The sequence below is a fragment of the Momordica charantia genome (genome assembly GCF_013281855.1).
Source record: "Momordica charantia cultivar OHB3-1 chromosome 8 unlocalized genomic scaffold, Mcharantia_2.0 BLBB01000008.1, whole genome shotgun sequence".
NCBI lineage: Eukaryota > Viridiplantae > Streptophyta > Magnoliopsida > Cucurbitales > Cucurbitaceae > Momordica > Momordica charantia.
In genome coordinates, this window is record NW_028275166.1 from 23,242,301 (window position 1) to 23,303,248 (window position 60,948).

Below are 60,948 nucleotides of genomic sequence, written 5' to 3' on the forward strand. Positions count from 1 at the left end.
TTTCTTCAAAGTCCTACGAAAGAAAGGGCCGTTTGAATAGACAGCGGAGTGCGAACAAGCATTTCAGCAATTGAAGAGCTACCTCTGTTCGGCACCTTTGCTCGCCAAGCCCATGCCGGGGGACAAGCTCCAATTGTACTTAGCAGTGTCTGACAGTGCCGTCAGCTCGGCCCTAATCAGGCAAGAGGAAGCGCAGCAAAACCCGGTCTACTACACAAGCAAGGCTATGACAGAAGCCGAGACTAGATACCCTCAGATGGAGAAGTTGGCTCTCGCTTTAGTCACCTCGGCTCGACGGCTTAGACCATACTTCCAAGCCCATACTGTGGTGGTGCTCTCTAACTTGCCCCTAAAAAACATCTTCCATAAGCCAGAAGCTTCTGGACGCCTGATGAAGTGGGCAATGAAGCTAAGTGAGTACGACATCCAGTTCGAACCCAGAACTGCGTTGAAAGGACAAGCGGCGGCAGATTTCATAGCCGAGCTCACACCACCTTCCGAGCTGAGCGAGTCCGACCTACCGTGGACAATCTATGTCGACGGATCCTCCAATGAGAAAGGGTGCGGGGCCGGGGTCCTCTTGCTCGGACCAGGAGGCGAGCGATTTGAGTATGCCCTACGGTTCGGTTTCCGGACTTCTAACAACGAGGCTAAGTATGAAGCATTTATTGCCGGCCTGCAAATCGCTAGAGCATTGGGGGCCTCTTGTGTTAAGGTCTTCAGTGACTCCCAGCTGGTTGTAAGCCAGATCAAGGAAGAGTACCAAGCCGAAGACTCCCGAATGGAGAAGTATTTGGGCAAGGTCAGATCGCACCTCGCCCAGTTTCGAACTTACGAAGTAAGCCGGGTTCCCCGAGCAGAAAATTCTAATGCTGACGCCTTGGCCAAGTTAGCGTCGGCGTACGAGACCGACCTGGCCAGGTCGGTCCCCGTCGAGATCTTAGATAATCCCTCGATCTCAGAGCCAGATCTGATGGAGATCGGCGCTCCAGAGTCCTCATGGATGGACCCGATTGCGGACTTCATTAGGAGCAACTCACCACAAGACCCCAAGGAGCGCAGAAAGTTGGCAAGGCAGCAGCTTGGTTCGTGGTCCGAGGTGGAGCATTGTACCGACGCGGCTTTTCCCTGCCTCTATTGAGATGCCTAACCCTGAAGAGGGCCTGTACGTCCTCAGAGAAATCCACGAAGGGGTGTGCGGCAATCACTCAGGCGCCCGGTCGCTGTCAGCCAAAGTGATCCGACAAGGATACTATTGGCCGACCCTCAGCCAGGACGCCAAGAAGTTCGTTAAAACTTGCGACAATTGCCAATGCTACGGAACCATAATCCACCAACCTCCCGAGCTGCTCACCCCCATCTCGGCCCCGTGGCCATTCGCGTAGTGGGGGGTAGATATCATTGGTCCTTTCCCTTTGGGCAGGGGCCAGACCAAGTTCGCTGTGGTTGCTGTGGATTACTTCACAAAGTGGGCCGAGGCCGAGGCGCTCTCCCACATAACGGAATCCAGAGTCACGTCCTTCGTATGGACAAATATCATATGTCGCTTTGGTATACTGCAGGCCATTGTGACAGACAACGGGAAGCAGTTTGACAACGCCAAGTTCAAAGACTTTTGCAGCAAGCTTGGCATAAGTCACCTCAGCTCGTCCCCCGCACATCCGCAAGCAAATGGGCAGGTGGAGGCAGTGAACAAGATCATCAAGCGAGGCATCAAACTTAGACTGGACTCCAAGAATGGCAAGTGGGCCGAGGAGCTACCAGAGGTTCTATGGTCGTATCGGACCACCCAAAGAGAATCGACGGGTGAGACCCCGTTCTCTCTAGCCTTCAGCTCCGAAACTGTAGTCCCGGTTGAGATCGGCATGCCATCTGACAGAGTAGAGCATTACGAGCCTACGGCAAATGAGGAAGAGCTGCTCCTCAACCTCGACTTGTTGGAAGAAAAAAAGAGCAATGGCCCAGCTACGCCTGGCGGAATATCAGGGTAGAATGGCCAGACATTACAACGCCCGCGTTCGACCTCGGACCTTTCAGATCGAACATCTGGTCTTGAGGAGGGTCCAAACCCATGTGGGTGCCCTTGATCCGACCTGGGAGGGCCCGTTTGAGGTCAAGGGCATAGTCCGACCTGGGACGTACATATTGGCCGATCTGAAAGGAGACGTCCTCACGCACCCGTGGAACGCGGAGCACCTGAAGCGTTATTATCCTTGAAATGCCAAAAGGATTTTCAATGGATCTGTAAAGACTGTTTCAAAAGAATTATGATCGGAATAAATGTGATGATTTAATTTCATGCTTCCAAGTTCGACCAGAAATTAAATGGGGGCCACGGACTCCCACGCGATCACATTCCAGCAGTCGGTTAAAATCCAATCCTCCAAAACCTAAGGGTACGAGGTGCGATGCCAAAACCACTGACGAACTTAAAATTCAAACCTTCAAGGTAAATGGGCGATGTGAAAAGTTCAAAATGATCAAGCCTCCGAACTTGAGGGTACGATGTGCGATATGAAGAATAGCTACGGACTTAGGATTTTAGCCTTTTAACATTTTTAAGTTAAGGGTGCGATGTTAAAAAATCCAGAGTTGGTGCAATGCATTGAACACTAAGAGATTCAAACTCAAACTTGCAATTATTTTAATTGAAGGCGCGACCTCAAAGGTAAGAGGTGCGAGGTGACATTGGCTGCAGTTCAAGGAAAAAGCAAAGAAAGGAAAGATGTTGCCAACACCAAAGTAAAAACGAACAAAGCTTCTTCATTAATGGAGAGCAGAGCCAAGGCTTATAGACCTTGCAGCTCTGCCCTGACACTTACAAACAAAGAAGAAGAGAAGAAAGACAGAGAAAGGCCTCATGAAGGATGATCGCCTAAGAGCCTGCCTAAGGAGCGCCCTCCTGAGTGGTGCCGACCTGGTCCTCTTCGAGATCGGAGCAGTCAGAGTCCAGATCTCTGACATACTTGTCCACCAACGCTTGGGGGCCAGGGGTGCCGCCAGGCCCAGACGCCCACTACTCGGCATACCTCTTTTTCAGACCACTGAGATCGATCTGAAGGTCAGGCATGTCGGAAGCAATGCCCTTCATGAGGAACTTGAAGCCCGCGTCAGAGAAGTCTTTGGCAAATCCATCGAAGTCAGGATGTTGCCTAAACGATTCCTCCAATAGGACTCCATTGCTGAGACGCTCCTTTGCCGTCTCCAGCTCGGCAGTCGCATGCTTCAGCTCCTTATCCTTCGCTTCAAGTGCCTGGAGCATGTCGTCCTTCTCCTTCAGGAGTTGGAACTTCTCCTTCTCCAAGCCCCTGGTGATAGCATGGGCAGCTCGGAGCTGGGCCTTGCGTCTGTCTTCTTCCTTCTTCAGCAGCTCGGCCTTGGTCTCCACCTCGGCCTTCAAAATTTCCACCTCAGAGTGAGCCTTCAGCAGCTCATCCTTCATGGTGGAGGAAGCAGCCTCCAAGGCAGCAGAGAACTCCTCTTTCTCCCTCGCTGCCAGAACTTCCCTCCCATCCAGCTCGGCCTTCACAGCCAGAGCCGATTGAATGGAAGCAACGAACGCTTGAGGAAAGGTACAAAAAAGAAGTTAGACCGAGCTACCTGTTAGGTAAATCGAGCAAAAACACCAATCTTACCTCAGCGGCGTAGTCGATGGTCCTCTGCAGAACGGACCCTGGGTCGCTCACAAATTTGGACGCCTTCCTTAAGTAGCGGTCCAAACTTGCGGCCGAGATGCGGGACACCTGGTCCCTCACCCCAGAACTTGACGGCTCAACTCTGAACCGTGTCGTCACATCGGACGTCCCGCCCATCTTGGCCTCAGGATCGTCCACCCGATCTGCGAAGCTCGCAGGCAAGACCCCACGAGCTCCGACCTCCAACGGGGAGGTCGTCTTCCTTCGCTTCAGAGGGACTTCCTCCTTCACCTCCTCGCCCAAGGGCAAGGCGTCCACCGCCTCGGTCTGATCCCTGGGGCGCTTCTCCCTCGAAGGACCCCTAGAAGACTCCAGCTCGATCACTAGGGCTGGATCTTCCGAGGCTGGCCCTACCACAGTAGGAGTGGCAGGTTTCGAACTCTGGGCGGCCTCAAGAGCATGGGCTCGACCCTTGGACTTGCGCTTCACGTTGACACAAACCAGGAACAAAGCCAAGAAGTGGGCACAAACCAAGAAGTGGGCACAAACCAGGAAAGGGGGCCGGGACCTGGCGACCCGAGCTTGCCCCTGGTCGACTAGGCCTCGGCGCCGAGTAGTTCTCGGCCCCCAGCCGAGAACCCTAACGGTTCATCCCGAACTATCCCGCCTAGACTCTCGATTCGACCCTAAGCTCACAATGAAACTAATGGACCCGAAGCAAGCATGAGGCCCACTCCATCTAGATCTCCTGAGTGCTTAGGATTCAACTTATGTAAATCCTAAAAGGAATATGATTCAACTGATGTAAATCTTGAAGGGATTAGGATTCGACCTCTATATAAAGGAGAGTAAGCTAAACCCTAAAGATATGCTCCCAACACCCTACAGTTTATACTCAATCACTCTGATTCTAACTTAAGCATAGGAGCCCCATTGACTAGTGCCACACCGGTCTTAGTGCTATTCTGTTTTGCAGGTCTCATCGATCCCTTTTATCATAGAAGATTGGTGCAAGTTTGGTGAGGCCAAATTTCTGCATCAATAATTGGTGCTATCTGTAGGGACGATTAAGATCTAAAAGTCAACATTATCAAGCAAAGAGTTGACCAATAACTACTCGGATCCGAGGAGGTCTAGGGTGAAACGAATCAACAGAATCCAGGACAGATCCAGAGAGAAACAAGTCGCCATGAATTCGGGAGAAATACCACAACATTCCGACGGCAGACGTCATACGACTTGGGGGCTGCCTTATTCACTTATTTATGATTAATTGAATTCAAGTATCTATGATCTAATTAATTCCTTATTACTTGAAAATTTATCTTTTATTCTAAATGAAAACTCCTCAACTGGGTGCATGGGTAAGTTGATCAATAGCTGGTCAAGGAACTCGAACAAATCTAGAAGCAGGTCGATAAACTAGAAGCCAGTCAGTGAAACCAGGGAAGAGAATCCTAAAGGTGCTGAAAAGGCATGCGTACTGGCCCAACAAGGTTGAAATAGAAAGCAGGCAAGCCAAACCAATCAAGGAAACTCATGGTATAAAAGCCAAAATAGGTTAGAAACTCAAAGCTGTTGGGTAAAAAATTGGTAGAAGCCAAATAGGTTAGAAATCCAAGGGTTCCGACTAAACTCAAGGTATAAAACCATTAGCGAAAGCCAAATAGGTTAGAAACCCAAAAGTAAACCCTTAGATATAAAACCATGGACAAAAGCAAAACAAGTTAGAAACCCAAGGGTGGTACCGCTGGCCCAGCTAAAAGCTAGATCCCAAGGCTAAAATCTAACGGTTAAAACTAACCGTATAGCAGAGTCCAAGATACTTGATTGCAGCCAACTATGTCAAAATAGTATGGAGATAGGAAGACCAGCCCATGAAATGACAACCAACAAACAACAAGAGAATAAGGGGACTATTCCACAAAACAACCATTCATGGAATGGCCAATCGACAAAGTACTCTCAATATAGAAGACCTAACATTTTGGCTTCTATGTTGATAGTAGGGGCTACTGTTATAGGGAAATAAGCGAGATCTAGCTAGGCCACAGGAGACCGGAAGAAAGCCAAGAAGTGGGCACAAACCAGGAAAGGGGGTCGGCACCTGGCGACCCGAGCCTGCCCCCGATCGAGAACCCTAACGGTTCATCCCGAACCATCCTGCCTCTACTCTCGATTCAACCTTAAGCCTACAATGAAACTAACGGACCCGAAGCAAGCATGAGACCCACTCTGTCTAGATCTCCTGAGTGCATTAGGATTCAACTTATGTAATCCTAAAGGGAATGTGATTCAATTAATGTAAATCATGAAGGAATTATGATTTGACCTCTATAAATAGGAGAGTAAGCTAAACCCTAAAGGTATACTCACGACACCCTACACTTTATACTCAACTACTCTGATTCTAACTTAAGCATCAGAGCTCGTGTGGCTAGAGCCACACCAGTTTTAGTGCTATTCTGTTTTGCATGTCTCATCGATCCCTTTTATCGTACAAGATTGGTGCGAGTTTGGGGAGACCAAATTTCTGCAAAAACACCTTAACATATACCCAACATAAACTCCATAAGATACAAAAAATTGATTTAATTAAGAAAAAAAAATTATTTTCTCTTCTTCTTCCTTAGCCATTCCTTAGCCACCCCTCTCTCAGCGTCTTCTTCAACTAACATTTCCTCTACGTACGGCAGCACACAACCAAACCCATGAACCTGACAGTGACATTCTCTCCGCAACAACCTAGATTTGCAGCATGTTCACCAGTAATGGTGTGGCTCAACTTTGAGTGACGACGACCTAGATCTAGAACATGTTCGCCTGTGACGATGCAGCTTCGACAACTCCAAGCAACCACGACCCACATTCGCAACACCTTCACCATTGACGGTGCAGCTTTGATGATGACCTAGATCTTCAACACTTTCACCCTAGTGATGGCGCGACTTTGACATCCATCGAAAAACCCGAGCAACAGTCCCTTATAGTTGATCGAAATAGGAAACCTAGTGAGAGATAAAGAGAGAGAGGTACGATGGAGGGAGAGAGAGAAAGGAAGAGAGGGTATGTAGGTTTTCGCTGGGGATAGAGATAGAGATTAGGGTTTCTTGAATTTGTGGTAAAAATTTGAATTTGGGGTTACCTAAAATTTGATTTTTTTCCGTTCTTTGTAAATTGTTAATTTATTTATTAAAAGTATGTGAATATGGGTAGATTGATAATTTTCACATGGGTCCTATTATAATCGAGGCTGAATTTTTTTGACAAAAATTTGTAAATATTAGAATTTTTAGACATTTATGTAATTAGCTGCCTAAAAATACGCTACCATTTCAAAAAGCAACTATTGTACTCAAGTTTTGAGATTATTATAATCAAACTTTTGCTATTAAAGTCTAACGACAACCGTAACTAACATGACGAAAAAGGAAAAGCTTCTGACGTAGTGAAGTAAATGTTTCCAAACATTGCTTATTTATTTTTCTTTTTCAAAGAGGCACTCCGACGTCACTTTATAATCAGAGAGACAGAATCTAGCAAAAGATATAACGAATAATATAACTTAATGATCCACGACAATAATATTATATTTTATATTTTGTCGTTTTGAAAAAAGCATTACAAACATTATTATTATTATTATTCAAAAATTTTCAATCATGTGACAATTGCCATTAATTTCCTTCCAATTTGATCACAAGGACATGATATCCTATGTTTTAATAAGTCATTTATCAAACTAATTAATAAGTCATTTATATGGATTCTTTTTTAGTAGAAAGTCATTCTAGGGATTAAAGCTTCCATTTCTTTTTCTTTTTTGAAAGGATGGTTTAAAGTTAAAAGGCGCGATTAAGACATGAACTTCTCCAGAGTCGATAGCTCAAATATCATTCTTATATTTATCATGTTATATTATTAAAAAAAAATTATAATTTCAAAATAACAATTAAGTTAGTTACATCAAAATCATATTAACGAAATTTAATTTGAGCATGAATTTGTTAAGACACATATATAATTGACCAAAAAGTCTGAGGTTATTTTTTTAAAAAAAAAGGTCTAGGTTCGAATCTATACTCACGTGTTATTTAACTAAAAATGCTATAATATATGTTATAATTCTGTTGGAGTGTTTCAACTTAGTTATATTGTTTAAAAAATTTCAATTTAGTCTTTTATATTATAATATTTTTCAAGTTAGTCTTTCACTATCGATAAAGGTTAAATTGATTAATTATAAACTTACATGACACAATACATAATGAATTGACAGAAATTTAGAGGATAAAGTATTATAATACTTAGTGAGTTGAAAGAAAAGTGTATAAGAAAAAATATTATAAGAAAAATTGAAATGTCTGCTAATTTCTTAAAATTTTGGAGTAGAAATTAGAGACTTTCCCTTCTAAAATTATTTTTTCCTCTAAATTTTCACCAATTTCATGTAAATTTATCATTAGTCAAATTTAACTTGCAAGAGACTAAATTAAAAAATGAAAAACTTATGAGAGTAAATTGAAACTTTTTTAATAAACAAAAGACTAAATTAAAAAAACACACAAATCACTAAAACATATACTTAGTGATAAAATATTCAACCAACTAAATAAAATTTTACTATCTTTTGTTTTTTGAAAAATAAAATTACATTATAAGAATATATAAAACTAATCCTACTTAATTTTAAAAAATAATTAAGTTGAATAATATTTTCCCTAATTTATTCAACATTGTAAACATTTTAAATATTAAAAAAAAAAACAAACGCGTGCATGGCACGTAGTAAAATACTCGTTGAAGTAAATGTTTGCAAAAATTTCTTATTTATTTTTCTTTTTGAGACACTCAACGTCACTCTATAATCAAAGAGACACAATCTAGCAAAAGATACAGTGAATAATACAACTTAATGATTCACAACAATAATATTATATTTTGTCCCTTGCAAGAAAAATTATATTGTGTCGTTTTGATGCAAAGCATTACGAATATTATTATTATTATTATTTAAAAATTTCAATCACGTGACAGTTGCTATTTATTTCCTCCAAATTTGATCATAAAGGACATGATATCCTATTTTTATTAAGGAAACATGTATTTATCTATGCTAGTCAAATATTATGAAATTATAAGTTTAAACTGAGATTAACTCTAGGAGAGGCAAAGCTAAAAGCTAGCATAGCTCAGCGGTAATTGACATATAACTCCAACCAAAGAAGTTGTGAGTTTGAATCCTTTTTTTATTAATTATTTAAAAGCGATTATTAATAATTTCAGGTTAAGGTATCTCTATCTTTCTTAAACGGTTATAAGTTTAAATCTCCACTTCTATTTTTTTATTAGATAATATTTTAAAAGGAAAATGTATTAAGCCTCGTCTAATTTTTCCAAAATAAAAATTTGAAAACAGTTTCCTGAATAATGAAACTAACAAATGGAATGGCTGTTTCAATTTTGAAGATGTTTTTTTCTTTGGAAAAGGTGAGCCACTTACAAAAATCATGAAGGAGAATTGGAGAAATCAATGCAATCTACCAAAGGGAAAGGGATTGAGGTTGGAAATTTGTTAAAATACTGAAGGGAAAAAAATGAAAATAATAATCTGTTAAGAGCAATTTGACCTAGTGGACATTGGATGGTATATATATATTTTAATTTAATAATATGCAGGTGGAATAGTGGAATTTCAATCTCTACATTTTTGTTGATAATACATGTTCCTTAATAAGATTGAAGATATAAGTCTTAACCAATCGAGCTATGTTGATAATATTTTAATATATTAGGTTTTCCTTTGGTTTATTCCTGCAAAATCCCGGAGTGCTTTCTTATTTTTAGACCTCATTGTTTACTAAATTCTAAAAAATATACTTTTATCACAAGCTACCTTATTTTTCAACGTTTCCTATAATATTTTAAATTTTTTAATTTTATCTTTTATATTTTAGTTTATTAGGAAAGAAAACTTTGTATTGACAAAATGTTATTATAATTAAAAATTTTAAAATATAGTAGACAAAAATTGAAACCAAATACATCTACGAATGATTATAAAAAATTAAGATAGTTGGTTTAGTTATATCCCTACGTTTTGGAACTTTCAAAACCTTAGATCTTTTATTTTAGAATAGAAATTTTAATGATAATTGCTACCACATTTTTTTTAATAAAATTGAAACCAATTATATGAGTAAAAGACAACTTAAATATAGTTGAATAGATTAACTATGATAAAAAAAAATTATGAGTTCAAATAAATACGCTGCCATGCTATACTTAAAAAAATATATATATCTAGCTAGTCTCTATTTTTTTTTTCCAGTAAACAATAAATGTTTTTAAAATTTTATTTCGTGCCCATAAAGGGAAAAAAAACAATTATTGCATTTATGCCTCTTTTTCAGTGAAAAGGAGGTAACAGAAAAGACTATTAAAAAAAGAAACCCATCCTCTTATTTACAAACATAAAAATAAAAAAACGGTAATGATTTCAGTGCACCCTAAGGATTCTCCTTCTTTAAAGCTCTTTTTAAGGGATTATAGTGTATGTCTTTTGTATTGTGTTTTTTTTTTTAATGTTATTTTTATAGAGAAAAAAAGAAAAAAGAAACAAAAGCAAGTATGGATGGATTTTAATGTTTTTAATGTTTTTTTTTTTAATGTTTTTACCATTTGAGAATCAATCAATGTGTTAACCGCTTTCATCAATATGGATGGATTTTTTCATCTCTTCTTTATCTAGCTATCTTTTCCCTCATGATAGCTACTACAACTCACTTAATTCTAGCATTTTATTCTAATATTTCGTTCATCTTTTTCTTAAAATGTTTACACACATATAAGAATTATTTATTAATAATTTTAAGAATTATTTATTAACGATTTTCAAATAGAAATCATAAGGGTGGATTCCCCGAACTTTAGAATATTACATAACGTACATTATGCAATTTAGTGCACATAAAACTTAATCTTTAGTCCATTGACTTTTACGCACATTTTCCTTGTATATATGGAGAGAGAGAGATTTCCTATGTATGAGGCGGACACGGGGGAGCAGTATCCCGTGCTTCCAGGGTCGTGGGGAACCAATGACATACTCTTTTTCCCTTCGTGCCACGATGAGAGGGCATGACGGCATCCTGGTCCCTTGAGGCATATTGCACACGGTGTTAGTACCCTACTTGTTGCTTGTCCTTTGTACGAGATGTTCAAGTGGGCTCGACCCTGTTGTCGGTACGCTTGGGAGTTGGCCCGGTGTGCTCATTCATTTGCGACTCTTTTCTTGACCCGCTACACATGTGATTGGAGCTGGAGGAGCCTTCAACACGTGACCCTTGATTTTACCTGATAAGATACATAAATTTAAATTTCAGAACCACAGGTATATGTTAGTCCTAGAAAAATACTACATTTACAATAATTTTTTTGAATGCTTCGTTTACTTTTAAAAAATATAAATTTACAAAAATTTACGGATCGAACTTTGTACGGTAGGGAAGGTAATTGGTAATTGATGTCTTATCCACTCATTAATTGGTGTCTTATCCACTCATTCATGTTTGAATTGACTTAATTTATTATATATATAATTTAGTTAAACATTTTAGACCCTGTTTAATAACATTTAAATTCTATTATGCTTGTTTTCCCAGCTTTCTTTTTGGCATGTTTTTTTGCCTTTTTTAAATATACATTTGACTTCTAGCTTAATTTAATAAAAAAAATTTAAAAACTACTTTTAGTCTTCAAAACTTGAATAAAATTTTTTAGATATTTGTAAAAAGAAGATAAGAAACTAAAGAAAACACATAGTAGAAGTAAGGGGCAACGAAAGGAATGACATAAAAAATAATGTGTTTTGAAAAAATGGTCAAAAGTATCTAATATTGTGATAACGGCTAACTATCAATTATGATTTAATTTTCAATTTTATTTAGGATAAATATGCCCCTGAAATCAAATGGATAATAATTTTAGGAAATCAACGATGTATACATAATCAATATTTAAAAAAGTAACTTAGGAGATCATTTTGATTTTATTCTTTAAAATCCTAAATTTATATAAAAGAAAATACCAAACCTAAAAGACGAACCATAAATTTAAAGAAGATTTAATTCAAACGAAGTTGGAGAGTTTTTGAAATATAGAGGGAGTAAGTATATTCAGAGACTAAATAATCATATCATGTATTCTGTCGTGCATCTAGCATGGGTATATGCTCCGCCCATTATAGAGTTTTTGTCAGTCGTGCGTCTGCATACCTTAAGTGACAGTCACACTTCCTCTGTATGTAGAACTATTTATGGGATCTGTATCCACAATTATATAGTTCTAGGGCATATATAACATATGTCATTCGGGTTTTGTATATGGAACTATCCCCACAAATCTTCTCTTTCCTCTATTCTCTAGATAACGCGTCTAGAATAAGTATATGCTCACCATTCTAGAGTCTCTATCGAGTTTGTAATTTTTCGTCTGCATAACTCTAGAATGACATAATTTAATATACAAAATTTAAGCAAAAGAAACCCCATCTTTATTTTTGAAATTTGACTAAAACAAAAAATATACATACCAAAGAAATTCCGATGAACCATGATAAATTTCTAAAAATTAAAAATTAAAACGAAGTAGTTATCCTAATTTAATATTTACCCCTCATTTCAGCTGGAAGTCGCATCATCAAACACGTGTAGTGAAATATAATTAAAGAATAAGCTCCATCGTTATGAATGCAGCTTGATTTCTGAATATACAATAAAACAGAAATAAATTTATATAATTGCGGAAAAAAAGGAGATAAGTTCAAACTCACAACAATATATATGGAATTTGCATGATGATCCAAAATCACTAACTTTGCATTTAATACCTAACTTCTTATGGTCAACAAAACACATGCAAAAAAGTCCAAAAACATTCAAGGATAAATAAATAAAATTTCTAAATTTATATTAATTTAATAATTCTACATAAGATAAATAGTTTGTTTCACTTCTTTTCGTTACAGACTTAAATGTTGATAGGAATGGAAATATTTAAAAAAAAACAAAAAAAGTTTTAGAAAATCAAATTTGATTTGAGTGCGATAACAAATAGATAGAAGAGTTAGAGAGAGAGAGGAAGGAAACACCAGCAGTTAGTCTAAATTTCTAAATTGATCTTTTGAAACTCAATTAGGACATAATCACCATATTTGTTTACAGAATATACTGTACAAACGATGACGCGAAGAGAGGAACTTACAAGACAAAGGATGAGCACTCCGAAACTAATTAAGTTACTATAGGTCGGATTAAGTATATAATTTTTGTCAGGATTCACTTACCCTTGAATGAGTTTTACCCGTCTAATTTATAAGTGGTGACAGCTTTGAGAAGTCATTCCCACTGACGATTTCTCCTTCAGTTTACAGAATCTCTCGAAATCGCACTTGCGGTTAACGACATTGAATATTATTCCTCCCCAAATTATGTGTCCCTAGGATCATAGAGTGAAGACATTAGCCCGAACTCTCTTCAACCTCTCATGGAGTCTTCAGACGTCAGTTCGGAAGTCTTCCAGCTCCTTGTTCTACCAGTGGGACACATGTGTTGGGTTTGAGTTTGTAAGTGAAATACTAACAAAGTCTCACATTGACTAGAGAAATGAGTGATCATGGGTATATAAGATAGTACAATTATCTCCATTGGTTTGAGACCCTTTAGGTGAAACCAAAAGCAAAGCTGTAAAGGTTATACCCAAAGCGGACAATATCTTACCATTATGGAGATTCTCGGGTACTAGGAGTACCGTTATCCTATAATACAACATCTAGTTGGATTTTGCCTTCACTCGCGTGTTTCTTACAAAACTTTCTTTAGAAGGTTATTAATCTAAAATTGTTTGGAGCTAGGCACAATTAGCTATAGAATTCCAATGCACCCTCTTGTTTGTAAAAAAGATAGTACCTAGCTATCAATAATTTAGGATTTTGTTTCAAGACCTTGAAGAATCTTATGCTTGCAATCTCAAAATTTCTAAAAATGAAGTTAGTTTCCTTTATGTGCTATTTTATGCGTGGAAGGTTGGGTAGAACTAGAAGCCGTTTCATATTTATGCTTCCTCTTTTGCTCCGCTGATTCCTCTCTTTATAATTTTCATTCGTTTCAGGCATCACACAGGCATTAATTTCCCCTCATCATAAAGCAAACCTTATCATTTATACAAATATTACTACAAATATTGATATGTTAATTACAAAGAAATTTTGCTCCAATATAAAAAGTACCTTATTCAATTCAACATGGCAATATGAGTTTGTATTTCAAATCACAAAAGTATATAATTTATAGGCCATCAGTTTTATAAAAAGTTGAGTTATAGGTTTCCTGGTGGAATAATATTTCAGGCTTGTATCTAATGTATAGGTCTTTGGTCCGCCTGATCGTGAGTAAGAACCTTCCATTCCTATGATGTACTAAAAAATATATATATATTTTGAACTTTTATTGAATGTCCTGTCTAATTAATTTTTTACTTTTAATTTTGTATATGATAGTTAAGACCTCAAACTTACAATTTTGTGTATGACATATCACCGACTTATTAAACATTTTTCAAAATTTTTAGAGAACTACTAGATCTAAAACTGAAATTTTAAAGACTTGTTTGATAACCGTTTTATTTATAATTTTCTATTGTTGAAAATTACAGTTGTTTAGACGGAATTTATTTAGTATGTTTTCATATTTCTTTTAAATTCTTAACCAAACTTCAATAATAAAAACAAATTTCCGAAAAGCAACTTCTATAGTTTTAAAAAAATATTTGAGAGAGCCATAGATGATATAAAACAAAGAAATAAATAGATGAAAGTAGTATTTGTAAGCTTAAGTTTCAAAAATAGAAAATAAAAAATAAAATAATTATAAAAAAATTCTTTAGAATATTTATTAGAAATTTTTAAAATTTACAAATCTAACGCAGAATTCATAGTTTAGGGATATATGAAACAATTCTTAAAGAAGCATAGACTTATTAAATACACTTAAAAGAAAACTTATAATTAAAGCTTATAATAATAAGAATAATAATAATTACGTTAAGTTGGGAGTATATTATCTCCAGAACTTTGTTAAAGTCCTTTTTGTGCTGTACCAAAGTAAGGGAATTTAGATTTGTTAAAAGGCGTTACTCTTAAACCATTCTCTCTCGCCGTTGGAATATTATCTCTCTTCTCCCTCTGACTCTTGATTTCTTGGCTCTATAAATACCACTTCAGCCACCCATAAGTTTCACTGAATTGCAGCCCGAAAAAGAAGCAGAGAAAAATGGTGAGTTTCTTTCCTTTCTCTTCTCTTTGCCTCTGTCGGTTGTCTTAATGGATGAGTTAGAGTAAATTTAATGAATTACAGAAGGCGGCGGAGGAGAGCGGGAGGAGATGGGAGGGGTACGTGGACTGGCGGAAGAGGGTGGCGGTGAGGGGGCGGCACGGGGGGATGGCGGCGGCGGGGTTCGTGCTGGGGGTGGAGATACTGGAGAACTTGGCGTTTCTGGCAAATGCAAGCAACTTGGTGATGTACTTGAGGAAGTACATGGGGTTTTCGCCGGAGAAATCGGCAAACCATGTCACGACTTTCATGGCCACAGCCTTCCTTCTCGCCCTTCTTGGTGGCTTCTTATCGGATGCCTTTTTCACCACTTATCACGTCTTCCTTTTCTCCTCCCTCATTGAGTTTCTGGTACTTTTCTATCCCTTTCTCTCTCTCTCAACCAAAGTACATGCATAGAGAACTTAAAGAGTTTTCAACTTTTCTCTCTTTTAATCTTTTCCATTTTGAAAACAAATTATACATGTTTGTGTGTATGATTTTGCTTTACGATGGGTCATGAGATTTGTGGCAACAATTTGAGTTTCTTCTCAGTTTTCTCAAAATTGGGTCATCGTGGGTTTAGAAATACGACACTGAAATTTAGTACAGAGACTAATTGTCTCCTTATTTCTCTCTTAATTGTCAAACATTTATTAATGATAATGACAAAATTAAAGAAATCGGGTACTTTCATTTAATATTAGTCTTTCTTCTACTTTTAAGATACTAGTCTTTCTTCTACTTTTAAGTAGGTCAACACTCATTTTTTATCGACCGCCGTTCAATTTTTGATAGATGGGAGAGTGGAATGAGGAAAAAAAGATATTTTTTATTATTTAAGAAAAATAAATATTTCTCAAATTTTTAGTGGCAATCTTTGAAGATTGCTTTATCGATCAGCACCCATGTAATTGGTGTTAGCTACTTAAAAAAATTTCACAGATTTTTTATTTTTTGAAAAATACAAAAAAATTATATCTGTTTACCTATGTCGAAAATTTAGTAGTGGTCAATACAAGATAAGTGTTGAGCGAGAAATACAAGTTTTTCATTTAAAGTGGTCGAGTGAGAGCAGAGAGGATAAAGAAAGATTGATTTTTTTTTTAATTATTATTATTATTATTTTTGACAAAGGATTTTTTTATTATTATTTTATATTTTGGGGGGTTGAACAATGAAATGAATTGAATTAAATTCAAAGGGGAGATGTCCCACACTCAAAAGAACGTAGGCATCCATCCGTTTCTTTTTCAAGATAATGACACAGATCCCAACAACGAAACTTGTAATTTATAACAAAGAAAAAAAAAGTTAAGTTATCATTTTCATTTTTTAATTTATATGATCTGTGTCTATTTTCAATTTTATTTTAGTAGTTTTAAATTTTCTAACTTCATTCTTTCGTAGCCCTCGGGTTAGTCTTTAAAAATGTTTGTGTTATTACTGATGTTAGGATACAATAGAGAGAGCCTAATGACTTAAAAAAATGTCATTTCAAATTTTTTTTAATATTGATTTAGTAATAAGATTGTTGCTTTAGATATTTAATCAATGTATATGAATTAAATTAAATTAAAATATTAATTATAAAGGCTAAAATGATTAATTGATCTAGAAAAAAGAAAAAACCAGCTAAGAAAATTTTGAATATAATAAAAAGGAGGGTGCATGTATACAGCAATATGGAATTAAAAGACTAATTATTCTTAAGGATAGCTAATTTTTGTTGGATAAGAATACTAGTAAAATCTTTATTTAATATAACAAAAAACTATAGAAATAACCCACAATAAGAAAATATTACATGGAATTCCATTTTTAAAAAATAGAAATTCACCATAAAAGGAAACTAATTAAGTTGGAATAATGACCATAATAGGAATCCAAGTTGGGGACAAAACGAGCCTTTATGAGCCTACACATTGGGAGAAAATTAAAAAAATTAATGTTCGTCAAATTTTGTGGTCAAATGATATATTTATTGTGTTTTTTAGGTGTTAATTTTTAGTTAAATATAAATCAAAATATTTGATAAATAATCACTTTCATAATTAGTTTTATGATCTTAAAACTTCTTTCTTAGTTAAATATTTAAATAAAAGTACTTTATAAATATTTTAAGTTTATGTTATTTTCAAGTATCATATTTTTTAAAGAAGAAGATTTTTGGGCATGAAAATAGTATTTTCGACCTTATCCTTAGATATTCTATTAGAAGTTTCAGTTTCATTTCTAATGCCATGAAGATTTTTAATCAAATTTTTACTCAACAATATCATTAAAATTGAATAATGAATTAGAGAGAATATTTGAAATATGACACGATGAGATGATAAGAAAATATTTCAAATTTAAAAAAGATCCACTCTTATAAAGTAAAATTTTTACATATCATGTATCAACATTCCATATTTAACTTAAGTGACATTATGAGGTAGTTATAATTATTTTTTTTATCTTTTTTAATTATAAGAGACCGTTAATTATTTTAAAAGAAAATGTATGGCGTTGGCGTGTTATTTTAGAAGGAGAAAAATGATAAATAATTAGGTAGGAAAGAAAAAACAAAAAGAAAAAAAAAACAAAAAAAACTTTCCTCTTGGTTTCTTTTTGTTAAAGTGTGGGCCCCACATTGGCGTGAATGCAATGTCATCCACGAGTGTGTGCGTTACGACATTGGAACTCGTCCCTTTGCGTCAAACCAAATAAAGTTTTTTTCTTGTCTTTTTCTTCTTTCTTTTCTTTTCTTTTCTTTTTTTTTTCCCTCAACTTCATATCTTCACTTTTACATTTTTCACTTCTACTGAAAAAATAAAAAACAATATCATTATATGGATGCTGATCGATATCTTTTCACTGATCATCACTATACTTTTTTTTTCCGATTACAAGAAAGGACATGCAAGCAAAGAATAGAGGAGATAGATAGTTTTTTTTTGGAAGACCAAATCTTGTCTTCACTGTCTTGGAAAAATTGACAATTGGTTAATTATTTTAGAAAATCTATGTTTCTTCATTTCTCGCTCTTAATTATCAAACTTTTAATTGTGGTGAGGAAAATGTTACTCCGAGTATTTTCATTTTTTTTTATGCTGATTATTGGAGTTGGAAAAAAAGGGGTTGGTGATCTTGACAGTACAAGCGAAGGTCCCATCTCTAAAACCGGTGCCGTGCAAGGCGACGAATGGGAGCTCATGTAGGGAGGTGGGTGGGGGAGAGGCAGCGATGCTGTTCGTGGGGCTATACCTGGTGGCATTGGGGGTGGGCGGGATAAAGGGATCATTGCCGGCGCACGGGGCGGAGCAGTTCGACGAAGGCACGCCTCAAGGGCGTAGGAGGAGATCCACTTTCTTCAACTACTTCGTCTTCTGTCTCTCTTGTGGGGCTCTTGTGGCCGTCACTCTTGTGGTTTGGATCGAAGACAACTTGGGATGGGAGTGGGGCTTTGGAATCTCAACCATCACCATATTTCTCTCTATTCCTTTATTCCTTTCTGGATCCACCTTCTACCGAAACAAGATACCAACTGGAAGCCCCCTTACTACAATTCTAAAGGTAAATTAGAGTTTAAGAGATACATTTTTCTAGCTGACTGATACTAAAAATTTAATAGTTGTCAGTAACAGATGAATTCTGACTAAATTATACTGTTTGAGTTTGTAGCTATAATATATGTTTGTGTGTGACCAGGTTTTGGTGGCTGCAACTTTGAACCGTTGCTGCAGCAACAAATCATCGACCAACGCAGTGGCGAGCATGAGCACAAGCCCTTCCGTAACAACAACCCTCGAGTTGGAGGAAGGCCAATCCAATAATAATAACCCTGCCGAAACAATGAGTACAGCTCTAACTCCAACAAAAAGCCTAAAATTTCTCAACACAGCAGTAGAAAAACAGCCATTCCACCCATCCCTAAACTGCACAAACCAACAACTAGAAGAAGTGAAAACGGTTCTCAAAGTGCTCCCAATCTTTGCTTGCACCGTCATGCTCAACTGCTGCCTCGCCCAACTCTCGACCTTCTCCGTCCAACAAGCCTCCACAATGGACACCCGAATCGGCTCCCTCAAGCTCCCCCCAGCCTCACTCCCCGTCTTTCCCGTCCTCTTCATCATTGTCCTCGTCCCACTCTACGACCATGTCCTCGCCCCCTTCGCCCGCAACCTCACCAACTCTGAGTCTGGTATCTCCCACCTCCAACGCATAGGTGTTGGCCTCCTCCTCTCCGTCCTCGCCATGGCCGTTGCAGCCCTTGTCGAGACCAAGCGTAAGGACCTCGCTCAAAACAGCACCGCTGAACCACTCCCCCTCACCTTCCTCTGGCTTGCATTCCAGTACCTTTTTCTGGGGTCGGCGGATTTGTTCACCTTGGCTGGCTTGTTGGAGTTTTTCTTCACGGAGGCGCCTACTGGGATGAGATCCTTGGCCACGTCACTATCTTGGGCTTCTTTGGCCGTCGGGTATTACCTGAGTTCGGTTATTGTGACGGTGGTGAACGGTGTGACCGCTAGATCCGGCCACACCCCATGGCTCTCCGGTGACAATATTAATCACTACCATCTTGACAGATTCTACTGGCTCATGTGCACGCTCACTGGATTGAACTTTTTGCACTACCTTTTCTGGGCTGTCAAGTACAAATATCGATCCCCCGCTGGAAACAAGTAATGCAAATTTTAATGCCTACAACATAGTTATATCATATATACTTTAACTTCAATGTAGTTTTAGCTTTTCAACTTATTTCTCATCCATGTAAGTTGGCCTTGTGCTAACATAAGAATCCACGAAAGAGAAAAATTAGTATATTTTAAAATGATTAAATCAGTCCAAGTGTCGATTTAACATAATATATTGTATAGATTTTTGTAGAAGTAATGAAAATTTTGGATAGTGATCAAAGAGACTAAGAAAATGGTGCGGTGTAGTAGAAATTGCTCACCGCAAGTATACGGGTCAAGCTCTAATAAAAATCGAGTGGATTTGATTTCTAGTCCACTCAAGTACCACCAATACTAATGGCTAATTTTATTTAAAGAAACAACAATGACTTTTAAAATCAGTTAAGAAAAATAGTACAAGTAATAAAATCAAGGCAAAATTCTATGATAGGAAGGAGTCCTAGGAAATTGGCTTAACCAACTGAATTTACAAGAAAACTAATTAAACAGGCCAAGATTAAACAAGCAATTAATCAATAAATCATAAATCATAATTGTCTATCTCTATCTAATTTCGTTAACAAATCAAATATCCCTATCTAATTTCGTTAACAAGTAAAGGCCTAAAGTCTTTTTCTATTAACAACTTCTAAAGCAGTTCTTAAACTTCCCAATTTTAGAACTACTCCAATCATGCATTAAAGTTACAATCTAGATCACCTCTACGGAGCATAAAGTTTAAATTTAAAAACAATTAATCTGTGATGAAGAGATTAAAGACATTAAGCAAATAAATATACAAGTAGATTAAGAACAAATCAATCATGGCAAACTAATTAATCATTCTTGGCTACATCAATCTCTAAGACAACTTGTTTAGCTACTCATGTTCGTAAGAATACAACAAAATCTCAATAAAAATCCCATAACAAAACTAGAACAGTTAAGGGAAATGTGAGAAACTAAATCTGTCGTGTGATTGATCGTTCCCGAGTCAATCTCTCATGATCACACGCCTTTGAAAACAATCTCATTGCCTTCAAAATTATGTTATGCTATTTTACTCTTGAACCTGTAATCCAACTCCAATTCTCCAAAAAAAAAAAACCCCTTTTGGAAACAGCCATGCATACTCTATATTTATAACAGTCGCGGGATCGTTGATATGTTCGGGATAGTATCTCAATGCTGAACCTTAGATAGGTGAAGAATCTAAGTCGAAGTGTTGAGACGCTATGACGATTTCTGCACGCTGAACCTCCATGTTTGTAGCCGTGAAACACTATATAGGGTAGTGTTGAGACATTGCTCCCTCAGATGTGATGGATGGATTGCATGCTAATGGGGTTGAAACACTATTGCAGCATCTCAACACTGTCCTCTCGAGATTTAGGTTCTAATTTCCCCTCCTTCAACTTCTTTATGGTATGATGGCTCCATTTTTATAAACATATAATAATTATGTGGGTAAGACTAATTCGAATTTTGCTAAATTTTGTAAAAATAAGTATCCTTAATGAAATTTAACAAGTATGCACAATATGGAAACTTTTTGAATAATTAGATCACAAATTAACATGAATTACCTTTTACACTTGAGATAAAGGGTTCTTACATCGCCAAACATAACTTTTTGCTTGTCTTCAAGGAAACACAGTTTATTTTATATCCAATAATTAATCACATGCATAATAAAGAAAAGTTAAATATATGTGTAAATATCATCTTATCAAATTCTCCCATACCTAAATCATGTTCATCCTCGAGTATATCTTAACTCAACATAACGACTCTTCCTTCTACTGAGTAATGTAGTTACGACCAAATAACTAAATCCCCAAATAATTCCATGATAAATTTTTTTATACATAATGTATTTAGGATGGACCAACCCCTAATTAGGGCCCCAAATAACACCTACCATCTAACATAAGGAGGTGATAAGTGACCTATGATATTGAGACCACCGACAGTGGCGTATCGATTTCTTTTTGAGGTGATAGCATACATGAGAATTACCCTTTCATTCATGACATCACTCATATGTGTCACAGGTAACAAATTAGCATAAATAAACTGTGTCATACCCTGTTGGACATATTAAGATCATAAGTATTCCCCTAATCCCATGACATCACTCATATGTGTTACAGGTAGCAAATTAGCATAAATAAACTGTGTCATACCCTGTTGGACATATTAAGATCATAAGTATTCCCCTAATCCCCTACGACCTGGTTGTGCCACTGTCTTTATCTGAGCTACTTAGAAGAGGAAACCATCCCTACATACCAACATGAGTCCTTTCAACATGCTTTGTCCTTACTCACATGCTTCCAAAGAAAATCTCTTCGGATGTCACACAACACAAGATTGCTCCAAGTGAAGCACGCTTAACTTTAGAGTTATTATGATTGAGCCATCAAAAAGGAAGGTTCACCTTGTTGGTATAGATAATGACTATCAATTCTTTTAAACCTTTCTTAATCATGCTTCCATGATCTCAAGATTCTTCTTATTCAAGCGTGGCACCGGTTCATCCATGTATTCCTCCTCTTTACTCAGACGTCACAATAAGTCTTGAATTTAATAGCCTCATTTCGCCTTTGGTCCACTCAACCCTAGGTTGAAATAGCTTGTGAATAATCTCCGCGGACATTAAGCTGCTCATTGGCATAAATGTTGTACTCATCTAGCTCTAACCCACAAAACTGATAATGTCCATTAATGGTGGCAAGGTCAAAAGCGACTCGATGGCTGAGAACATATGAATGTCTGTCTCCCTCTATGATGTTAGCATAAAATTCACATACAAGAGGAACCACGATCATTTCAAATTTAATGAATTCAACCCATTCACGCTGCATAATATTTTGGAAATACGAGGTTGATAAATTGTGCATGATGCCAAACCTCGTTCCTGTACTACTGTTATCTCGACAAAATCTATGATATAAATCTGCAGCTTGTGTCGTAATAAAATGATGCGGATCAAAGATCCCCTCCGATGAATAAGCATGCCAAGCACGCTTAGGACTCATGGTGATAGATATTATTCAATAAAAACAGAACAAATACTACGAGAATTACAATTGCTTCACAAATTAATCCAATCTTAGTTAACGATAAATCTATCCAAAGATATAGCAAAATGGGCAACACAAAAATGGGATCAAATCAGCAAGAAGTTACTCATAAGGTGAAGAACACAAATACCCATGGAAGTAGTCTCAAGAACCCTCGAACAGTAGGTTTCCTGATGACGGGACTAAATATTTCCTTATAATCAATCTCTTCTTCTTGGTGATATCCCTTTGCGACAAGCCTTGCCTTATATCGAGCCACACTTCCATCAGTATTCCTTTTAATATGATAGACCCATTTAGCCTATCACATTCTTACATGGAGGTAGGGGGTCAAACACCATGTATTTTGGTTAACTAGGCATTATATTCCTCATCCATAGTGTTACAATTATATATAAATTTCAAAATCAATTTTCTTTTTAATGAGTTCTTTATAGCCTAAAAGAGTATTTACAGAGCTAACTAAGAGGCGAATAATCACAGAAACGTTTCAATTATTTTTTAGATAATTTCCAGCAACTAATAGTAATGTAAAAGAGAATTGACACAAGATTTATAGTCGTTCAGTCCTAAAATAGGACCTACATCCACTTTGCAAAGATAATATCCCTGTAAGTCTTTATTATTCACTACAAAGATTGAAATACAAATACACAATAAGCATATACACCAAAACATAATTGAAAAACATAAAACAGAGAGTCAAGATCTACAATTCAAGAAAGCTTCTACTCAAAATCTTGAAGAGATTTGAGGAGCAATCTCAAATACATGTAAATCTCTTCAAGAATAGTTAAGAACCAACAAAGAAAGAAAGATACAACCTCAACGCTTAGATCTACGCTGAATCCAAGCTCGGATTTGAACAAAATCGCCAAAGAACCTTACGGTTGCACGACCACTCTGGCGGCGGCATCGTTTTCTATTCAATCGGGCGGCGGCGTCGATTTATACCCAATCCCGACGGCACGGTGAGCGGCGAAGGTGATGGAATCGAAGGTGGTTGGAGGTGGTGGCTTAAACTCTCTCTCTCAAGGTGGTGACTCTCCTCTATCTCTATTTTTCTCCTCTCTTAGGATTTTCAACAAAGAGGGATAATGATGCGTATATAAGCCTCCCAAGACCTAGTACTTAGATGGGTTGGGTTAACTTAAAAAAGAATGGGCCATAAAAATATAACAAGTAAAAGAGGACCAAAAAAGGATAAATGACAGCAGTAAAAAAAACACATTATTAAATCAACATTAACAATCTCCACCTTGATTTCATAATTTCATGAAACGAAGAGGGAGCCCGCTGCCATAAACAACAAAAATCTTCACCCTGTATCAAGCTGCAACATTTTCACACATAGGTTAAATTTATCACAAGGCAATGCCTTAGTAAACGTGCATATCAATTGCATTTAAATAAGTTGATATCTTTTTAACAGAAACTAAATCATCATTGATAATTTCTCTAATAAAGTGGTATCTAACATCAATATTTTAGTTCTTTCATGGTGAGAATGATTTTTAGACAAGTGAATGCCACTTTGACTATCACAGAATACGGTAACATTAACAATGCAGTCATACAATTCAGAGACAAACACAACTTATTATTCACACGATCTCTAGTTATATCCATCCCTAAAATTCTTTTTGTTTGTCCTAAATCTTTCATTTCAAACTCTCTACTTAAAAGATCCTTCAACTTTTTAATCTAATGCACAGACTTACAAGAAATCAACATATCATCAACATATAGAAGTAAATAAACAAAATCAGATTTAGAAACTTATTTAAAATAAACACAACTATCATATTTACTTCTATTAAAGTTGATTTAAATCATATAAGTGTCAAAACGTTTATACTATTGACGATGAGATTGCTTTAAACCATATAACGATCTTTTAAGGAGGCAAACCTTCTTTTCTTGGTTGTTCCATGTAAATGGTCTCCTCAAGATCACCATGCAAGAAAGCAGTTTTAACATCCATTTGTTCTAATTCAAGATTATAATGGGCAACAAAAGCAAGTAAGATGCGAATAGAGGTATATCTAACGACTGGAGAAAAAACATCATCATAGTCTATGCCATCTTCTTTGTGTGAACCCCTTAGCAACTAACCTAGCCTTAAACCTAGGGTTATTTTCATCTTCAAGGTTCTCTTTAATTTTATAAAGTCACTTACAACCCATTGTTTTAGCTTCTAATGGTTTGTTAACAAGTTCCCATGTTTTATTCTTCTTTAAAGAATCAAACTCCTCTTTCATTGTAGCCCATTTCTCACTATTCTTCTCATTAATGGCCTCATTGAAAATTTGTGGTTCTTGATTAACAAACTCATTAGCTACAACTAGGGCATAGGATATCAAGTTTGCATACCCATATCTATTGGGTGGTTTAATAGGGCCTACGTTTTTTATCCTTAGCTAGTTAATAATCAGTTAAGTTTTCATCATCTACCTCCTCATCTTGCGTTACTTCTTGTGTATGTATATGTTCTATAGTAGTAGTATCATGTTCTATAGGTGTTTGAACTACTTGATTATTTTGGGAAGTAGAGCTAGAAGGGGCTAAAACCGTTTCTATGGCTGTAGGGTCACTAGGGCCACTATCGATTTTGTTCTCCACATACCCCATTTGATTTGCATCAAATATCACATCTCTACTCATTATGATTTTAGGGTTATCAACATCTAGACTCCACAGTTTATATCCCTTCACTCCCTCAGGATATCCTAAGAAAACTCATTTCTTAGCCTTAGGTTCTAGCTTTCCCTCATTTGCATGAGCATAAGCTAAACACCCAAAGACTTTCATGCGTGTGAAATCAGGGGGACTACCTTACCAAAGTTCTTGAGGTGTTTTAAGTCCTATGATAGTGGCGGGGCTCTTATTAACTATGTAGCATGCTGTCACGACAGCTTCATCCCAAAACTCTTGGGAAGCTGTGCATTGGACAACATGCACCTCACTTTTTCCATTAGAGTCCGGTTCATTCTCTCAGCTACCCCATTTTTGTGGGGGAGTTCCTACAACTGTCAAGTGCCTAACTATGCCCTCAGACTTACAGTAACTATTAAACTCATGATTACAAAACTCTAGGCCATTGTCAGTTCTAAGCTTCTTAACTTTTAGGCTAGTTTGATTTTCTATAAGATTTACCCACTCAACAAATTTATTAAAAGTGTCAGATTTATTTTTCAAAATATAAACCCACACTTTCCTAGTGCAATCATCAATTATGGATAAAAATACTTAACCCCACCATTAGTAGCTACACTAGATGGCCTCCATAAGTCGGCATGGACATACTCTAACTTTCTTTTTGTTACATGTATACCCTTCCCAAACTTGACTCTTTTGGACTTACCATATATGCAATGCTCACAAATGTCTAAGTCTATATTTTTATTAATAGGGAGAAGGTTTTGTTTAGCTAACTCGCTTAACCCTTGTTCACTCATGTGACCTAGACGCTTATGTTAAAGAGTAATTTGAGAACTATCACATTCTTTAACTAAGGCACTTGACCCCATAAAAACCAAACCATCTAAGGAATATAAAGTTTCTCTAAGGTGCCTCCTCATCACTACCATAATCCCCTTCATGACTTAACTATACCACTCTCAAATTTTATGGTATATCCTAGTTTATCAATCATACTAGTTGAAATTAGATTCCTCTTAACCTCAGGAACATACCTAACACCGGTTAAAAGTCTAATTTTCCCGTCATGAAGTTTAAGCCTAATTGTGTCTTGACCTTCTACATTACAAAATTGGCGATTTTCTAGCATAACTTTACCCCTCGTACCAGTTTGAAAGTTTTCTAACCAATCCCTATTTAGTGTTATATGGAAAGAACAACCTGAGTCTAGGATCCATGTTTCATCCTCACTAGGCTCACTCACCATAAGGACGTGGTCATAATCCTCATACTCCTTACCGAGGTTGACCCCTCCCCCCCCCCCCCCCCCATTCTTCCTAAGGTTGGGACAAAATCTCCTAATATGACCTTCTTTATTATAATTATAACACCTCCTATGACTAGGCCCCCTAGATTTTGATTTGTTTCTACATCTTCCCCTATTATGAGATTTTGTATTATTCGATCTCTCACTAGCAAACAAAGACTCGCTATTATTCTTTTTACTATCCTTCAATTCTAACTCTTTCATTTTAATGGCATTAATCACAATAGCAGACATCAGATCATCTCTACCACACTTCATTGCATACTTAACATCATTATAACTATCAGACAAAGAATTAACTAAAATAATTGCATGATTTTCATCAGAAAATGTTTCACCAATATTCTCCATTTCAGATACTATTTTATTACATTCATCTAGGTTATCTTTCATGCTTTAATTAGTTTCCGTTTTAAAACTAAAGAACATAGATTTTATATATATTTTATTTGAAATAGATGCTACTTGAAATGTAGTTTCTAACCTTTTCCAAAGCTTACTTGTAGTGTCTTCACTACGCATTTGGCATATGACACTGTCTGCCAAGTGGAGGATGATCAAGCTATTCGCTACCCTATCATTTTCTTTAAGATCATCTTCGTCCTCACTGACAGTTGCTGGAATTTTCTCAGGATCCATTAGCAAGTAGTCAACTTTCTGTTGCCTTAACACGACCATCATTTTGATTTTCCAGAGACCAAAGTCTCATTTACCATCAAAGCGCTCCACCTCGAACTTAGTACTCATCCTACACAAAAATAAGAATGGACAGTACCTTGGAAGAATATTCTAATAATTTTCAGAATATTAACAAGAATTTACAGAATATTAATAATGCTGTAATATTCAAAATAGTGTACTTTTTAGGCAATAAAGAATGCAGATTACATAATAAAGAGAATATTAAGCTCCGATGCCAATTATTACAATTATATATAAATTCCAAAATCAATTTTGTTCTTTAGAGTTCTTTATAGCCTAAAAGAGTATTTACAAAGCTAACTAAGAAGCGAATAATAAAAGAAACGATTCAATTATTCTTTAGATAATTTCCAGCAACTAACAGTAATGTAAAATAGAGAATTGACACAAGATTTATAGTGATTCAGTCCTAAAATAGGACATACATCCACTTTGCAAAGATAATATCCCTGCGAGTCTTTATTATTAACTACAAAGATCGAAATACAAATACATAATAGACATATACACCAAAATAGAATCGAAAAACCTAAAACAGAGAGTCAAGATCTACGATTCAAGAAAACTTCTACTCGAAATCTTGAAGAGATTTGAGGAGCAATCTCAAACACATGTAAATCTCTTCAAGAATAGTTAAGAACCAACAAAGATAGAAAGATACAACCTCAACGCTTAGATCTACGCCGAATCCAAACCCGTATTTGAACAAAATCGCCAAAGAACCTTACAGCTGCATGACCACTCCGTCGGCGGAGTCATTTTTCGTTCAATTGGGCAGCAGCGTTGATTTCTACCCAATCCCAACGGCACGGTGAGCGGCGAAGGCAATGGAATCGAAGGTGGTTGGAGGTGGTGGCTTGAACTCTCTCTCTCTCAAGGTGGTGTCTCTCCTCTATCTCTATTCTTCTCCTCTCTTAGGGTTTTCAACAAAGAGGGATAAAGATGCTTATATAAGCCTCCCAAAACAAGATCAAGTACTTAGATGGATTGGGTTAACTTAAAGAAGAATGAGTCATAAAAATATAACAAGTAAAAGAGACCCAAAAAAGGATAAATGGCAACAGTAAAAAAACACATTATTAAATCAATATTAACACATAGCCTAATGTCAAATAGAGAGCTTAGAGGCTTTAGAAAAGGATGAGGGCTCAAATGGATCATTAGAGTGACTAGAAACAGTTGTTAAATACAACTTCTTTTTTGAAATGTCTAACTTGTCTCTAGTTTGCATCAGATGAACATTGGTGTGAGGAATAGAGCTACAAGCATCAGAAATAGAGGCATGAGAGCCAACGTCAGTTTTTGGGGCAATAGCAGGTATATTTGTGGAATCAGTAGGTAACATACCAGTAAAGAAATCGTCATTAGACTATCAAACAGTCAATAATGCATCAGGAGTATAAGTGTGTGAAGTAGCATAATCACTACCACTTGACAAATCAAGTTGTGGTAGTGTGGTAGAAGGTAAAAGAAGAGAAAGAGAAGGTAAGAAAGGAGGAAGACATAGATGAAGATTAGGAGGTAGTGGAGATAGTCTTAGCAAAAGGGAAGAAAATTTCATAAAAATGATGTAACAACCCGGATTTTCTAAAACGGTCATTCTGACAAAATGCGGTAACGTAACTTTCAAGAAACCTTAAGAACTAAAATTATTCAGCGGAAGCAATTCCTTTACAGAATTTTTCTAAACTAACTTAACTAAATAGGAGGATGACTTTCAAACTCATGCCAATATGCTAAACTTCACCTTCTACCAGAACGATCATTCAATCCTTCATCTGAAAAATATTTAGGAAAACAAAGATGAGTACAAAAATACTCAATAAGCAATTTCCATATCGAATTTCAAAATTCATTTTTCTTTCAAAACATTCGTAAAAAAAAATACGAATAGATCAAAACTTTTAAAGTCCTTTAAAATATTTAATACAATTTTCAAAACTTTCAAAACAAACTAAATTTTCAGAAACAAAGTCTTCAAATAAGGTAAAATTTTCAGTCAATCAAAACAAACTTTCATTCATTCAAAACAAACTTTCATTCATTCAAAACAAACTTTCATTTGATCAAACTCAAAATCCTTCAAAACAAACTTTCTTCCAATCAAAACCTTCAAAATTCCTTCTAAAACATTTGGTACAACTTTCAAACTTTCGAATAACTAAATCATTCAAACATTCAAAACAATCTTACATTCATTCATACTTTCAAAATCAGAGTGGAATGTTGCATTATTTGGGTAGCTTACAGAACATATGTGGTTACCCGTCGGTAACACCAAATCAATCAGAAGCTTCTATCAGAGTTTTCGAATTAATATCGACCATAACAGAGTTGTCGAAATAATATCGACCAGAATAGAGTTACTTAAGTGTGAGGCCATGTGAGTGAATAACACACACATGAATCTTCATTCCCAAGGAATGCCAAACCACAAAAGTGCCTTCCCACAAATAAGCCAGAACAGAAATCCATCAATTCCAAATTAGGCTACTACCCCAAATAAGCAAAACGTTCCTCAAAACAAAATCATGGCATATCCGGATAGCCCTATGAAATCATTCAAAATATCTTTCAAATAAAATGCAAAACAAATACTTACTTTCAATATTAAATTAATTGAAAACATTGAAATAATTTAAAACAAACTTTATCAATCCTCCAGAACATGATTTCAAATATTTCACAAATAAACAAAATATCAATTTCAAACCTTTAAATACATTTAAACAAAACTTTATCAAATCATTTAAGAATACTTCAAATACTTTGCAAATAAACATAATTTCAATTGCCAAATTAGTTTTCAAATCTATAATAAAACTTCAATTTCATATGCAAGATATCATTTTCAAATCTTCCTATCAAATCCAAAATACATTTTAGTTTTTGAAATACGACAAATCACTTACAACACTTTTCGAAGGGATATGGTAAATTACTTACAATACTTTGTCGAAGGGATATGACAAATTACTTACAATACTTTTCGAAGGGATATGGTAAATTACTTACAATACTTTTCGAAAGATACGGTAAGTCACTTACAATACTTTTTCGAAGGGATATGACAAATTACTTACAATACTTTTCCAAAAGATATGGAAAATTACTTACAACACTTTTCGAATGGATATGACAAATTACTTACCTCTCTCAGAAATCCTACGAATCTAATTTACTTCTTCTTTGGTAGTTGTCAACTTAGAGGCCTAGAAACAACCAATATCCAAAATCAATTCTTAAATCCTATCCAAGGATTTAAAATTCAACCAATTACTAACCCAAATCTTATCTACCCAATTTTCCCATTCAAAACACTTTTTTATGCAAAATAATTAGGAAGGTATGGATTTGGGGCTACAAAACCAGATCTGAAAACTAGGTTAAAAAGCCTCTAAATTCAACAATAATAAATTTTAAAATTAGAAGAATCGATATAAATCAATACGAACAAAATTTACAAAAAGTTTCTCAATAAAACCAGCTTAAAAACCTTCTAAACAATTGAAAATTTGGGGATTTTAAATCTGAAAAATTTTCTGTTTTATAAAATAAAACTTCCAAGAATTTTCCATAAAACTATTAACAATTTATTTATTTTTATAGAAAAATCAGATCTGAAAACTTTATAGAAAACCTTTAAAATTTGGTAAAAAACATATATTTTTCCATGTAAAAATCATAACAACAGACTATAATTTATAGGATACAAATAGGTAAACTTTTTATGCAAAAAAAATCTCAAAATAACTCAAAACAGTTTCATAAATAAAAAGATTCAAATCAAAAATTCTGGAAAATTTTTAGAATAAAAAGTTCTTAAAATCTTTTATTCTAAAAAAACAAAGACCTCAAAAGTTTTTCCAATAAACTGAATTAAAGAACTACAAATCAAGAAAAATAAAACTAAAACAATGAGAAGAAAATCTTACCGATCTTTGAGAGAAAATACCAAACTCTTCTTCTTTTCTTTTCTTTTTTCTCTTTGAGAGAAAACTAGGTCTAACAGTTTAAGAAAATAAAACCTAGGGTTTAAGGGTTTTATAACAAATCCTAATCAATCCTTATTTAAAAAGGATAATAAAAAGATAAAGATTTAATAAAACTCTTTCTTTTTATTTTTTTTTTCAAATTCTAAGAACAAATTATCTTTCAAAAATAATTTCTAAACCAAAAAGGTTTATCTTTGAGAAAATAAAAGAAAACAACTAAAAAATAATAATAATTTAAATATATATATTTATATTTTTTTTCGGTTGTTACAAATGACATGTCTAGAAGGGTCCAAGGAAAGAAAATTCCACACATTTGATGGAAAATGTGTGACTGAAGAAGGGTCCAAGGGTGTGGTTTATGAATTCCCCCCACCATCAATTTGTAGGATTTTGATTTTTGAGCTAAGAAGATTTAAAAGTAGAGCATACATTAGATTTCAAGGATAATGGATAAAGCCATGTATACTTAGAATAGTCATCAATAAAAGAGACATAGTAGTTGAATTCATTGATTGAAATTTCAGAGGTAGGACCCCATAAATCAGCATGAATAAGCTCCAAAAGAAAGGAAGAAACAGTGGATGATGCATAAAATGGCAAAACGATGCATTTTTTCATAGATGCAATGTGTACAAACACAACTAGTGGGTTTACAAGTAGGTAAATTCAGAGAACGAAGTATAGAATTATGAATTGAATTATTTAGATATCCTAACCAGTTGTGCCAAGTGACAGGGTATCTTTGATCCAACATGAGCGATGTTAGAGACTAGTATTGAGAAAGACACAACAAGGGCAACATAAGGAATAAGATATAAACCATTGATACTAAGGTCGTGGAATAGAATCGTGCCCAAACATTTGTCTTGAAGAAAGAATTGATTAGAATCGAAAAACAATGAAACAATTGTTGTCTACACAAAGTTTATAAATATAGAGCATATTTGAAGAGATTGATGGAACATGAAATATATTATTGAGATTGAGAGAAGAGTAAGAGGTATTTAGAACACCACAACCTTTGTGAGTAATTGGTATAGATTGACCATTGCCTACACCGACCTAATCATCACCTGAATAATCAGAAATAGAGGCAACCTGATTGAGATTTGTAGTCACATGGGCATTACATTTGAAGTTAGTGAGCCACAGAGAGTTATTTGTGGCAAGAGTATAATAGTTGTGATTGGCAACCATGGCTGTAAGTTGCACTGGAGGATAGAGTCTCTAAAAGCTGTAGTTCATCCAGTTGAAACGTTCTAGAGCACTATGTCCGGTTTTGAAGCAAATATGGCAAACAATGCAAGAGGAAGTACTATCTGAAGGAGCTTTACCAATTGATGCACCCAGAGGTAGAAGTCCTCGACCGTGACTCATATTACCAATCGTTTAAGAGTGTTTATACCAACAACTGAGTGAAGTATGACCTGGTTAAGGTCGGTCAGTGGGAAAGCTAATTCACCTCGACAGGGAATGATCTGCATAAGAGGACAAACTCTTCGATGCTCAAGTCAGTAAGTAGCTTGGAGTTACAACTGTTAGAGCAAGCATGTCAGATTTAAGGTCGGATATGAGTCCAAGCTACTTACTAACTTGAGCGTTGGAGAGTTTGCCCTCTTGTGCAACTCATCCCCGTCGAAGCGAACTACCTCTCCCATGTGGCCGACCTTGACCAGATCATACCTCATTCAGTTTTTGGTATAAACATAGAGCGAGGAGACTTGAATTTGTTAAAACCTCTACTCTTCCCAGAAACACCATGACCTCATCCAAAATTGGAATTGTAATTATGCTTCCTAGAGGAATTGGGAGTGGATGCAAGAAGTGCAGCAAGGGAAGAAAAGACTTCATCTCGCTTAACTTGCTTCTCTAAGGCAACTTTCTTCGGTTCCAACAAAACATGAAGCTCCTCAAATGTAATTGGTCGTGCACAGGTACACATTGACGTGCGAAAGGTATTGTAATCAAGCGTATCTAGAAAATTTAGGGCATAGATGTCAAATCCTCGTCGACGATGATAACAGACACATTCGCCAATTAATCTTTGAGTTCTTTGATTCTTCGAATGTACTAACTAATTGATTCAGAAGGTTTCTTTGTGATTGATTGTAAATCAGATTTGATGATCATGACATTAATGCGTGAATTAGACGAGTATTGTTTGATTAAGGTGTCCCAAACCTATTTGGATGTCTCACAGTCAACGACATATGCAAGATTAGTAGGTGATAAGGTAGCATTGATCACTGTCATAAGAGCGTGATCCTTCACAATCCAATCTTCAAATGCAGGATTGGATTATGGGGACCCATAAGAGGACGAAGCAGATGCTAGATGAGGGGAGGGCTTAACGATTGACCCATGGATGAAGCCACAGAGCTGGTGTGGCTTCAAAATGGAGGTCAATTGGAACTTTGACAACACAAAAGATGCATCAAAATGAATAGAAACAAGGTTAAATATATTTGAGAGAAAAAATATCTGAGAAGTAAGATCCTTCGAAATGGTGTAGTTCACCATTGAAATAGCACTCAAAACAAATATGGGAAGCGTGTTAACGAAAAACAGATGTGTGGAAAGGATCAATGAGAAGACGTGAGTCAGAAATGCTCGTAGATTGAGAATATTCTTCTCATTGAAAAAATGAATGTATTATAGGCCTATTTAAAGACTAAAGCTACTATAGAATTTGGATAATATAACAAATATCTAACAACTTAACTAACTATGACAAATAACAAAACTAATTAACAACAAGACTTAAGCTATTAACCAATAACAAAACTAATTAACAACAATTTGGAATTAGCTATTAACAAATAATAAATTAATTTACAACAACTTCGACTCAAATCTTACCATCGGCATTATGGCTTAAGTGAGCCACTTCATTGCATATTAGGGGTGAAAGAAATCGAACCAACCCAAAAAATCGAACCGAAAACAAACCGAACCGAACCGATCGATTTAAACCAAATTAGGTCATTTATAACCCCTCTTCTCTCTCCCTCCCTCAGTTCACATAACCCACGCCGCCCCCCTCCCTACCTCTCACTCCCCTCTTCTCTCTCCCTCCCTCACTTGCACAGTAACCCACCTTGCCCCCCTCCCTTCCTCTCACTCCCTCTCTATCTCTCTCTTTGAACGAACCCCGGCGGCAAGCAATACTTTCTACCGGTGGTGACACACGGCGGAAACGGAGACCTCGAATTCACGACAGTGGAGGCGGCGGCGAGCTTGTATTTGAGATATTGGAGGTGTTTCGATCGAAGGATTTGAAATGGGAGATGGAAATCAAAGGTTGTTGCTGATTTGGGGTTTTTTTGCAATACACATATGAAATTTCTCAACAAAAACGTTGATTTCATCTCTCTTTTTTAGTTTCTTTTGAAAAAAGAAAGAAAAAAATCAACCGAAAATCCATTCCATAAAAAAAGCTTGTGTTTGAGGTTAACTTTTAGAAAAAATAAACAATAAAAATTTGGTGTGAAGTGGTGAAGAGGGAAAAAATGTAAGAGCTTCTGTTTGTGTTTCTTTTAAAAAAACAAAAAATAATTGGATCATCTTTTTTTCTGGATTTTGGTTTCATGGAAAAGAGGCAAGAACCCTAGGGTTAGAAGGATAAGAAAGTGGTGGAGGAGGGAAAAAAAGTGAATTCAAGTCGGGTCGGGTCGGTTTTGACCTGAAAACTGTTGGGTCGTTTCGGTTTCGATTACACCCCTATGACATATACATACATGTGTGATGGCATGAGTGAGTGTTCCAAAGATCTTAGACACCTTACTTTGGGAATGAGAATCTCAAAGATAGTGTTGGGTTGGCACTTGTGCCAACATTAAGTCTTGTTGGATAGGTTGGAGAGATTGCAATGTAGGGCCATGTTCCGACACGGTATGTTCAAGTAAGCTGGCAGGGGTTTAGTACTTGAAAATGATGGAGATTCCAAGAATTTATGCTTATTAATGTAACTTATTTTATTTTAGCAAGCAATGAAATTTTGGGGGAGTATCAAGAGATTATTTGAGTTTATTTAGTTGAACTTATGGTTTAATATTATGAAATTTGAGGTATTTGTATTCATTAATGAATTGAGTCACAATGACCTCTTTTACCATTAATTGAGAATTACAATCATTTTCAATGATTTATGGCTACACCTTGAGATTTCTAGGCTATGATTTAAGTTAATATAACATGTGAATTTGGAAATGCCTTATGATCATTGAACTATGGTTTCATTGAGAGATAAATTTCAACATTGCTCTATTCGAATTATAGTTATTTGTGATTCCATATTGGATAGTGAATTATTGTATTATGATTTAAATGGTATGAGAGGCTGATTTATAATGATTATGATTTATCATTTATCGTGATTTAAAAAAATTAAAGTTATTCTAGAAATTGTTTCAAACCACTAAAGGTCAATACCCATGGTGAATATTTCTCAATACAGTTGCATTGAATGTATTTCCATAGTACGACGAGTTTGCTCTGCTATATGCAGTATATAGTATGATCAATTTGCTCTATTTTGTGCATTGAGATTATTTTGTAACCATATGACCTGAGTATGGATTGAATGATGAGTTTTTCTATCCAAGGAGGAGGCTTAAAAAGGATCTGTTATCAAGTTAATTTATTTCTCAACATATCCATAACAGTCTCTAAAATTATAGTTTATTACTCAGAAGGTTAATGGTTTTCTCAACATTATTTTCTTGTAAAATTATACTACTTACTAAGCTTGTCAACTCACTCTTTTCTCGTTAATTTTCTATTAGGTAGCACTAAGTCTCCAACAAGCCTACTGGGATTCGAGATCTACCACCAACCTCGTCTAGATTGCACAACACTTTGCATGTAAATGTCATAATGTATTTTGTCTTTGTAACTAACGTGGCTAACATTCTTCCTAAAACGTGCATTGCTTTAATATCATCTGTGTTTATTTGTATGAAATAGTTTATGAAATAGTGTGCAATGAGGCACACACTTTGTTGTAGTTGCTAATAAAATATTTGAACTATAAATATTTTCTTCTCAGGTGTGTTTTATCCCATTTTAAAAGGAAACTCAATTTTTATGATTTTCTTTTAATTCAAAATTCGTTAGACAATTAAATTTTTAAATGACATATCAATTCATGTTAGTTTGACTATAAAATCCGTAGCTAGTTGGGATCTGTGTGGTCGACACGACTCATTCTAGAACTTGTAGAGTGTTTTGTGGCAGGTCGTGTGATCAAATGACCTAAATTTAATTTGGTATAAATCATCTTTTTAACACAAATATCATTTTCTTCCTTAAAACAAATAAGTGAAAAAACCAGCAACACCTCTTTAATTTTCACTTTACAACGCTTGAAACTCGTATTTTTTTCATATTCCAAAATTGTCAAATTTTCTTATTGTAGGATATATATTACAGTATGATTTTAACCACCAGTTTTGTGTATAATTTACCTATTATTGAATATTTTTAGATGTCCATACTTTATTGCCTTGGTGTCAAACACACACAATCACATTTTTCTTTGCATAATCTTTGTAACACATGTTACTGCAACAGTTGCTCACCAAGGTTCATGCATTCTTTGTATGCTATAAATGGAGGTGAGAATACACTCAAACAAATCATCCAAAAGGAAGAAACTGTAACAATAATTCTCTACATTTGCTCTTCAAATTCAATATAAGTTTCAAGGGGAAAGATTCATATTCTCTATGTTCTATGCTCCAATAGTACCTAATTCTGTCCCTCAATTTTACAACACCTACTTCAATATCCGCAATTGGGTTTTTTTTTATTTTTTTTTTATTAAGGTGTGATCTAAAATATTTTAAAGAAGCTAAAGTTGATGAGTTCTTGTTCGATTGCTATACGCAAGATTTTAGTTAAATCAATTTGAAAGAAAAGGTATTTTAGAATTGTCTCTCGTCCTAGTTAATCATCTTGTAATCACTAGTAGAAAGTCGGCCTTCAATGACAGTTAAATTCTATCATTAACATAATTCAAAACAATTATATAATTGTCATCTATTAAGGCATCAAGAAAGAGGGGAGAAGATGACAAATTTGAAAAATTGTCATCAATGTATTTACAACTACCGTTATACTTTGTCATGAATAGATTTTCCATCACAATCAATAAATGTCACATAAAGTCATTTAATTACAATTTATAAGTGTCACTAAAACAATCAAATACTTTTGTTCTCCTGTCAATAAATACCTAAAGACGACAGTTTATAAATTGTCATGAACTAGTATTTAACGACAGTTAAAGATTGACATGAATTTTTTTTAAACGACTATTTATAATTGTCATGAAAACTTTTGTAGTGATAGTTTTAACAGTCAATATTGCCAGTTTTAACTATCACGAAAAATTGTATAATGACAACTTAAAAATGTCATGCAACATTAAACAATGACATTCGATATATGTCACGGAAAGGTTTACAACGACAATTTAAAACTGTCATGATATACTTAATAATGTCAACATTTATTTTCAAGAAACGGTTTTGAATGTTTTTTTTTTTTGTCATGAAACCTATTTTGTTGACATTTATAAATGTAACTTTTCATATAAACTTGTTTTGAAATGTTTTTAAAATCGCTTTCCATTGTTGTACCTAGTACCTGTCAATTGTGATGTATTTTACATACAAAAACATATATATCCATTACTACACAAACCCACTTGCAAATATAAAGTGTATACATATAGTAAATTTTTTATACCCAACGAAAGAATTTTCATGTCCATCAACCCTGATCATAAACAAACTATACAAAGTAGTCGCTAACCCAACAAAAAAATGGCCCAACAGTCATCTTTTAAATATTCCAAGTAGCTACCCGCCATGGTTCTCCAGGCTTTTCTTGGAAGACCTAAGCAATGAAAAAAACCTCAAATATTTCACAATAGTATCTGCGAAAGGTCAAACTACAACAAATGTACCTAACATATTACTATTATATGTTGTTAGAGTTCATACCGTGTAAACGTGAAAGGTCAAACTACAAAATGTAGCTAACATATTACAGAAACTCTCGGCCTTGCTTCCTTCAACTCTCGCTTCCACATGCTGAACAACATATTCAAAACAAACAATTAAGAAAACACGAATCTAACTTCGGCAAATATATACAAAAGTGGAGAACCTAAACTTTCAAATCTTCTTACACTGAGTTTACTTCCTTTATCTAATCATTGTAAAGGTTAACGTAGTAGAAAAGAAAATTATATTTCAGACCTTTAAGTAAACTTCGTGAAAAACAACAAACACATGTTAAGCTAATTTTCAACACTGTTAACAAACACATTTTTTAAAATCATAAGCTTGTCTACAATTCATAAGAATGTGACACTTATCTATAAGAAACTACACCTAGACACAAATTTTTGGATATCATAGATACAAATTTTTGGATACCATAGATACAAATTTTTTGTTCCATCCATAAAGGATCTACATCCATTTTAGGTCATCCACTATGTAATCAGTTTTAACAATTACAAAATATAAACAAAGGATCAGCAAACTTTTTTTTTGGTATCAACACACTTTCATAGCAAACTTTTTTTTTTGTATCAACACACTTTCATAGCCTGTAGTGCCTCAATAGAGAGCTAACAATCACAATAAGCACCTAAGATCTTTTTCTTCCCTTCAAATTACTCACACAAAACCCTTCTTTCACAAAAACAAAGACGCAAAAAGACAATATCAAACGGTTTTTTAAATTCTCAAAATACTAAAGACTTTACCTAAATAAAACTGATTTAGAAACAACACAAATGTTGAACACTAACAAACAAAAACAAGCTACTTATCTAAACCTTAATTGACTATCTTTGCTGTAGGATAGCCAGAAAATTATCCAACTAGACTTTCAACTATATGCATGACACAAATATAAACAATAAGTCTTAATTGGCTATCTTTGCTGCAAGATAGCCACAAAATTATCCAACTAAACTTTAAACTACACAACTATTCAACTAGACATTATACTATATGCATGACACATATAAACACTAAGTCTTAATTGGCTACTTGCACAATCTTACATAAGCAAGTCAAGCCTAAAATCAATGCACAATATTCACAAAAGAGACCACAGAAGCAGCCAGAACGAAAGAGAGACAACCAGAAACAAGATATGAACACATAAATCTAAACAACATAGCTTTAACAAACACAAACGAAACAGAAACATTATCTAACACATTTCTCATTGCAAGAACGAGCTTTCACAATTAGTAAAAGTAATGAAAGGAAAGAATATGAATGACAAAAAAGTTTGAACACACTCCACTAGTGCCAAAGTGCTAACTTGCAAAGAAGGATAGAAAATAGAAGCTAAAACTGAGGGAGGGACAAAAGAAATGAAAACTAAGTGCTCCCTCCCCTCTCAATAATAAAATTAAGGGAATGATCACCCTCTGCCTTTTGCACTATATATATGTACATCCTTTTCTCTCATTCAATTCAATGCAATTTATTGCTTTAGCAATTATTTTGATCTCCTCCAATGTAGTACCCATGTATTTTATTTTCTTTCTCCACACCAAAATGAAACGAAACTATATATATACATTCTCCATTCCTTGAGAAGACATGAAAACATAATGCCTAATTGATTTTATGGGGTGGTAAATGACACAATGAATAATTCTACTATGACCAACATGCTTCTCAAGATCATACGATATGTTTAAGCTCAAGAATATAGTCAATAACATGAGGTGTTAACAGTGATCAAGAACCATACCTCAATACACCGTTACAGTATATGTGGTTCATGCCAAGGGTATTGCCCAAAAGTATTCGATCAAATCTTTCGCTCAACAAAAATTTTCAATCTCCAACATGCGGCGGCCAACAAAACGCAAGATTACTTGAACGAGGAAGCCAAAAAACAAGATAGCACATATACTACGAAAAATATATGTGCCAAAGTATGAACTCTGTCAGCTCCCTCCTAAAGATAAAAGCGAGATTGAGAAGATAAAATATAAACTTATAAGTGAATTTGAGATGAAAGACTTTGGCCAAGCCAAGAAAATTCTGGGTATGGAGCTTCATAGAGGCTGTCAAAGAAGCTCATTGTTTATATCACAAGCTGAATACTTGAACAAGGTGATAAAACGTTTCCATTTGGAGTCTGCTAAGACAATTAAAACTACATTAGCCCAACATTTTAAGCTGTCAACATGTCAGTGTCCTTCTACATCAGATGAAATTGAAGAGATAAAGTCAGTTCCATATGATAGTTTAGTAGGAAGCCTTATGTATGGGACGATTTGTAAACTCTAACATTTCTTAATGAAACAATACTAGACAATAGATGCTTTAGAGTTATAAAACTAGCAGCAAATGTTTGTACAAAAAATGGTTAAGGTGAAAGTTAGCCTATGTTTAACAACCATAACTTCCATGAACTAAGATGGAATAATAATTACATCTATGCATTCAGTCTACCTAAAAGAGATAAAAAATGAAATGGGAAAATAATCAATTACACATTAACTCATACCAATAATTATTCAATTGAGAAGAATGAAAGCACTTACATGTCTTGTTGTCAAAGTTTCAATATTAGGTAGACCTTTAGATCTAAATCCTTGTCATCGGCTACACCAAACCTATATAATGAAATAATAACATGATGAGAAATTAATTAGAAAACCTTTTTGTTGAAACAAGTAGTAGCTTGTCGACAACATAAGAATGGAAAAGTCCATGAACATTCTTAAGAGATAAAATTATAAAGGACAATACCTTGATGTCTTCTCCACCTAGCTTTGATAAATGGGGGACTTACTATAAAAATGAGTACTTCCTGATACATTTCTTAATGTAAAAAGGATCTTAGAAAATGTATCTATACATAGATAGTTTGTTTATTGTTCAAACTCACTTCTCAAATACTTCAACCCTATGAACTATTAATAATGAAACCATGAAATAGACAACATGACAACATCATTTAATCCAAAAGCTAAAACACAAAATCAGACTCAATCTTTCAACAAATAGGAGATTTGGAAAAAGAAGAGACACCTTATCCTTCTCAACTTGTTCCTTAGGAGAAAACAGAGTTTCTCGAGTGAAATCATCTTTCTCAATATTTTCTTCCCCAACATTAGAAGCCTCATTTTTCTTCCCCACTCACTTTCCTTACCTTTTATCGTCTTTGTTCCTTAATTATGACCTAACTTTTTCTAGTCTCTTGTCTTCCCAACCTTCATCATTGCTTCTCTTTTTCTTTGTTTCTTTCCCAAAAAAATGTGGGCAGCCCCTCCAAGGAACAGAACTTTCAGTTGACTAAAAAAAGAATAAAGGTGCAAGCTAAAAAATGAATAGTGGAACTACCTAAACCCACAATTTGTCATGATGACCTCATTGATTAAAGTTTCTAAACTTGTTCACTTGGTTAGTATAGAAATCATTTTTATGACAAAAGACATTTTCAATATGAGATATGAAAGCAATTAAAAGAAACGTACCTCAAAAGCGAAATGGAGGAAGTTGGGTTTGGAGGTTAGATTTAGGGGTGGGGGGATGTTCGTGGCAGTGAGGAAGAAGGAATGGGGAATGGGGCGGCGACGAGCTTGGACGGCGGACGACAGAGCGATTATATGACTGGTTGGTTATGCCATTTGGCTTGATCAATGCACCTAGTATTTTTATGCGACTTATGAACCATGTATTGTGTGACTTTTTGGCAGAGTTTGTTGTGGTTTATTTTGATGACATTTTGATATATTCTAGAACACTAGAGGATCATGTTCAGCATGTTAAGTATGTTCTGATTGCACTTCGAAAAGAAAAACTTTATGCTAATCTTAAAAAGTGTAATTTTTGCATGGAAAGGATAAACTTCCTAGGATTTGTTATAACTAAAGAGGGAGTGGAAGTTGATACTGAGAAGTTTAAAGTCATTAGGGAGTAGCCCACACCTAAGAATGCTAGTGAAATTAAGAGCTTTCATGGACTAGCTAGTTTCTATAGGCGGTTCATTAGAGACTTTAGTTCCATAGCTGCACCACTTAATGAGCTTATTAAGAAAAATATGAAATTTGAGTGGGGTAAAGCTCAAGACTATGCATTCAATGAGTTGAAAGATAAATTATGTAATGCACCTTTACTTGCCTTACCTAACTTTTAACTAACGTTTAAAATTGAGTGTGATGCAAGTGGAATAGGGATTGGAGCTATTTTAATGCAGAACCAAAGACCATTGATGTACTTTAGCAAAAAGTTGAGTGGAGCAACTCTGACGTACTCTACATACAACAAAGAGCTTTATGCCTTGGTGAGAGCACTGCAAATGTGGCAGCACGATTCGTGGCCAAAGGAATTTGTTATTCACACTAATCACCAAAGCTTACAGCATTTGAAGGGCCAACAAAAGCTAAATAAAAGGCATGCAAAATGGTTGGAGTTCATAGAAACTTTTCCCTACGTGATACGGTATAAGAAAGGTTGTGAATTTTCAAGCTGACAAAAAGGCAACAGCCATTCGGGAGCTATATAAAGAGGTTAAGGAAAGGAGTGATAAACAAAACACCAAAGTAGCAGCGAGGGTCAATCAACACCGAAAGCCTATTGTATTCAAAGAGGGAGATTGGGTCTGGGTTCAATTTCGAAAGGAACGATTCCCACATCAGCGAGATTCTAAGTTAAACCCAAGGGGAGATGGACCTTTCCAAGTGTCGAAGAAAATCAATGACAATGCCTATCAAATTAACCTCCAAGGTAAGTATGGCATGAGTACTACTTTTAATGTATTTGACTTGACTCCTTTTGATGTAGGTGACAATTTTGATTCGATGATGAATCCTTCAAAAGGGGGAGAAGATTATATGAACCAAGATGCATTAGCCTTGCCGCCAGGACCAATCACTCGTTCAAGGGCCAAACAGTTACAACTAGCCTTTGATTCTCACATCCAAGCAGTAGTGAGCTCCACTAATGGACATCAAGAGGATAAAGATGGGAAAAAACTTTATTCATGGTACCAAATGAATATACGAGACGAAGATGAAGCCAAATGAAGACACGAGAAGAAGATGACAGAACTTTGTATTAACAAAGTTATTATTTATTTTTTTATTTTTTTAAATGGATATCTATCTCATTTTTAGGCCTTTTATATTTTTAGCACAATGATGTGGGTATTGAATTTATCAATTTTTAGGTGTTTTTTTAAATCAACTATGTCACTTTTAATTGGAGGTAGTATAGTCTTTTAGCTTCCTTTGAGATTAGGGATTTAATCTTGTGACCAGAACGATCAATTTTTACAGAATGAATTTGGAGAGTTTTATTGTGATGACTAAGGATTCATCAACTTTGCAATTTTTGATCTAGGTTGCAAACCAGGAACATTCAAGCTAGGTTTGATCAACCTTCTTGTGGAGTGTTCAATCTTGAGTAGGAAACCAGTTCTCCTTACCTCTTGGTCTTTGATCATCAAGGTAATCCTCGTCTAATCTTCCCTTCAAATTGCACTATTTGATCTGGGGTTTTTGAAATTGACAGTTAGGGGTTCTCTTTAGGTGGAAGAGTTTTTGTCTGCAATTTTCTAGGGTTTCATATCACCATAATTTCACCATAATTATACCAAGTTTCCTTTCCTTTAATTGCCTTATATGACACATCCTATGACACATCCTTTGTGCTTCAGTGTATTTTTAATCTTCTTATATAGGCCCCCTTGTAGCAGACTTAGAATCATTCCTTTGTATCCAAGTCTGATTTATTTAATGGTATCAGAGCCTTGGTGCACTAAAGGAATTTATAGAAAGGAACCTATTCGTGAATACTAGTCTCATGGCCAACTTAGAACCTGAACTCTCAATTCAAAATTTCCACCAATGTTCTAGCTCGGTTTGAATCAAACTTAACCACTCAAACTACCTACTGTGGAGGACACAAATCCTACCTTTGGTTCGTAATTTTGGAGTAGAGCACCACCTATGTGAATGTAGTCCACTAGAAAAAGTAACTAAAGACAAGGGCAAACATCTGCAATTCCAAATCACACAAAGTGGCTCAACAACAATGAACTAATTAATTACTTCATGGCTTTTAGGAACTATCATTGAGGAAGTGCTTGCAACAATTGAGGGAACAGATTGTGCGCAACAGGTATGGAACTCCCTTGAGGAGCAAATCCTGACCTTGACCAAGGAAAATGAAATTCATTTAAATGAAATGTTGGTAAGTATGAAGAAAGGAAGCCAAAGCCTAGATGATTTCTTAAAGAAATTCAAGTCAATATGTGATGGATTAGATGCAATGAAGAAGCCAGTTGATGATACCACAAAGATTTTCCATCTTTCTAGAGGTCTTGGTGGCAAATGCAAAGACTTTTTACGCTATCAAAAGCTCCATATCTGATATACAACCAGTTTGTCTTAGCACTAAAAACACACGAGCCACAACTACAAACTGATGCGAAGGAAGAAAAATCCAATCAACTTGATCACAATTATGCCTTCTTTCGCCAACGCGGCAAATCAAGAGGAAGAGGAAGAAGCTTCAGCTCAAAAGGAAGATGATTTCAACAAAGAAGATTCCTTCATACTGCCCCAATTCCAACAAAACAAGGCAGCACACAAGGTCATTTTTCTTACAAAAATCATGAAAATCTCTCTGCCAACAACAAGACAACGATCTCTTCAAACAAAACAATGGTGTAACATGTCAAATATATGGGAAACTGAACCATTCAGCATTAGAATGTTGGAAAAGATTTGATCATGCATACCAGTCAGAGGATATTCCACAAGCATTGACTGCATTGACTTTGAATGACCAAACTGATCCTAACATGTACGCTGACTCGGGTGCCACAACTCATATTGTGAATGATCCTGGTAAGATCTCTTACAAAACACCTTATGAAATGGATAAGGATTAAACATATCTCATATTGGCTTTCACAATATTAAGACTGATTACAACACTCTTGCATTAAAAAATATCTTAGTTGTGCCAAGCATGAAAGAGAATCTATTATCTATAAGTAAACTAACTATAGATAATGATTGCTCTATTACTTTGAATGCTGACAATTTTGTCATTGAAAACAAGCACGGAATAGTATTGGGCAAGGGACATAAGACTGCCGGCTTGTATGCTTTGAAAGAATAGGGGAAAGACCATTTGAATTTTTCTGCTTTTCTTGCCATTTCTAGTTTGAATAAGGCTCCATACTCTATATGGCATAGACGTATGGGGCACTTGAATGATACTTCTTTAAAACATCTACACGATTCACATTTGTTAGATGTTTCTAGTTGACAAAATAACTCTATTTGTACTGTCAAATGAGTAAGAGCTGTCAATTGCCTTTTAAATTGTCTAAGAACATGTCTTATTCCATTACAAAAAATACAGTGTGATCTTTGGGGCCCAGCCCCTATAACTTCTTGTCAACATTTTAAATACTGTGCTAGTTGTGTTGATCTCCACTCTAGATTTACTTGGCTTTACCTCCTAAAAAGAAAATCTGACTTCTTTGAGTGTTTTGTTAAGTTTCAAAAACTCGTAGAAAACCAACTTGAGAAAAAGATCAAAAATTTTCAAAGTGATGGGGAGGAGAATTTCAGTCCTTAGCTTTTAAAATGTCATCTATAAAATAGTGGTATCCATCATCAATTTTCTTGTCCTTATACACCCCAAAAAAATGAACTATTAGAAAGAAAACATAGACACATAGTAGAAACCAGCTTAGCTCTCCTCTATCAGTCTAAAACCTCTACTGGGTAAATGCCTTTCTAACTACAAATCGAATGCCAACCAAGGTACTTGATATGAAGTGTCCCTATTTAATTCTCTTCAGCAAGCAACCTACTTATGACTGCATCAATATTTTTGGATGTCTTTGCTACCCTTACTTGAGGATGTATAACAAGGACAAGTTTGCCAAACGAACTTATCCTTACGTTTTTATAGACTATAGTCCTATTCACAAGGGATTTAGGTGTCTATACCCCAAAACAAATAGAGTCTATATGTCAAGGAATGTCATTTTTTATGAAGATGTTTTTCCCTTTAACTCTCTAGCACTAACCTCCGGAGAGGAGAACAAGTCCATTTCTATCACTGAATTTACAGATTTAGAAGCATGGACAGTTGGTGAAAGCAAGGAAAAAGAGACCATGCCTATTGAGGAAGCTGCACAAAGAAGCAAAAAATTCAATTTTATGGATTGCACTGCACCATCTGAACTAATCTCAGCCAGCAATCAAAATACACATGAAGAAGAACACCACTCAATTGCAGAGTTAATGCAATCAGAAGACAACATAAGGGAACATGTTATCATAAACCAACAAGAAAATAGATTTCAAATTGAGGAAAGACAAACTCCAATTGTAGGGAACAAGCTAACAGACACTTCAACCTCCCATTACAGCACAAATCAGTAGCAACTAAGGTTGCCACTTGAGGAAAGACATTATCCATCTGATTACAAGGACGACCAAGTAGTGACGACCAAGTAGTGAGGAATCAAGAAAATAGCAACAACCAATGTAAAAATACTCACCAAATGATTACAAGGAGAAAATTACGATTGGACCCTCAATTAGATCCCAACCTTTACCAAAACTTGCAGATATCTAGAGGAAATCAAGCTCTTGTTGCTACAAATTAGAAAACGTAGCCAAAAGGTTATAAGACAGCAATGAAGATTCCACATTGGAAGGCAGCTATAGAAGAAGAAATGAGAGCACTTGAGGAAAACCACACATTGGAACTTGTCCCAAGGCCATTAAATACAAATATTTGGGTTCCAAATGGATATACAAGACAAAACTTAAAGAATATGGCTCCATTGAATGGTTCAAGGCTCGCTTAGTAGCTCAAGGATACTTCCAAGTCGAAGGCATAGACTATGAGGAAACATTTAGTCCTGTTGTAAAACCAAACACCATTCGATTGGTCTTGGCTTTAACAGTGACTTTTGGACGGCCCCTTAGACAATTGGATGTAAATAATGCATTCCTTCATGGCTTATTCAAAGAGAAAGTGTTCATGGCTCAACCTCCTGGCTTCGAGCACCCACAACTACTTAGTTACGTATGCAAACTCAAAACATTGCTCTAGGGAGACAAACAAGCACCGAGAGCATGGTTTGAAAGATTATCTCAATTTCTCTTACATACTGGGTTTATTTGCTCCTGCTCTGATGCATCACTCTTTATTTTTAAACAAAACTCAACTTTGTTACTAATGCTTATCTATGTAGATGACATCATTCTTACAGGAAATCACATAGCTCACATGGAGCAATTAATTAGCACGTTGAGTTCTGAATTTGTGTTAAAGGACTTGGGTCGGATACACTTCTTCCTTGGAGTGGAAGTTTACAAAACTACCTTTGGAATGATGCTCACCCAAGGAAAATACTCCAAAGATCTACTTAACAAGACCAAGATGTTGGAGGCTGCTCAATACATTACACCTATGACAACCTCTATAGTAGCTGCGACCAATGACAATAACCTTGTTGATGCAGCAGGATATAGAAGCCTTGCTGGTTCACTCCAGTATCTCACTCTAACAAGACCAAATATTATACATGCAGTTAATAAAGTGTGTCAGCACCTCCAACAACCAAAGCTTAAGGATTTGAAAGCCATCAAGCGAATTCTACGATATCTAAAAGGCACCATGGAATATGGTATGTCCTTTTACAAAAATAGTTCACTAAACTTATATGCATTTTGTGATGTAGATTGGGGAGGTTGCCCTGATACAAGAAGAAGCACCACATGATTCTGTGTCTTCCTACGATCAAATTGCATCTCGTGGGCCTCAAAGAAGCAACCAACAGTAGCACGATCAAGTTCAGAAGCGGAATATCGAGCCATAGCAACAACCACAGCTGAACTAACATGGTTAACCTTTATACTCAAAGACATTGGCGTTACACTAATCAAATCACCTCAATTGTTTTGCGACAACATGGGTGCTCTTCACATGACAATCAATCGGGTGTTTCATGCAAGGACAAAACACATTGAGATGGACTATCATTTTATACGGTTAAAAGTGGCTCTAGGACACCTTATAACTCGTCATGTGCCTTCAAATCTTCAACTTAGCCACCTATCAAGTCAGCATTTAGGGAACTCAGAAGCAAACTTGGCATTCGCGAAGCTCACCCCATTGTGAGGAAATATGATAAAAGAGTGAAGTGCCAAGATCAAGATCATGCTAATCTTGTCTTGCACACATTATAATAGTATCCTCAAATGTTATACTGTTGTTGCTGCTGTGAGCTGTCATTACATTGCTGTCATACAATTTCTGCTGCTGTGGTATTAAATATTTGACCAATTATGGTGATTATCAACCAAATCGTGGTAGATGGGGCAGTACCAATTTTCTACTGTTGGCCATAATTTCACCATAATTTCACCAAGTTTCTTTTCCTGTAGTTGCCTTATATGCCACATCCTTTGTGCATCAGTGTATTTTCAATCTTCTTATATAGACCCCCTTTAGCAAACTTTTTGGTTATCAAGAAAGCAAGAATCATTCCTTTGTATCCAAGTCTGATGCTTTCATATGTAACAACTTTATTTCATCAAATGGATGTCAAAAGTGTTTTTCTTTAACTTGAGTAATCCTACTAACAAAAAGACATATATGAAACAAGGGAAGAAAACCCAAACTTGGATTGTGTTGGGTTTGGACTAAACCGTAATCTAAACCATGAAATCGGAGAATGTAATGTTCGGATAATGGAGCCAAAACAAATGACCCGTGTCCTACGAGGAAAAGGATTTTCAAACACTACTACCAATTCCTACAAGGAGTAGGATATTATTGTCTTATAAGGATTACAAAATTATTTTCCTATAAAGATTGGAATATTTGACTTCTTATAAATAGAACCCTTTTGTTAAGGTTTCATTTGTACAGAGTCCAAATAAGAGAGACTTGAGTGGTTGTGGACAGTGTATGAAAAAAAGAGTTTGTATCTCGTGGGTTTAGTGAGGGTATTTTCAATTGTGTAATCCTAGGTAGCCATTGTTAAGGTACTTAGAAGCAAGATAGTAATATCTTAAGTGAGATCTCCATTGTAATATTCTCAACTATAGTTGAACCTACTTTTTTGCAGAAGACTGGACGTAGTACCAAGATAGGGGCGAACCAATATAATCCCTGTAGTGTTAAGCTTTTCTATCACTATCTCTTATTCCTTTGTTATTGTTACTTACTTATCTGCTGTTAGCTTGTGGAAGGGGAAAATCAAATAGTTCCTGTTTGAAGAACTTACAGGAGGATCGATTGATCTATATTATTTTTTCCCAACAATTGGTATCAGAGCGTTTGGTTTAGAGATCATGGGATCAACAGAGAAGTCAGGTTTTGAAGGAATCATGAAGTTCGATGGGGCCAATTTCGAATATTGGAAGATGAATATTAAGGATTACTTGACCTGCAATAAGTTGAATAAAGCTTTAAAGGAACGACCAGCAGGGATGAAAGATAAAGATTGGGTGGAGACGAATGAAGAGGCAGTTGCCTTTATCAGATTGTGTTTGTCGATGAATGTGGCAAGTCTCGTAGCAAACGAAACGACAGCAATAGATCTGATGAAAGCATTGGAGAATAGGTACGAGAAACCCTCAGCTAATAATAAGGTATATCTCGTAAGGAGATTCTTTAACATTCAAATGGAAGAGAATACTTCTGTCAATTCCCACATAAATGAGGTCACAAAATTAATCAATCAATTGGCATCAGTTAAGATTACTTTTAGTGACGAAGTGAATGCTATTCAGTTGCTAACATCTTTACCTGAAAGTTGGGAAACGATGAAGACAGCAGTGTCCAATTCGTTAGGAGATAAATCTTTGAAATTTTCAGAAATTTGTGATGCGGCAATTGCTGAAGAAATTCGTAGAAAGGGGAGTGGAAAAGAATCTACTTCCGTACAAGGCTCAGCATTGGCTGTCGAAAAAGGTAAAGAGAATGTTGCGTCTGATGACAGGTAGCAGAAGCATAGTAGGAGGGATTGGAAGAGAGATGTTGAATTTTTTCACTGCCACAAAAAAGGTCACATCAAGAAAAACTGTAGAATATTAAAAGAGCATCTGAAAAGGTATATGGCGGAGTCAAATGCAATTGTAAACAATGTCCTCGTCTGTGTTGAAAGCAACACAGAAATAGGAAACCAGTCATCGGAGTGGGTAATAGACAGCGCAGCTTCAGTACACATATCTTCAAATAGAAGATTATTCCCATCTTTCAGAAGAGGCAATCACGGCCACGTGAGGATGGGGAATAGAAGACTTTCCAAGACTAAAGGGATTGGAAATATACGATTGAAGACCGATAGTGGGACTGAGTTATTACTGCGAGATGTCAGGTATGTACCCAGTATCAGAATGAACCTTATCTCTACAAGTAAGTTGGACGATGATGGTTATCAGAGTGAGTTTGGTGGGAACCAATGGAAGCTCACCAAAGGATCCAAGTTGGTGGCAATTGGCCATAGAAGATCTACAGTTTACACGTCGCAATTGAGTGTTGCTAGAGGATCATTGAAACAGCGGATGCAAGTTACAGATGGTGTCCAAAGAGGTAGGACTGAGCCAGCAACAAAGACAACCAGAACAAATCAGGAGAATCTGCCATCAATTCAGGAACAACAATTGGGAAGTCAAAGAACGAGAACAGGTTCTTTAGGTTGTCTGGGATTATCTCCAGTTGTCAGATGAATGGGTGAATTGATGAAGTCACGTCAGCGAACAGTTGCATTAGAGAAGATGAACTCAGTAGGTGCTGAGGAAAAGAATGGAGTTTCAATTCTGGCAGCAGGCTTGAATACAGTTGTCAAGTCATCAGTGGGAAGTTCTCTCTTCAAGAATCAGTGTTTGAGAACGAAGAAGGAAGCTTCAGATATCGCCACTTAGTTTGCGTGGGAGCACGTGGCTGTATCTCTTGCGTCTGGGAGACAAGACCACGTTGATTGCCCGACCTCAGGGCAAAGACAGATGAGACTGGTGATTTCTGATATTTTGTTTTACAAGTTTTTAAACTTGCAGGAGAAGCCTTGAAGATTTTTTCAAGAAGATCAGAAATTGTTGCAGTAGAAGCTTTGGAGTTTTCCAAGATTATGAGAGACTGTTGTTGCAGTGGGAGGCAAGATCGATGTTTTGTCTCCATGTGGGAGATTGTTGGAATAATGGAGCCAAAACAGATGACCGCTGTTCTACGAGGAAAAGGATTTTCAAACACTACCAATTCCTACAAGGAGTAGGATATTATTGTCTTATAAGGATTACAAAATTGTTTTCCTATAAGGATTGAGATATTTGACTTCTTATAAATAGAACCCTTTTGTTAAGGTTTCATTTGTACAGAGTTCAAATAAGAGAGACTTGAGTGGTTGTGGACAGTGTATGAAAAAAGAGTTTGTATCTCGTGGGTTTAGTGAGGGTATTTTCAATTGTGTAATCCTAGGTAGCCATTGTTAAAGTACTTAGAAGCAAGATGTAATATCTTGAGTGAGATCTACATTGTAATATTATCAACTATAGTTGAACCTGCTTTTTTGCAGAAGACTGGACGTAGTCCCAAGATAAGGGCGAACCAGTATAATCCCTGTGGTGTTAAGCTTTTCTATCCCTATCTCTTATTCCTTTGTTATTGTTACTTATTTATCTGCTGTTAGCCTGTGGAAGGGAAAAATCAAATAGTTCCTATTTGAAGAACTTACAGGAGGATTGATTGATCTATATTATTTTTCCCAACATGTAACCAACCCGACCGAATAACAGGGTCTTTAAACCCAACTTGCTAGAATTTGAGATGAAAACCTTTATGAATTAGTTTAGGAAGTCTTTGGATATGTGAATCGATCCCTAAAACACAAACACAAAAAACCTTCCAAATACAAATAAATCAACTCAAATCCAACAATTTTCTTTCCCACAAATATAGAAAAGTCAATATATTCCATCTTAGTTCACTTCCTATCACAACAAATATCAAGCAAATATATGAGAGTTCTAAACTAAATTACACATCTCACAAGAATACATACTATTAATTGGCAGTCAAGATTTTATTGTGAAGTTTTGAAATGGTGTAGAACTTGATAGGCCAAATATATGAACCAAATGATTCAACATGGAATGCGAAGGTAAAGTGGAATGGGGTTGGGTTTGTTGGGAGGAGAATCCCACACCGAGAAGGCACTTGATGAGTTTATCCATTTCTGTGAGATTTCAGGGTAATGCCTTTCTATCACATCCTTCAAATTCTCTGTGGATTTCACCCATTCTAATCCCTTCTTTGTGTATGTTTCTTCGTTGAAATGGCTTGTGAAAAATCTATCTGCCTCTATCCTCCTGCATTTAATTATATTGTTAGTTTTCACTTTCATGTATTATCTAAAAGTACATTCAAATTCTGTTTGATAATCATTTTGTTTTCAGTTATAGAACCCGTTCTAGGTTTTTGGTTTGAAACTCTTTACATGGTTTTTGTTGATTTAGATCGTGGTATCTATATGAATCAAAAATAAAAATAAATAGTCTAAATTTTTAGTATTTATTATTTTTTAATCCATAAACTTTCAAGAATTTTCCTTTAGTTTGTAGACTTCACATTAGAAACTATTTTAATTTAAGATTAATTTATTTGTTTAACAAAAACTCAAAAGTCAAATCCATTTCGAAACTCTACACTTGACCTACTAAATGTATACCTTCAATCTCATAAATATTTACTCCTCAAATAAATGAATAAAAGTGTTTCTTAAAAGAAATAATGACCCTAACTAAAATATAATTTAAGAAAAGTTTCAAAACTCATGAAACGTGATAGTGTTTGAAATTTAGAAAGAAGAGGGAATAAATATGAAATTTAGGATTGATTTAAACCTAAACAAGGTTGAGTGAGAAAGATATATATAGCATACAAATCCTTTTAATTATCATCAAAAGAAACTATGAATAATTAAAAATCTCAATTCATAATATATATATATTTTTTTTAATTAAGCTCATAAATACTACTCAACTTCTTTATTTTGTTATGCTGCTCTTTTATAAACCTTTTCAAAATTAAACTAAAATAAAATTAGTTTTTCAAAAAAATATTTTTTTTTTTTTTTTTTTGATGAGATTAAATACCTGGAAGCCATCAACAAGAAAATCATAAAAGCCGTCTCGCTAATGGCGAAGCCCTTGATTTTCTTCTCTGCCATCAAACCCACCTGAAGATCCAGAGCCTCCACATCACAACCGTACACTTCACGAAGACCTGCGATCGCCTCTTTGTCGTCCGTCAGATCTTCCCATCTGGAGATTGGCCTGAGCAATATTCCCCTGCGGAAGGCATTATACCTAGCAACCCCCCTCTCCCTGTCCCGGTAAACTGCGAAATCGCATATGCCAAACAAGAATGAAAGTCAGCAACATCAAGGGTGCAAATCAGATCAATTAAAATGAAGGGTTGTGATTAGTCAACTCTCAAGAGCAGCCAGGTCAACGTGATCGGGCCTATCGTGATCGTCCACGTCATGGACTGTGAGATCTCTTAGCCACAGCGGATAATTCCAAAGCTCTAGGGCTCCACTGGCCTGGTGGCCCATGGAAACGATGAGGGCCGTGAAGCCCATTCTCTTTGCTGCTTCCTCTCCCTTATGGCCCACCATGTTCCCCATTGGCACTCTTATCAAAAAAGAAGAAAAAAATAACATGAGCATAATAATTGGCAATTTTGCATGTATTCTTTTTTCTCTCGAGGTCGGAGGGCTGCAATTCACTAGTTGGAAGTAAGCTTGATATATATATATATATATATATATTTTTTTTTTTTTTTCTTTTTTTTTGCTGAAGGAAATAAATAGCTTAAGATCAGCCTATTATTGTTATCATGTCTTCCATATTATCTCGTCTTCCTCGTTCGAAACAAGTTCAGCAATACTTGCACGGTTGAAGAAGACTCGCTTCCGCCCGTTGGCCTAATGAGACCTGAGGTTTCCCCGAAACCCCTAGCAGTCCGCAGTCTCAATCCATATGATGAAATAGTTATACCTATACCTATTACCTTTCTTAACGTTAAATGTTCAATTCTCTTCTAACATTTTGTTGGGAGAGATCCAATAATATTTTACTTTATCAAATATTTCAATAGATTTAAACAAATTTAATTAGAAATAGGATCTTCTGAATTTAAAAATAACCCTTTCGTATTACTAATTATATAGAGTTGTATGCTTTAGTCAATTCGAATAATAAACATAGTTTAGTAAATAAGATAGATATCGTATTACCATATCTTCGAGGTTTGATCTACCTTAACGATTGCTTATACTAAAAAAAGTTTGCATACTCTTTACTCCATAATAATAATAATAAACAAGTTTTTCTTTAAACTGTTTTAGTAGCAATACTTAGTTTACGTAATTGATACTTAATTTAGATATTAATTGAAATTAAGTACAACAATAAAGACTAGCCAACGTTTATAATGAAATATAAAAAGAAAAATGAATAAATAAAGAAAAGAGGGAGAGAGAGGTACTTGTGAATGAATGGTGGAGATTTGTTGTGATCTGGATCAACGGAGACATCTCTAAGATGGAAATCATCAGGTAGAAGCGAGTGTAGACGATAAACACTATTAAATTCTTCGGTTATTGAATATGGAACGTTATGATTAATAGGTTTCTTCAAACCCACTAAACCTCCCAATAAGCCTCCCCCAATATTACCAAATTTGTCCTTACATTTCTTTCCCAAAAGACCATACCTTCCAGGAAGAACAAATAAAAAGTCAAATTTACCCTTCATGTTATACAAAACCCTAATTTAGTGACTCTCCCTGCCAAAGTCTAAAAGAAGAAGAGCCACATAAAAAAAATCAGTTTAAATATTAGAATTCTAGACTTTAGTTTATTTTGGTCAATGTATTTTCAAAACGTTTATTTTGGTCCTTGGATTTTTAACTTTTGTTCATTTTTGTCATTCTATTTTCAAAATGTCTGTTTTTGTTCCTCCTCTACTTTTAAAACGAGAATTTTTGTCCCGCTTTACAAATAAACCTCCATTTCAAGAAAGGTAGAAAATAATAAAGTAAAAGAAAAAATGAAGAGATCAAAATTGTAATATTTTTGAAGTACACAAACCAAAACGGAAGTTTTGAAAATACATTAACCAAAATTAAAAGTACATGATAGTATTTAAACCACAAAATTATTAATATAATATACACATACGAGAGATTTAATAAAATCATAACAATGAAATTAAACCATTTAAAATGAATTGAAATGAAAAACAAACACAAGGATTAAAAAATAAAAATTATACCAATTGCCACGCAATCCCGCAAGCAAAGTATCACTCTTGAGAAGCTCAACGCTCCAATCAATGGTATGAACCTTAGCAATAACAGCAGAAGTTACCAGCCTCGCATGGCGATAAAGGTCTTCATCTTCAAAATCTGGATATTCCTTCTGCAAAGGTTTTAAAACATACCCCACCACCTAATCAATCAATTATCTACAGTTTTCCAAAAGCAAAAGAGATCGAACCATTTACCTCTAGAGCGTCACAGACCGCATTGTGTTCCTTAACAAAGAGAGCCTGCAGGGCGGAGACGCCCGCCCAACTGTTGCGGACGTCACCGGAGATGGCTACGCCATCCTCGTCATGAAGAAGAAGGCCATCGTCGCCTATCTTCAGCTTCCCATCTTCGTAACTTCTCACCTTTCTCAACCTTTCTTCATCGTTTCCATATACAACACTTCCATCCCTACGTGAGACAACATTATCATTTTTCAGAATTGTGTTTAATTCATCTCTGTAATTTAAATTTTGTATCTAATAAATCTCTGAATTTTTTAATAAGTATTTAAAATAGGTTCATAAACTTTCCATTTTGTGTCTAAGTCTTGGACTTCCAATTTTGTATCTAATAAATCTCTCAACTTTCAATTTTGTGTCTAATAGATTAATATCAATGACATATTAAATACAAAATTGAAAGTTTAGAGACATATTATTTGACACTCTGAAAGTTTAAAGACTTATTAAACACAAAATTAAAAGTTCATAGCTTATTAAATACTTTTTAACGTCCAATCTCAAGAAAAAAAAATTGACTAAACTTGTAATTTAATCTATACCGTACCACCAAGGGGTTCGAATGTTGATAGACCCGGTTTTGATCTCATACGAACCCGTGGGAATCTGCTTTGTCTTGTAGAACTTGAATGATTTCAATGGGCACTCGCTTGCAACTTCACGTGGAGCAACTAATTCAATCTATACTTAAGAATTAACCATTTTAATAAAGTTTAATTAGGATTTTATAAGTTTATGAAAGTATTAAATTGCAAAACTCATGCACGTAGTTGGATTGTATAAAAGAGTCAGTTATATTAACTTGCATTTTGTAACTTAAAAGAAATTTTGTTTGTAGATTTATGATCTGTAAAGAGTGTATGACAGAAATAGGTAGATGCTGCGGACTTAAATGGAAATATACAAAGTGAATTTTATGTAGAGTTCATAATGTTTAATCATTTCTATTGTAATTAATATATGTCTTAATCATTATGGTGTGTAATTTATTTAAACTGTTATTTACTTATTTCTTTTTGTGTTTAAACTTTTATATGTCTTTTTTTTAATAATGATATTGGACCTGTTTTGTATCCTCTAAATGATCAATCCAATCATGGATCATGAACTGAACCCAAGAAGCAGCAATGATATTGAATTGCTTTCCTGTATCTATGAACTTTCTTCTCGCCAGAAGCTTCGTAGCAATTACCATCGGGTCTGGACTTAGTAGCTACAAATATTATCAAATACATCTTTAAATTTCAACTCAATAATCTGTCAAATAAATTAGAAAAAAAAAAACTTAATCATAGACACATCAAAATGAAGTTTTTAAATCTAATTTTTTAACCTAAACTTTCCTATTTCTTCTTTTTTTTCTTTTCTATTTGGATGTTCCAAAATATCTATTTCAAGTGAAAAAAGACAAAAGAAAAAGTCATTTTTAAAGGAAAAAATTTTGGTCTTTCTTATTATTTGACTCCTAATATCCTATTATTTGTTACTAGCAAAAGATGTCTTAGTACACATACCAATCAAATTCACGTTATCTATTTGTTTAAGCAATGGACAATAAAGTAAATTATGATAATCAAAATAGTTTTTTTTTTTTTTCCAATTCAATGGCTAAAATAAAAATTTTTAAAAATTAAGGGACAAAAAATAATATATTTAAAAGTTTTGTAGAATAAGATAAGTATTGAAAGTTGAGATTAAAATCGAATAAGGGAAGATCATGATGGTTGGCAAATTATTTTGTCAGATTTGAAATGTAGAACCAGGAATAAGAATTTGCAAATATGACAATTTTGTAGAACGGAGGTCTGTTGCATCTATCAATATCTATAACTGATAGTTTCCTTTTAGTTTAGGTTTGATTCGCTATTATTTTACTAAATTATCATATTTGCTATTGTTTTTAGTATCATCCTAAAAGTTTAGAGAATCAAAATAAGATTTAAATGCACGAAAGAGAGGGAAGAACGACATATTACATTTTTGGTTTGGTCAATAGGAAAGATGTTTCTAGCAATGAAGGATCCTCGGGCACCGATAGCTTCATCGACGGGGTCGTTGTACTTGCCGTCGGCGGTTCTGTAAGGAAAATCCAGTGGGTCAAATCCAACTCCGATCGGGGTTGTGCCGACGTTCAACAAGTTATATCGTTGATAAAGATGCCGGCGAATTGCCAGATGAATTAGCCCCAAAAGCACAGGTAGTTTATGCCAAACTCCCAACTTATCAAATAATTGCACAATCTGCATCAACAAAATATTGATTAGGTTAAATTAAAATTTTGATCTCTGGACAAAGTTCTGATTTCGTTTGGGACAAAACTTCCCTCCTTCGTCCTGATTTCGTGCATCGTCCAGTATCATATAAATAAATGGATTTTTTAATTTTGTATAATTCCTATGTATATAATCCAATTGTCTATATGCTACTGGACCACCTAAAAATTCAGGAGGAACTTCTCCTGATCTTCCGGAGGGAAGTTTGTTCCTTTGGTTTTTATAAGTTTAAAATTTTCAATTTAATTCCTATGATTTAAGTTTTACTTCAATTTAGTCCCTGGAATATGGTTAAATCCCACGAGTACGTCTATAAATTTTGTTTTACCCACCCTAGCAACTCACCTATTTTCTTTTATTTTTCGCTCCGCTTTAAACTGAAAAAAATTTGTCAATGTAGTAAGCAAGTACTATTTTTTAATTTTGACTAAATCCATAATGACCAAAGTGAAACTTTTAAACCAATAAAAACTAGACTCAAACTAAAACCAAACCATAACAGCCAAATTGAAACTAAATCCAAATTATAGAGAACTATTTGAAACTTGTAAAACTATAAGGACCATGTTGGAAATGCGAACAAAGTCTCATATCGACGAAATGAGGAGAAGATGTATACATATGAGAGACAAACAACATCTCCATTAGTACGAGACTTTTGGGTGAAACCAAAAACAAAAAAGTTAGAAGACTTATGCCCAAAACGAACAATATTATACCATTGTAGAGATTACCAAATTCAAGCTCAAGCTCAAGAATAAAATGGAAAATTATCTAAAAGATTAAGGTGTAAAACAATAAGTAAGAAACAGAAACAAAAAACGGAAAAGTTACCAAATATTTAGTGCTCATTTGACAACTATTTGGTTTTTGGTTTTTGGTTTTTGGTTTTTAGTTTTCAAAAATAGCGTTGTTTGATAACCCATTCAATTTTCTGTTTTTTGTTTTTCAAAAACCATTTTGAAATTCTATGTAAATTTCAAAAACAAAAAAAAAAGTAATTTTTCAAAAATAGGTTTTTGTTTTTCAAAATCCGATTTTTTCTTCTAATACTCAACTTTTTTTTTCTTTTTCATATTTATCTTTAAAAAATTTATTTCTCAGATCTAAAATTTTTTTATTTTTAAATTTCTATCTACAAACTTTATTTTTCTCTCTCTAAAATTTTCATACTTTGAATATTTATTATTATTTGTTTCTATCCAAATTTTTCTGTATTTTTGTTTTTTTTAAATAGACCAGTTTCATTTCTCTCTCTAAAAATTTAATATTTGTCATAACTTTTTTCTCTCTAAAATTTCATCTTTTATAATTTTTCTCTCTTCTTATTTTTTCTCTGAAAATTATATTTTATTGTCTAGTTCAATTTTCTTTCACTGTAACTTTTATTTATCTTTCTATTTATTTATTTTCTCTAAAAATTATATTTTGAATCGTGTTATTATCTCTAAATTTATTTCCACTATAATTTTTCTCTTTCTTTATAATTTCTTTTTTTTTCTTTAACATATCTTTTCCTCTCAACTTTATTTTTTTTTCTCTACAATTTTTCTCTTTTTGTCTTTAACTTTTCTTTAACCGTTTTTTTTTCTAAATCTTTTTATTCATCCCTCTAAAATTTATCTCCAAAATGTTTATTTACATCTCTGTAAACAAACTTGTATTTTCATGGGGGAGACAAAAATTTCCCAAAAATAGGAAATGCATGTCCCGACCCCGTCCCCATCCCCAATTCCATTTTTTAAATAATTAATATATATTTATTACACTTTTTTATACTTAAATTCTAAAAATACTTAAAAACAATTATAAAACCGATAATTTTTCTTGAGAACATCTCTTGGACCCAAGGAGTCCGAGATGGAGATGGAGACTAAAAAATTTCATAAGTAGGAGAATGAGGGAGAGCATCCTCACTCACACCATTGCCATCTCTACTCTACATAAACTTTTCTCTCTCTAATATGTATTTTCAATTTTCTAACTTTTGAAAAACAAAAAATTAAAAATGGTTACCAAACATGTTTTGGTTTTCTGTTTTTAAAAAACAAAAAACAAAAAAATGGTTATCAAACATATATGGATTTTGTTTTTTAAAAACAGAAAACCAAAAACCAAAAACTAAAATGGTTATCAAACCGACCCTTAACATTTGGTTGAACAAAGATTGATTATATGTTCGTGAAATGATTCATAAACAGAGAACATAAAAAAAATAAAAATAAAAACTTACCAAGAAAAGAACAGTGTCTAGGATGGTCATCCTCTGAACAACTTCATGAAAGTCTCTATGGACGAACTGTTGGAGCTCTGCTCTTAAACGAGCTTTAGAGTGTTTCAATAACTCACAAAACATTCTTCAAATTAACTGTGACTACAAAAACATAACCCAAATCCACGTCTCTGCCAATATATATAGAAATATGGAGAGATATATAAAGGGAGAAACTTATATCCAAGGAGTAGGAGGGAAGTTGTGGACATTCATTTTTAGTCTTGTAAAAGGTCAAGAATAACCAAATACACCAATGATAATTTGACAAAAAGGTTTCTGTTTTTTGAAAAATAAAATTGAGGAAAAAAGCGGAAAAGTATATGTTAGAGA

The 60,948-nt window shown here is 35.0% G+C and overlaps 2 protein-coding genes and 2 long non-coding RNA genes across 4 annotated transcripts; 2 read left to right on the forward strand and 2 right to left on the reverse strand.

The window, feature by feature from the left end:
* The first annotated feature begins 14,797 nt into the window (after nt 1-14,797).
* Nucleotides 14,798-19,857, forward strand: LOC111024644 (protein NRT1/ PTR FAMILY 4.6-like). The gene is made up of 4 exons (XM_022302379.2): nt 14,798-14,968; nt 15,050-15,376; nt 18,125-18,562; nt 18,698-19,857. The coding sequence occupies exons 1-4, from the start codon at nt 14,966-14,968 to the stop codon at nt 19,673-19,675; spliced, it is 1,746 nt and encodes a 581-aa protein (XP_022158071.1). The 5' UTR covers nt 14,798-14,965; the 3' UTR covers nt 19,676-19,857.
* A 14,475-nt stretch (nt 19,858-34,332) lies between these two features.
* LOC148209813 (uncharacterized) lies at nt 34,333-36,467 on the forward strand. The gene is made up of 2 exons (XR_015792958.1): nt 34,333-34,721; nt 36,206-36,467. It is a non-coding gene; the product is annotated as an uncharacterized LOC148209813 (long non-coding RNA).
* A 1,652-nt stretch (nt 36,468-38,119) lies between these two features.
* LOC148209814 (uncharacterized) lies at nt 38,120-43,834 on the reverse strand. Its single transcript, XR_015792999.1, has 3 exons — nt 40,209-43,834; nt 38,429-38,518; nt 38,120-38,321 (listed from the first exon to the last, which is right to left on the reverse strand). It is a non-coding gene; the product is annotated as an uncharacterized LOC148209814 (long non-coding RNA).
* Nucleotides 43,835-52,409: 8,575 nt separating this feature from the next.
* Nucleotides 52,410-60,734, reverse strand: LOC111024652 (alpha-dioxygenase PIOX-like). The gene is made up of 10 exons (XM_088127854.1): nt 60,577-60,734; nt 58,047-58,310; nt 57,134-57,283; nt 56,618-56,751; nt 56,026-56,239; nt 55,795-55,940; nt 55,007-55,234; nt 53,948-54,150; nt 53,611-53,854; nt 52,410-52,824 (listed from the first exon to the last, which is right to left on the reverse strand). The coding sequence occupies exons 1-10, from the start codon at nt 60,697-60,699 to the stop codon at nt 52,599-52,601; spliced, it is 1,932 nt and encodes a 643-aa protein (XP_087983980.1). The 5' UTR covers nt 60,700-60,734; the 3' UTR covers nt 52,410-52,598.
* Nucleotides 60,735-60,948: the final 214 nt, after the last annotated feature.

Excerpts from the sequence above, each read along its gene's own strand:
- LOC111024644 (XM_022302379.2), top strand. Across the intron at positions 15,377-18,124 it reads CCTCCCTCATTGAGTTTCTG|GGGTTGGTGATCTTGACAGT; the intron begins GTACTTTTCTAT and ends TTGGAAAAAAAG. Across the intron at positions 18,563-18,697 it reads CCCTTACTACAATTCTAAAG|GTTTTGGTGGCTGCAACTTT; the intron begins GTAAATTAGAGT and ends GTGTGTGACCAG.
- LOC111024652 (XM_088127854.1), bottom strand. The coding sequence starts at position 60,699 with ATGTTTTGTGAGTTATTGAAACACTCTAAAGCTCGTTTAAGAGCAGAG. Across the intron at positions 54,151-55,006 it reads TCTCCACCATTCATTCACAA|AGTGCCAATGGGGAACATGG; the intron begins GTACCTCTCTCT and ends TTTTTTGATAAG. Across the intron at positions 53,855-53,947 it reads TGACCTGGCTGCTCTTGAGA|TTTACCGGGACAGGGAGAGG; the intron begins GTTGACTAATCA and ends GCGATTTCGCAG.